This window comes from Stegodyphus dumicola, chromosome 10 (genome assembly GCF_044657685.1).
Source record: "Stegodyphus dumicola isolate Sdum_Otavi_A_Nest chromosome 10, ASM4465768v1".
Classification (NCBI taxonomy): Eukaryota; Metazoa; Arthropoda; class Arachnida; order Araneae; family Eresidae; genus Stegodyphus; species Stegodyphus dumicola.
The window spans coordinates 81,974,468-82,046,556 of record NC_140777.1 but is presented as its reverse complement, the minus strand read 5'-3'; positions in this window follow the sequence as shown (position 1 = coordinate 82,046,556).

The following is a 72,089-nucleotide window of genomic DNA, read 5'->3' as shown; positions in this document are numbered from 1 at the left end:
ATAAATTTCGTTTTGGCATTTTGTGTTCGTTCATTATAAATATCAGTTTCACTTTTCAAACTGTTGCCACCAAATGTTAGAGTCCTGGATTATATTTGAAGAAATTAACTAATGAAGAATCTGCCGAAATGTATGTATGTTTCTCGCATCGCGATAAAATAACGGTAGCCATCCATTTTTTAATAACGCAATCTTTCATCAAATATGGGCATCTGGTAGCTCTAGTTTATTTATTTATTTATTTAGTACGCAGTCTGGCCCGCCCGACGAGCTGCTGTAATTTGGTATTTCGAATTTGTTTTATTATGGTTTTCATATTTTGAAAAAAAAATAACGAATGTTTGATTAAGAAACTCAAGGATTTCAAAGCGAGCTATGGCAACGTTATACAGAAAAAAAAGAAAACATTTTTATCTCCAGCGAGCGAGGCTGTGTATCCGAAATTCTAAACATATGCTCATTTGAAAACTATTTTGCGTTATTGTTCTTGAACGGAATTTTATGGTTTAAGTGTTAAGAACATAATATTTTATAAATAAAGTTAACACACAAAATGCTAAATAAACGCCCCTTTGGACAAATCTGAAACCTTTCAAATTTTCTTTTATTATTTTTAAACTTATTTCAGATTTATTAAGGACATGGACATTTCCTGGATTGATTAGTTTCAGATGACCTCTGACAGGTACAGGTAAAAGTATGGCGTACACCAGCCATGTACCATGGGTCAACTGGTAGTGCCTTTCCATAATAATTATTTACAAAATACAGGCTGTGTAAGAATTTACAAAGAAAGGTTGAGGAAATGAGCAACTGTGCTTTGCAAATGTTCTACAGTTTACCTATTATGATACTTCGTCTAATTCCGCAGTATGCCCCGCATCCAGTACTTAATGAAAAAAAAGATGATTTAGATAAAGGGATTACATTATGGTCTCAATGAAATCTGAAATTCACAAATTAAATTGAACATCTGTTTTGGTGTAACGAAAGTAACAGATAAATATAATTAGTATACGTATAACATAATGAGACAACTATGACAAGCGAGGGGAACTCAATGTAATAATGAACTGTAATAATAATAATAATAATAATAATAATAATAATAATAATAATAATAATAATAATAATAATAATAATAATAATAATAAAGAGGTAGTTATCCATGGTGTTATTTCAGTTACAAAAGTTTATTGCAGTTTATAACGTTCACAAATAAAGAAATAGAGTCATTTTGTACATATTTCACAGGATGTAAAAGTTCACTAAATTTATGCAGTATGAGAACATACATTTGACATGCTGTAGGATGACAATATTTGCATAATTTTCTGAAACTACTTATACTGATGTTCATCTTCAATTAGAAATCTTTGGAATGCCAGGAGACCAGCTTGTGAGGATTTTATGCGAATATCCTCAGTTAAAGGACATGAAAAATCAGATGTTTCCTGTTACCCACATGTGCAGATATCGGAGTTCGCCATATTTCTTACACAGAAATATGTGGAGGGGGGGAGGTTCCGTGAAAATACCAGTTTTCAAGTACATTGAGAGAATTAAGTCGAGGTTCTTAAAAGGTATTAACTGGGAAACATTCTGTTGAAAGCTTTTGAAATATTTCCCATCTACATTGCTAGTAACTTCCTTCCTCGGATTGAGCAGAAACCAGAACAGAAGCATGGGCTCAATTTTGAGTAATATAGAAATGGGGATTATGGTCATGTCACCAGATCATCGTCTCATCTATACATATTTCTTTTAGAATGCAAGACATTAGTAAAATATTATTAATGGAATTGCTAATATAGCAAATAAAAAAATATAAAACCGACATTTTAATGAATGAAGGAAAATTAGTAAAACCACAAATTATTATAAACATTATTTAAAGAATTATTATCACCAGAGATACGATTCTTGATCCATAGTTATAGCGAATGTTCAGGATTTTCATCAGTTATGCTAGCATACTTCTGAGACTTACTATTCATCATCAATAGCAAGTGTTCTCACATGTATGTACTTCCAAAAAGCAATGATATTACAAATGTGTCTAAATTGATTATTTTGTAAAAACATACAATTTAAAAAATATTTTTTAAATAATAATCAGTTGATGTTTTCCGAACTAAGTTGGTAGCTGTAGTGTTTCTATATGTTTTCGAATTGAATTTAACAAGAGCTCAATGAGCTCCATTTGTAAATTTGATGAAATTTTGCTTACATTAACGTTATGTCAGCAAAACTGAAAATGTGACTCTGAAATAATTTTGGATTTATTATCGCAATATATCTCAGCGCAAATTCAAACACACAAACTTCATATAGTAGATCACAATTTTCTCACGACCCGATGCGTGCACATGTATTGCCAAGAACACAGACTTTTACAAATGAACTTTCATATAATGTAAATGTTAAGAAGTAATAGGCTATAGAAAAGCGATTACAAGAATGTCTTATATAAAATGCAGAAAACTTTTATTTCACAAGCACATTTTAAAATTATTTTAGATTTGGTAAGAAGATTAAGATTAGGTTTTGCTTAAGATTAAGATTAGAATAAGTTATTTTAGATTTGGTAAGAAGATTAAGATTAGGGTTTGCTTAATATGAAGATTAGAATAAGTTATTTTAGATTTGGTAAGAAGATTAAGATTACGTTTTGCTTAAGATTAAGATTAAGATCAGAACAACCTAATATAAGATTAAAATTAGGTTTGTAAACTAAGATGGATTAGGTATTGCTTTTCTGTTTCATTTGCTACAATATGGCTTTTGTAATAGACCCGTTTCAATAAATTTGTTAATAAATGATACAAATGGATCTTGAGTAATATGGGCGGAGTTGATTGTACGGAACAGTTTCCTCTAGTTTGCGCACGTAAATGAGCTGTTTTAAGTAACAAAATAAAATGTCTTTTGCACTCCCGCTTCTAATCAGACACCCACAAATGTGTAAGGTTTTTAAATAAGTAAAACTATTATTACATAAACACAAACGAAAGCTTGCTTTAATCTGTCCTTAAATAATGTAAATAAAATCTGCAGTTAACATGCAAACGAGAGTCTGCGTTTTTCAGCATGAAAAATCATACTACATTAACCAGAATTAATTTTTTTTTCACATTTCTTTCTTTTAATAGACTGATATAAGAAATATTAATGTACTTAAATTATTATATAATATTTTACATACTTTATAAGGTATTTCTCCCGCCTTCTTGGCATGCCTTCGTGGTGTAGTGGTCTGCAGCGGTTACAGCCGAAAACATCGCGGCAAAAACATCGTGGACGAAAACGTCGCAGAGAAAACAACGCAAGGCGAAAACGTCGAACTACAAAACATTGTGGGAGAAAAACATCGCAGTCCTAAAACATCGTGGTACAAAACATCGTCGTCGAAAATAAAGCGATTCAAAAACTTCGCAATTTAAAAACGTCGTCGTCGAAAATATCGTGGTAAAAAATAAAGTATCTACAAATCATCGCATGACGATAACATCGCAGACATACGTTAATAACTGCAAATGGATATCCCCGTAATTTTTACTTTCATATTTTTTATTAAATATTAAATTTTTGCTGAGAAAATAAGAAGAAAACTTAAGCATAGAAAAGTAATGCAACTTATAGCACTTAATAGAATTTTAAATCGACATATTTAACTAACAAAGACCATTAATAAATAATTTTTTATAAAGATTTTACAGGTAATTTTTCATAAAAAAGTATAATCTATTAAGTTGCATTTAATTTTCTATGCTTAAGTTTCCTTCTTATTTTTTCAGCAAAAAATTATTAGTTAATAAAAAAATGTGAAAGTAAAAATTATCCTTCTTTACATCTTGCGCTCACAAATCATTATGGGAATATCCATTTACAATTATTAAAACCTGAAAAAAGCATATCTGCGATGTTATCGTCATGCGATGATTTGTAAATACTTTATTTTTTACCACGATATTTTCGACGACGATGCTTTTAAACTGCGAAGTTTTTTAACTGCTTTATTTTCGACGACGATATTTTGTACCGCGATGTTTTAGAACTGCGATGTTTTCTCTTAGCGATGTTTTCTCCCACGATGTTTTGTAGCACGACGTTTTCGCATTGCGTTGTTTTCTCCGCGACGTTTTCGTCCGCGATGTTATCGGCGGACACCCCCATAATGATTTGAGAGTACAAGATATAAAGAAGGATAATTTTTGTTTTCACATTTTTTATTAACTAATACATTTTTCTGAAAATGTAAGAAGGAAACTTAAACATAGCAAATTAATGCAACTTATAGCAATTAATAGAATTTTAAACCGACATAGTTAACTAACAAAGGCCATTAATAAGTCATTTTTTATAAAGTTTTTACTGGTATTTTTCATGAAACGTATAAGCTATAAGTTGCATTTAATTTTTTATGCTTAAGTTTCCTTCTTACTTTTTCAGAAAAAATTTATTAGTTAATAAAAAAATGTGAAAGTAAAAATTATCCTTCTTTACATTTTGCGTTCTGAAATCATTATGGGAATATTCATTTACAGTTATTAAAGCATGTTTTGAAAAAGCGTGTCTGCGATGTTATCGTCATGCGATGACTTGTAGATACTTTATTTTTTACCACGATATTTTCGGCGACGATGTTTTTAAACTGCGAAGTTTTTGAAGCGCTTTATTTTCGACGACGATGTTTTTTACCACGATGTTTTAGGACAGCGATGTTTTTTCTTCGCGATGTTTTCTCCCACGATGTTTTGTAGCACGACGTTTTCGCCTTGCGTTGTTTTCTCCGCGATGTTTTCGTCCGCGATGTTTTTGGCGCCATGTTATCGGCGGACACCTCTGCACGCTGGGCGTGTATTCCAGAGGTCCGAGGTTCGATTCCCGGCTCATTTTTCATCTTCTTTCTGCTTCCAAATTACCTAATGTCTCTACAGCTTATTAAAAATTAACCAATGTTGAATATGGTTGTCAAATAGCTCTAGCAATAAAATCCATATCTTACCGAATTTATATTTATTTTTTTTTGTGTTTAAATTTGCAAAGATTATTTTTCTTTAATTATTCTGTAGGAAAAAAAAAAAAAAAAGAGTAAACCAATTCACTAATACCTTTGTATGATCATAATATTCTCTTGCAATCGGTTTTGACATCCAAACATTAATTTAAATTAAAAACACACTAAACAAACTGATATCATACATTACATTCGTTACGAAGAAATCTGCACAGTTTTACAACAGAGATCTCATGAAAAGGTATTATCAAACTTACACGTTTACAATAACACAACTTCCCATGCTTAAAGAAAGAAATGCACATTCAAAGACAGGAGCAACTAGTTCATAAACATTTACATATGAGTAAATGTCTGATTTATCTTTCTAATTCATAGATGTGTATTAATGGAATTAAATAAGATGGGTGAGTTGAGAGCCGATCTGCATTTTACAAAGGATAACTTACCAACAGCAATGGTAAAAATACATTGATTTTTGAATATATTTTTTTAATATTTTGTTTTTCTAATAATGCTTTTCTGTTACTACGAATGATTCCATAAATCTCTTAAAGTATTCGTGGAAATGCGCAAATTAAACAATTCGCTTATAAAACATCAGAAGTCCACCTTAATTTCTTACTACATACTGTATAAAACAGGCAATTAAATAATGAGACTATATTTTACACAGTTTTATATGTCTTTCTTTCTTTGCTTGGGGCCCACCAGCGGCCGAGCGGTAAAGTCGCTGAACACTGGTAGTTCGGTCCGAGGTTCGAATTCCGCGAACGGTATGGCTGCATGGGCGTTTTCGTGGTTTTCCCCATGTGTAACGTGTATGCGAGCCAGTTTCCTGTAGAAAGTCCTCGACGAAATCATCCCTCCCTTTAGGCAGATAGCCCTGGTGTGCTTTGCCATAATTAAATACACCTTTCTTTGCTTGGATCAAGTCTTAAATTTAATTTATAGCCTCTCTCTCTGCAAAGCCAATCTTCTTTATTTTTTCCACACGTACGGTTCTGCTAACGCCAATAAAATGTTCAATAGCATGCGTTTTCCTTAAGAATTTGAAATAGTTACTTTTAAATTTATTTTGAAATTTTCTCGCTATTTTTGTTGATCAACCTAAGCACCACAAAATTTTGAACTTTACAATACCAACGAATACAATCTTGTAAATACAGTTTCTTTAGAATTTCAAACATATATTACTGAATTGTAAAGAAACCGGTAAACCTTTACTAGAAATATCAAAAACCCTACACTATTTCTAATTACAGGACATTCTAAAAATTGTTGAAATATATTTTCTAACACTAATGGAGATTTGGAGCAAAGGATTTAATCAGTCGCTTCTAGATAAACAATTATTTTAATTGATGATGAAATTGGATATTTGCTTACGACAGATGCAGTGATTTCATTTCTTTTACTTAACTTCTAGAGATTATATAACATATACACATCTATATATCTCTGTAATACATATTTAGAAAGGTTTGTTTATGTATCATATCCAAGAAACATAAAGTAATTAATGCGATGAATTATTGGGATAAATTTGAATCAATATTTTAACACTTTCAGTCCCAATTTATTTGTTTGTTCCAGATTAGATATATTTTTTGCAATCCCCATCAGTTCTTTGTCGGACAACGATTTATTACTGAAACGAAAAATGAAATATTACTTCTAGTACGTAACGTTACTACGGTAAGGTAACGGTCCAGTGGGATTAGCGGTGGGATATATTTGTCCCACTAGACAAATATATCCCACCACTAATCCCACTGGGACATATATGACCCGTCAACAATTTTATAAAAAATATTCAATGTACGCCATCTTTACATGAACAAAATATATTCTATAAGTAGCAATCGAATTTCAGCAAATTTACCTAGATAATTTTTTTACCGTATTTTATGCAAAACCAGAAGCTAAACAAGTTTAAAGACGTAGCACATGCTGGCTCTATAATAAACATATTCACTAAGCCTCTATAAGAAGATGCGCGCGACAATTTTGTAGTGGGGATGTTAGAAAGGATGCCTACTATCAGTGGGACATCAACTACGTAGTAAACTGATGCGTGTAATTCCCTCTAAGCCTCTTCAAACATTTATTGGGATTTATATGTGTCCATTGGGACTGAAATGTCCATTGGGACATATTTGTCCCAATGGACATTTCTGTCCCAGTTATATTTGGTGGGATATATTTGTCCGTTGGGACTGAAAGGGTTAAGTATATGTTATTTAGATTTATATTGTGGTAACATTAGTTTAATAAGCTGAACAGAAATATTATTTTACACATAAATAATTCTAAATAACAAAATTAAAAAGTAAGATTTAAAGTGCTGCAAACGTAGCTATTCTTATTGACCGTAGACTAATTAAGATGTCAAGGAAAACAAACCAATCCACTATCAATTAACTATAACCAAATTAAGTGAGAGTGCTTCGTCTTTCTTTCAAGTAAGGATGGAATTAATTATTTGAGTTAAATCATAAGCTTATATATGTATAAATTTATATGGATATATAACAATGGATATACATACATATGGAACAAAACTTATATAATATGGATATAGGTAGATAGCTAGATAAATAGATATACTTATATACCATTACCGTTACAGAAATGTATTTAAACGCGGTAAAAATAATAAAATAGCTGTGACATGATTCATGATCATTTGGTGACTCAAAATAAAATTGTGGGCCGCCCATATACGAATTGGTTTCAATAATCTCTAAAACACCCATACTGATTTAAATACGAAAAATAACAGCTAATACTAAAGATTTTAAAATGGATTGAAACTAACGATTTCGAGAGGAACCTAAACTAAGACACGTCTTCAGTTTAACAATGTCAAAACGATGACTAACTTATTCACAAAAAAACTGCCCAACTCTTCTTAATGACTCATCCTGACATCCCCTGTGGAACTGTGGGAGGGGGACTGTAATACGAATTGGTTAATAAGCTTCGGACAAACAATAAAAATTGTAAATAGAGAACTAAAATGCAAAAAAATTATTAGATTAAAATCTTTTAAATTTCTGGCTGACAATTTTTATTTTTAAAGATCAACCATTTTTGTTTTTCCCAAAATTTTAATTTCTGTCCCATGTAATGGCTAAAATTTTAAATTTTACGTTTTAGTGCATACATAATTATAACGATGCTCTTTAACATGCAATACTTTTTATATTTCTTTTCTAAATAATAGAACTTACAGAAATGATCCTTATTTAAATTACAAACTTAATAGTGCTAACATTGGCCGGCTCAGCTAATAAAAGGTTTGTAGAGGTCTGTTAGTTTCGGGGTTCCGCGATTTCATTAAATCTCTTCAGTATAGGGGTGTCTGCATTTCAGTAGACATTGTTAGCTTGGAAGATAAAAGGGACAAGATGAGGTATATGGAGAATAGGATTTGTGTTAATTGTACGTGTTTGTTCAGAATCACCGAGTGATGTACGCAAATGGTCTGGTATAAAAGCACGTTTTCACGCCGTACAATCCGTTCGGTACAGTGGATTTTGGGTGAATGGTGCTAAATAAATTAATAACAGTAATCTGCAAGGAGTGTTGAGTAATTTTTTGAAAGGCTAAGTATTACTCAACCGTCGTTTTAATAGTGACCCTTTCTTTTCATTCATTTATTTTTTGAAATATGCTTTCGTAATTTGATAGCCGTATTGTGTACGTAGGCATGAAATAAGTCTAGAGGATAAGAACGCCGGTTAATAGTGGCAATTATTTTTTTAAAAAAAGACTCAAACTCCCAACTTCCATGGGAGGAGAGAGTGCCTTGTCGATTTCTTTGAAATTCGTATAATCAATTAGTGTAAGGCTACCTAGAAGATACCTATCTAAGGCTACCTAGACCTACTTGAAAGCTGCTTACATTTCCTTGAGATGTTATGCTTAAGGTCTTTAACAGTGAAAACACTGAAATATCTCAGTCATATATTTCAAGCTTCATTATTTTGAAAAATACTAGAATCTTAAGGAAAATATCTAGCATAAATTACACGTTTATAAAGCAAAAACTAAATCCGTAAATTTCGTAGGACAAAGTAATGACCGACAATACATGCTACATCATTTTCATAAGCGATAATTCGAAATTGCTGTGTGAGGAATAATAGAAAGATAAATAATAGAATTTTTTTTTGTTGTTTTTTTGTTTTAAATCTAGAAGCTTTCAGTTTTTTTTCCTAAAGGAACGCTCAATAGGACGCTTCTTTTAACTTTAATGTGTGTTAACTTTTTTTATCATATATCATGTTCTTCGCACTTAAGCCATAAAATTCAATTCAACAGCAATATCGCAAATTAATTTTAAAATAAGCATATGTTTAGAATTTCCGATACACAGTCTCGCTCGCTGGAGATAAACGTTATTTTTTTTCCCGCGCAGTGTTGCCATTGCTCGCTTTGAAGTCATTGAGTGTTTTAATCAAAATTATTTAATGTGTTACAAAATATGAAATCGATAATAACATAAATTTCAATTAGGGCTTCCAGATGCCCGTATTCGGTGGATGATTACGTTATTCAAAATTCGACAGCTTTAAGTACCGTTGTTTTATCATAATGCAAGGAAAAAACATCCATTTACGCAGATTCTTCATTATTTAATTTCTTTAAACATAACACAGGGCGATAATATTCGGTGGCAACAATTTGGAAAGTGAAACGGACATTTGAAGTTTTCGATGCAAAGTGCCAAATCGAAGTCAATAGCCCATGTGGGCTAACGCCCTTTGGGCTAATAAAAATAAACATTGCTAAGCATGCTTTTAAATCTCTCAATATAATTGTTTTTAATTTGTAAGCTAAATTAAGCCTCATATAAAAAGACAAATGACAATCTATGAGAAAACTGGCATTTTGCCAAGTAGCGTGGTCAGTAAAGAAAATGTCTTTTACTATTTGGATTGGCATCAAATGCTAATTCTCGTGAAAAACAAATATTTTGGTGGATTAACGTAATGTAGTGATGATACGTTTGCTTAATTATTTATGATAAAGCACGACAATACTGCTAATATAGGAGGGATCCAACCTACCCTCCAGAAATAATAATATAATTCACAGTCATTGTAAATCGGAACTATGTTTTAGAATCTACATTCTTACGCCTGAAAAGTTTGCCTTCCTGAAGCTTGTTTCTGTTTTGTTTTTCAAAATATATCAATGTATTATTTTCACCTATCTTGTTTATTTGACCCACAGCTGAGACAAATTAAGATCTACTTTGTGTTACAAAACCTCCGAGAGAAAAAAGAAATTCATCCTTCTCTCCTGTTTATTAAACAAGGGAATATCTAAACTATAAGGGAACCTCAACAAACTGACACCATTCCTCTTGCTATTCTCTGCAAATGTTAGTCTGATTAACCCGCGGGAAGGCGCGTGGGGTGTATCATACCCCAACCCTACATAAAAGTTGAATATTCCTAACTTGTGAAACTTAAATTCTGTGCTGCTTTCAGTAGCTGAGTTTCTAGTTGTGGTTGACTTTCAGAACCGCTTTTTCTTTGCCTGTGTGTTTCAGAAAAAAGATTTATCGGTATTTTGTTGGAACTGGGGTATGACACACCCCACGCGCCTGTCCGTGTAAGTGATTTTCTGACCGAATATTTAGTTCGGAAATTTATTTTTAGAGGGTAACAGTAAATATTTCTACTCGCAAGTGATTTTAATGTACTTGACATTAATTCTTAAAAATTTCTATATGCATTATGGTAAAAAGAATGAGTCCCTATGAACTGGAGATGCAACGCATGTGAAATTTATTAAAAATATTTGAAAGCGATGAAGACTGCATTTCGGAAACTGAAGATGAAACTAAGAACATTTTCTACAACGTTTTGGTTTCGAAAAACATAAAACATTAATTCCTGATGTACCTAAAAAAGGAAAAACTGTTCTTATGCTTTCAACATTATATAACGATCATACTATAGATAATACTATTGGAGAAAATAAAACGTCAGGGATTATATGTTTTAATAACATGACTAAAGGAGCAGTGGATATGGGGGATGAAATGTCAGCCAATTATTCAATTGCCAGAATAACAAGGAGGTGGCGAATGATAATTTTCTTTCCTGCACTGAATGTTGCTGTAATAAATACTTGAATTATATTACATTCAACTGCTAATCCACCAACCAGAAAATTGAAGTCTGTTTTTGAAGGACTTAGCATTACAATTAATGAAAAAAAGTACTGAACAAAGATCAGAGATTAATACTTTTCCAAGAAATTGACGTACTGCATGCAAACAAAAGCAGAAGTTTCGACGAAGATTTAAAACGAATAAATGAAATTCGAAACAACTAAGTATGAAAGATGTGATAAATTTTTTGCCCTTGCGCCAAGAACAGAAGAACGTGAATGCAATGTTTAAAATGTGAAAACATTCTGTGCCAAGAACACATGAATGTATTTCGTTCAAAGTGTGAAGAAATAAAATAAGCATGGTGTATTAGAGATGCAATGAAACTTAGAGGCATGATGTTTATTTTTTATTATTTTCATTTATCTTAATTTTAACTCTAAGATTATTTCGGAAATTAATTTTTTGAAACCCAATTATTATTCACTTATTTATAATACACGAGAACAAAAAAAAAAAGGTTTTAAAACTAAATAATATTATTTTTATAATATTTTAAATATTGGGGTATGTGATACCCCACGCGCCCATTCTGGTAATTTTTCTTGGTGCGACTTCCGCCGGGTTAATATTAAATGACGTCTTATCATGTCGAATTCAAATAAGTTTGCAGGAAAAGGCCTCTTTTTTAAATGTAGCGACGAAAAATGTAATATCAACAGAACTATATATTGTATTTTAGACAAAACTATTTGAGATTGTTGCTGTTCTTTCAAATTAAAAAATAAAGAAACTAACGAAAGAAGTGATAATTATAACATTTTAATGACTTAAAGTTCTGTATTGACCTTTTGTGGCAATACATCCAGAAGAGCATAATGAAAACCCTCCGTTTTCTGCACTGAATTTCAGAGCTAAATTTGTTTATGCGCAATCAAAATGATCTCATGATAGAAGGCATAAAGATGGTTTCATTAAAAATATCAAATCTAATACTAAACGATAAACATATGCATGCTATATTTATATTATTAGCTTCATATTTAAAGTAGAATTGAATAAGGTAGTTGCTGAAACTTATTAGTAAAGTAGTGCGTAAATATTTATCCTAAGATAAATCAAATTATTCAATAAAAATTCCTTTTCATTAAATAATTCACCTCAACAATAACACATTTTCAAAATAATAGTTTCGTAATTTCCGTCTTCGTAAATGTTAAAATCAAAATTCAGATAGACATTTTGGTCAAAATATAACTGCCCATAATTTTCTCATATAATCAGAAATTTACAGCGTTTATATATGAAGTGTATTTGTCTCATTGCTTTATGAAGTAACGCTTTATAAACTATCTTCTTAACAACTAAACGTTTTATCTAAAGGCAAGAGTTTACAGTGGCGCCGGTGTACTGACATGGATGCAGAATAACTTTAAAAGGATAAAAAAATATATCCTTTTGTAATGCGTGATTAAATTCTTTGCTTCCACATTTTATTCGGGAACGCCCTTCATAGGAAATTGTTTCCTACTGATAACGTTTCCCTGCAAAATGAGAATCTAGTAATAACAAAATCTAGTATAGATGCGTAACTGTGTTGCTTATATTTTTACTATATACTTCTTTATTGATTTGTATGTCGGTAGTGGTTTCATTCACGTGTAAATAATATCAAAAATCTACCTCTTCTTGATTCATATAGATATTTAAGCTTTTAGTTATTAAGTTAGACAGTAATTTCATTTGACCCAAAAAAAAATATTTAAGTACAATTAAACCATGAGTTAATAAGGTATCAGACGGATAATTCATGAAAATGGTTAACACAATTTTTTAAAATATTAATTCTTTATTAAACATATATTTCATGATAGACAACTGAAATTTCAAACAAATTACCACAAATCAATCAACATGGTTTCTGAAAGAGAATACATATATAAATCTGAGTAAGGTTACTTTTAATCATGAATTAATTCTTTATTCCAGGTTTTGATTTAGTTGTGAAATGGATAACGTCTTAAGTCACACAAAATTAAGTGCTGCGTTACTAAGTTCAGACATGTGTGTAAAAACCGTGAAATATTCCTTTTACGTATTCTTAATTCAATTTTTTTTTCCTTTTGGAACATTCAAATTACAAATCGAATTTTTACAAAATTTTTTATTAAATAAAACAAAGTAAATATGATATTACACTTTGCTCGTAAGTATTTGGCTTGTATTTTTACATGCTTTCATAATAAAAGAATAATGTACATAATAAAATAACAACTGAATTCGATATTGAAATAAATTATCTTTTAATAAATATATGAGAGTTCATCATTTTCTCTTGAAAACGTAATGAGTTTATAATGTATATATTTCTTTAGAAAATTATTTCTATTTAATATTTAAACATTAATATAATGTTTGTTATAATTCATCTTCCTGACTACTGCAAATTTAAATAAACTTTGCTCCTAGATTTATTTCAAAGGAACATGTTGAAAAGCGAGACAAAAATGTTTTTTTATTTATTTATTAAAAACCTAAATTTTCGAGATTTCTACTCACGGTACTTCTGTCTGAAACTTTCATTACCTTTGTGAAGTAAAACACTCGTTCATCACAAAATACTGCTATATATTTAAATGTGTAGCCAGAAAAAAAATCATTACATAGATCATTGTCTGGCATTTAAAGAAACTACTTAGCATTATTATATACGAAACGTTCACACTCATATCGAAATTCGCACTTCTTAAATAATGAATATTATGAGTACATAATTTATAAAACATAATGACATTTCACGAAGTAACTTAAAAATGGAAGTTGTACTTATGAAGGAAAACCAAATGCATTTTCAATTAAAGATACGAACTGTAAATTTGGTAGAAGTACTTTTGTAATTATAATACATAATAAAGAATATGAAATTTTAAGTGAGGAGAAGTAGAAAAAGTATATCCATAATTCAAAATCTTCTAAAAATCTAAAATCAATTATTAAAATATTAATAAATATTTAAAAATTTGGTCATAAAGCAACTGGTAAAATAAACTGAATCTTCTGAACTTAAAAAAATATAGTTTACGCATTTGCGAATAATATTTGCAATACTGGAAACATTAAGACATTAAAAGTTATGAAGCATCATTCCAACTTCAGACACATTGATCTAAAACAGTAAAGGTATCTTCTTTACTTTCTTACAAACTAAGCGAAGGGGGGAAAGGCAAGATGGGGCGAAAATACTGTGCACAAGGAAATTACCTACAAGAGGAGGAAAAAAATCAATCTTTACTCACCTTCGCTGTCTTTTTCTTCGTCAGCAGAGCTTGTTATCAGAAGACTCGCACACATCACGAAACTCACTGCAAAGTTGAAACGCATCAAATCTAAACCCATTGATGTCAAGATAAACGAAGGAAAATTTCACTTCCGATGTCTCTCAGGCGGGAAAATAACCATTAGTGGAAAACTTAAAAATTAAACAAAAAACCCAATTTCCACAAAAAAGAAATATTTAAAAAATCGTCACAAGCGACTTAAATTATAAAACTCCAAGAATTGTCCACAGAATAATCTCCCCAAGTCAAGTTAACAGTTGAACTTTTCACCAAGCCATCGCTACACCAATAGCAACTTTTTAATTCTTTTTTCCCCACAAATGCTAGCAAGATTTAAAGTTTAAGGATTCCGCAAGTATGCTGTTGGCTGTCCGAAACAGGGCACAACTGCAATCTCTCTGGCTGCCGAATAGCTTCCGAGGTGTGCAGCCACTAGCGCCTCCTGGTGGAAGATTTGACATCAATTCTTTCTGAGTGGCGTGACGATTTTGAGCATCGGAAGGCTACGGATCTTGGGCGTTCCCAAGGCGCCCGCTATTAAATCTAAGAAAAGGTGGGCTAATAATGCAAAGAGTATTTCTCGCTTTAAAATTGTTGACGCTTTCATATAACGCATCATTTTGGTTATATTTTTTAAATACCTTCGCTCCTACTTTAGCCATAATCATATAGCAACTGTAAAGGTCTCTGCACAATCTTTAGCTCGAGTTTACGTCTTTCTCATATTGTTCCAGCTTAAAAGAAATCTTTAGAAGAAAATGATACAAATTGAACCTAGTTGAACCCATCTGTTCTAATATGAGATATTTTCAGATTTGCATTAAATGAATAAATAAAATCAGAGAAATTTTACTCTCTAATTAAAGCTGCTTGGATTGTTAAAGATATATTAGAATTTTAACACATTAGAAGCCGAATATACAATGCATGAAAACATATATATTTGACATACAAATATAGCACAATATATAAAATTCAACAATGTGAAGGAGAAGAGCAATAATCACGGAAAGAATAAAGTGAAACATTCACTGTTAAGAAGAAAATTCCGTTATGTGACAAACTGCCATTAGTACAATGCACATAATTCTCTCACTAGCTATCAATATATGTATCTGAATTTGCTTTTATTAATACATATGATAGCAGCGTAATTATTTATTTCTTGAATCGGGTATACTTATGAGTAATTTAAGTATAATAAATGCATCATTTCTTAATGCTTCATTTCATACCATCTGCACATAATGTTATACAATTATTCTTAAGTTATTTGTAAAAGTATTACATTTATGAATTCTTAATCGGAGAAGGAAAAATGTGAAAAACGGTATCAAGCATCATTTTTATTATTTTTGAATATTAATGTTTATTTCAATATTATAAATTTTATTTTATATGAGACAAAATTTATGTTACAAAATAGAGCAAAAACTCTTTAATAATTTTATACGAATCTACACCTATACAGACGTTAATTATATTACAGTGCTTAAGAATAAAACCTCAAGAAGAAAATTACTGAAATCATTTTTGCAGTACAATGAAAAACCGACTTTATTGAGTATCTGCTGTATTTTCACTACATAGAAGCTGCATATATTTATGCTATATATTTATGTACATTGTACAGAAGCTGTGTTTAACATAGATCATACAAACTTATTTCTCATATCTGTGTCAGACAAATGTATTTCAGAATCCTTAAAAATTTTTTAATTCATTCTTATCATTGAGACTTGCGTTAACATAATTGTATTGAAAATACGTTTCTGTGCTGTGTTTCTGTATTACCTACACGAATCGGTAATCATACGATGGTATTCAATAATAGCAAATAAAAATTATGCAAGCAGTAATAAAAAAAGTATAACAACAAAATCTGTAAAACGGGTTTCTTTATAGATATAACAATGTTGCAGGAAAGCAAACATTTGTGGCAAACTAGCAGATTCGCCGCCGACAGCACCTTTTTAGCTGGAGTCCACAATAGGTGAGTCTGCGTCGTTTCTAATTCTGCAAAAATTTTTAAATGTATATATAATCAGCAATGACTTGGTCTTTCATATATATATATATATATATTTATATTTATATAATAACTAAATTTTTATTTAAATTAGCATGTCTTTGTTTAGCATATAAAATTAAATATTGAATGAAAAGTAAAAAAAAAAAAAATAATAATAATAATCTGAAAGAGCTCATAATTTTACTGTCGCCCAAAAGGGTTTGATAAGGTTTTCTACTAAAGAAAAAATTAATAATTAATGTTAAAAACTTATTTTTGCAATGTGAAGCCAAGACGATAATTCATATGCATTCATTTACTTTTAAACGAAAGTTTCGGATTTTAAGTACATTCAATGGACTTCGTGATTTAGATAATTAAAGTATGTTGTCCCAGTAAAAGACCTCGTAACGACACCCAGTTAACCATTAACCACATGATCAAAATATCGGCATATTTGAAGATTTAAATTCGAAATTTAACTTATGCCATAAAGTATGCAATGAATGCATAATGTGAAGACATAAACGAGGATAGCATTTTTATTATTTCTTTGCCATATACCGTAACAAACCTCATCCAATTAACGAATCAAGGAGCTCTTCAGAATATAAAGCTAAACTGTGTATCATTTTTATGTGTGAATGGGTGAACGCTGAAGGTAATATCCATGATTCTCAGACACAATTCATATTGAAACACCTCATATTCACTTCCCTTTCACTGAAAAATTCAAAGAATATTAAATTTTCCTGCTGATATGTATTGTGACATGTGATTATACTCGCAGACGACGATTCGAGTGACAGAGGTTGTCTTAGATTTAAACATGTCCAGCGTCAGTATCTGACATTTTAGATTTCGTAACTTGTTAGGAGAAGTTTATTATAAGTGAAGAGGAGGTGCAGACTTAGTTGTAGAAAATTCCGTTTCAAAGCCATCTAAGAATGAAGCTCTTAGAATTTCAGTGACGAAATAATTGTATATGGTTTGCGAAATGAGCATGATTAAGAAGAGGATGCTATAGATGAAAGCGACATTCAGAGCAAGAATGGACAGATGCAGTATAAAGATTGTAGATTTGCTGAGCTATGCTTAATCTCTGCTAGCGCATGATGTCACGAAGCTGCACTATACGCACAGCGAATTTTTTAAACTCCGGTGACAATAATGGCAGACATTCGAAGTTATATGTCATCACATTAAACCTTTGCCGGCTCACGTGATACTATACATGGAAATTTTAAAACGTATTTAAATACTTAATATGTGCAAATGTCTATGGTATTTATTTAACGATACCCGATAGCTTGGAAAAATATCAACAGAATTTGCATACTGCTATCGCTAGGGATCGCATCACAGCATGAAACTTTTAAGTCTTGAAAATAATATAAACTTAGCCGAAAATTTTATTATTTGGAATCCGTGAGGTCTTATTGCTGCTAGTTATGACACACTTTGCTGTATATTCCATAACTGTCACTTGTCGCGCCGGATAGTAGAATAATCTTCAAAATTTGTGTTTCCAGATAGATAGGTGCAGAGAATATACAGAGTGTAAAACGTTTTGCCAACTGAATTTACTTGTTCATAGGATTTTCTAAATGAACAAAAACATTTCGGTATGAGAATGTTCATGCGTATAGTAACTAATATAGATTAGAAACATGTACAAAATGCTTCCAGATAACACCTTAGCAAAATATTTATTGGTATGGTTCAATATCTAAAATAAAATATTAATATATACACGGTATAATGAAAACTTTTCAAACGTCGCATAAAATGTGCACCTACAAACTCTTTCACAATGTCATATTCGAAAGAATACATTAACAAAAATGTATAACATTCCGAACGATTAAGCTTCAGACGGATATTGCAAAGTTTTTGTATGAATTAAATGCATTAGAATAATAAAAAAGTTAAATGATGACCGTTTCTAATTAGCAAATTCACTGAGAAGATTTCGCACCACTTGATCCAGATTCGTCAGTTACCTTTCTGTGAAACTTTAAAAAAAACTACATTTGCATTAACATAAAAGAGCAAATTTTATATACAGTATTACCTAAAGCATCGGCAGTCAGACAATGAGATTCAATAAAAGCAATAAAACATAATACAAGCAGTATTTAAAAACTTTAAATAAAAACTGAATCTGTAAAACGGGTTTCCTTGTAAATATAGCAATGTTGAAGGAAAGCAAACCTATGTCACGTTACTAGCAGATTTTCCGCCGGCGGCATTTTTTCAGCTGAAGTAGAGTCCACAATAAGTGAGTCTGCCTTGTATCTGATTCTGTAAAAATTTTAAAATTTATACGTAATTAATAAAGCCAGGGCCTCTTCTATATGCTCACAGAATAAAAAAGTTTGATTTAAATTTGCATTAGTTGTTATTAAGCGCAAATTGTTAAATATTAGGTAGAAAATAAAAAATGAGAAAAAAATCTAAAAGGTCTCCGAATTTTACGATCATCCAAAGGAGTTTGTTAGGGTTTTCTACGCTTTCCTTGAGTTCGCAATCTACCAGTCTGCTATAGCACACCCTCCTGCTAACCCATTTCTGTTTGTCTTTTTATCTTTATTATTAAACATAATTTTTTTCTCACTAACAACATATAATATTCAACAGCATAATTTCAAAACGTTTAAAAGCAGCATGTGTTTAGAATTACCGATGGCATGTTAAGTATTGGCACATATTTTTCTATTTTTTTCAGTCTTTTCTTAGTTTATCGTATCAATCTACACTTAAGATCGACACATAATCTACACTTAGTCTACACAATCTACACTTAATCTACACTGATAAGATGGCTTGCAAAACCTTTCCGGTTCTTTTATTATTATTATTATTAAAACTTTGTGTGTTAAATTTCTTAATTTTCGCACTTATGCAACATAAAAGTGGGTTGAATGGAAAACTCACAAAACATTTAGAAACGGCATATTTTTAGAATTTCCGATATACAGTCCCGCGAGCTACAGACGGCAATGCTTTAATCCTTACAGTGTTGCACTGCCGGCTTTCAAATCGAAACGTTTGCTGAAAATTCCAGTTTCACAAAATATGAAATACAAAATTCGAAATTCAAATTGGGTCGTCCAAGTTCACATGTTCGGGTGGAGGACTATGCTATTCAAAATTTTATGGTCCTTGGTACAGTAATTTTTTTTTGGTGTTAGAAACATACATACATTCATGCAGATTCTATTTAATAATTTTAAGTAATATAAAGAGGGAACATTTTGTGGCAACAATGTGAAAAGTGATTCAGATATTTAAAGTGATGCACAGCGAAAACCCGTTTCGAGATTAATAGCCTATTCGGGCTGACTCTCTTTTGAGCTAATAAGAGAAAAGAAATTGCAAACTATTTTTTTTAGATTGTAGTTTATCAACTTAACACTGACATAGATTTACAAACAAAAACAATTACGGTGTAAAGTAAATAGGTTAATTGGGAGCAGAAAAGATGAAAAATATGCAACCGCCTACGCCGGGAATCGAACCACGGACCTCTGAAATACCGGCTTAGTGTGCAGAACCACTACACCAAGAAGGACGCTAGGAAAGCGGGAGAAATACCTTATATACTCCCCATTTTAAAGGGTGACTAGGGTTTTAGGGGACCTAGTCGCCAGATCCTGGGTGTGCAGAATCATCATCTACAACCCTTTTAGTTCGGGCGCCACTTGTAGAGTCATTAGGTAAATTGGAAGCAGAAAAGATGAAAAATATGCAACCACCTTCGCCGGGAATCGAACCACGGACCTCTGAAATACCGGCTCAGTGTGCAGAACCACTACACCACGAAGGACGCTAGGAAAGCGGGAGAAATACTACCTTATAACGGTGAGACACGTGAAATCAAATAAGAGCCATTTAATTAAAATTTTCAATTAATTAATATTTTTTAAATTAAAAGGTACTTACGGTTTGCTGTATAAGGCATGTAAACTAATAACAATGGATGGAAATAAAATAGTATATTTATAATATATGTGTTAGCAAGATTTCCTGATCATGGAAGATTCTGGGCGAATCTGTTGACAAATTCGTCACATTAATTTATGATAAATCTTTGATACTTACAGCTGTTTCCATATTATTCCATATTAGCAATTCCCGTCTTTTGATGCGCTTTTACAGCAGCTTTAAATAGGTCCAGAAAGGGGCCTGAAAAGTAAACAGTCAACCATATGAGTTCCTGTAATTAGATAACGATGATAATCCAAGAATTAAAACGGAATATTTTATCTCGCTTTATTCTCAGCATAGTGATCAGATGAGTTGGCGTCTTGATAAGAGAACCCACTGGAAGCTGAGCTAATTCCGGTGCCGTCTCTCTCGCCGAATCAGACAGACATAGACATAGCTCGCAATATACGGCACGGATACAATTTAAATTAATGGCAGTGAATAAAATAAAAGAGATACCAAATACATAATAGCCCGAAATGAGGGAAAAGGGCACATAAAATGAATATATCAAATGTTAGGTGCTACGAGTTAAATAAATATCTTTATCATGCGTTATGATACAGTTCTGAAATTCCTGCAATTTATTTTTTGGATTTCTGCATCCAGAGAAGAAGTATGATAGGAGAACACTCCATTCTAAGTTGAACGTTTTACGGTGTGGTTATTGATTTACGACCTACCTGCTTTCGTCTGAAGAGGTTTGATTAGTATTGCCGACTTCCATGTTTCTGGAGTCTTTTATCATGGATAAAACACAATGAGTTACGCTATGACAAACATGGCTTCCTTTAGCCTCCGGAAGAGCTATAGTGTGAAATCTCTTCTTTGCGTAGGAATGGCTGTGGGTATTCATAGGGTCCGCACAGATGTTAGTTTGTATTTGGCATGAATTATAACTTACAGCAAGTATATCCCTACGGTTGGCATATTCATTCAGTTCTGATTAGGGCTTTTTCACTTGTTTTTTATCCGTGGCTTGTTCAAAGCTTGACGCAGATTTCTGAATGCCCAGTGTGCGTAATAAAGGTCTGGCAGCCGAAGCTCTGCGTGTGTCTGGACCAAAGACTGTACGACTTCACTTGTATCTTCAGGATTTATGAGTTGTTACAGACTGAAGATGGTATTAGCCTTGTCATTTCTGCTAAGGGCGACTAGGAATAAGGGCGTCTTAATCCTAACCTTATAGTCGGCTGTTTAAGTCTTAAAACAAAAACAAATAAGCAAGCAATACATTGTTAATGACGAAAGATTGGTACGTGAAAGAAAACTCTGTAAAACCATCTTGCGTTTTCTTTAATATCAAACAAAATATAAGTATGTAAGTTGATATCTTTGCTGTCTAACAGTGCAGTGATTTGCTTATGAACATTTGTCTCAAAGATTCTAATAGAAAATTCTATGCCACTGTAAAGACATTAGGTTATCTTGGAAGCAGAAGACATGAAAAATGAGTCGAATCGTGCACCTCTGGAATACGCACCCAGAGAGCAGGCCACAACACCATGAAGGCATGCCAAGAAGGCGAGAGAAATACCTTATATACCAATAATATTTTTAGGAGACCCAATCGACAAATCTTGGTGGCGAAGTGCCATCATTAGCCACATTTTAGTTCAAGCGCCACTGTAAAGACATTAGGTTATCTTGGAAGCAGAAGACATGAACAATGAGCAACGCCTTCGCCGGGAATCGAATCGTGTACCTCTGGAATACGCACCCAGAGAGCAGGCCACAACACCATGAAGGCATGCCAAGAAGGCGAGAGAAATACCTTATATACCAATAATATTTTTAGGGGTTTTCAGGAGACCCAATCGACAAATCTTGGTGGCGAAGTGCCATCATTAGCCACATTTTAGTTCAAGCGCCACTGTAAAGACATTAGGTTATTTTGAAAGCAGAAGGCATGAAAAATCAGCAACTCCTTCGCCGGGAATCGAACGGCGAACTTCTGGAATACTCGCGCAGCGTGCAGACCACCACACCACGAAGGCATGCCAAGAAGGCGGGAGAAATACGTTATACCCAATAAATTTTTATTTTAGTATCTAACTTAGTATCCTTTGATACTTTTGGGTACTTATGCATTTTGCCGTCGATTTTGAAATTTGCAGGAGACCCACGTGCGCTAATTATTCAGACATTAGAGTCGAAAGGAACACATTGTTTAGTTACATATTCACAGATTATTCTTTGCTTAATTGAGTAATCAGCATATACAAACTACTGTTATTGTATGTAAAATAGCATAGCAAATTATGTGATCAAATATTACAATTATGTGACAAACAAATTAATTGAATTTAGCATAAATCATTTCGGCTACCAAAGATGCTTAACACTATTTAGAATAGCAAAAACATTTTCACTTTCTTGCGAACTCGATATCACATAAATTCGCTTAATACCAATATATATAATATCGCGCGCTTTCGTGTTTTCTTTTATTCAGATATTTTACCAGAAGACACAGTCTTACAGTTTTCCTTGTATCGAGCTACAATATAATGAATGCCTTAAGGGGACTCATACACCTTAAAACCCATAAGATGTTCGAATAGGTGACTGTCGCAAGAATTGGGATAACTTATTTATTTTAAAAGCAATTACTACCAAATTTTTACAGCTGACTACATAATGTAGCTGCTTTCTGAAATAGTAATCAGAAAGTTTGTGTTGCCACAAATATTTTTATAATTTAATCCGCTTTGTGACAATATTTTTCGTCATGTTTCCAAATTGCGCGCACAGTTTAAAACATTCTGTTTCATAATTTAATTCCATACTTAATATACAGCTTTTATAACATTTGAAAACTACTGTGAACCTAAAATTCTAAAAAATTTTATGTTAAATTTTTATTTTATTTGGAGTTGAGTTTATAAAATGTATTTTAATTTCAAGTATATACTATTAGCCACTTTTAAAATATCATGCGCGCAAGATAGTAACATGGCGAAATATTTTGTCACGAAGATGATTAAATTACAAAATTATTTGTGGCAACACAAACTTTCTGGTTACTAGTTTCCAAAGCAGCTATATTATATAGTCAGCTGTAAAAAGTTGGAAGTAATTGCTTTTAAAATAAATAATATATCTCAATTCCTGCAACAGTCACATATTCGAAGATCATGAGGGGGTTTAAGGTGTATCAGTTCCCTTAATTTTGAAAACACTCCATGACTTTCCGTTCTATAACAAGAAGCCAAAATTTAATAATTTTTTCAAATGCAAGGATAGAAATATAGTACTGTTCATCCTTCTTAACATAACGTAAACTGGCTTAATGAAGTTAAAGGTTACATAAAATCAAAGCGACAACTTTAGTAGTGTTCTTTATTGAAGATAAATTGCAACTTTACTGTAGAGAAATTAGTTATTTTGAAGTAGCAGACATGATAAATGAACAATGCTCTCACAGGGACTTGAACCTGGACCTCTCGATTACGCGCCGAATGTGCTACCGTTACACCGCGAAGGCATACAGAAAGGAAGAAGAAAATACCTTAGATTATTTGCGGAAAATAGTCGACAGTAAAAATACGTAAATATGTAATTTTGCTGGTTAATTCCACGTATTGCTGAAATCCTGAAAACGAAGTATGAAAGTATGAAAATTTTAATCTCCTTTTCAGAAATAAAAGCTTTCCATTACGAAAATAACCATTCTGTTCATCATTGGGATATGGTAAATTTGTGTGTTAGATTTGCACTGAGGGACCTTCAGGTGGGCAAATTCTGAGATTTTCTTCCTAGTGTTTAGGCTATGTTTCATCCACCTTGCTTTATGGGGTACTTTCATAAGCTTTATAATTCATGTTTAACTGCTTGGTCATTCTTATTTCGGTATTCGGAACATTTCCAATGATGTTAGGATACTTGGGGTGTTGTTTTCAGTATTAAAACCCTCGTTCGAGAAATCCACCCGATCATCCTCAGAAACTTCCAAATGTTTGCATCATCAGGTCCGTTGAATATATCGTCCTTGCGTCACCTCGCTAATGCGTTCAGTTTTCATTATAGTGAAAACTAATAGTAATTCTCTTACAGACATGATGAAACTAAAATATATTCAGTAAGACAAATATTGGTTACAGAAATCCTAGAAACGTTTCTAAAGTATGTTCTTGAAATGCCGTTTTACAGCTTTTTTGAAGTAAATGTCTCCGTTTTGACCTAATTAAAAGGAGATAAGTATACCAAGATGTATCAAGATATGTCTGTGAAAATAAGATCGTTGGCCTTCCGTGCTTTTATAACACGTGTATTACTTTGACTGCTAAGGTAGTTGCCCGGATGTAAATGTTGTATTTTTTGTCGTAGTAAAACAATTGCAGCTTCACACAAAACTGAATAAAATGGAATAAAACTTTTTAAATAAATATATTTTTAATACATTTAATAAAACATGTCTAATTATAAACAAATACCTTTTAATAAAACATGTCTTGAAACATGTATATATTTTTATAAACCATTCATTTGGAAACTAGAATTAATTTCATAAATAAATTTATCAATTTTCACTTTCAAATAAATTATAAGTGACTGCAAATGAAACTGATTTTATCAATAAAACTTAGTGAAAACGTGTAACAAACTGCAAGACAAAAGAGTTCCTTTGCATACGTTACTCGCTAAAGAAAATGGTGTAACACATGGTATTAGACGACTAGCTAAACAAAGACATTACCATCATAGTTCAAGTAATATATTAATTGAAATTGGATCCCATATTTAAGAACGCTTTTGTCTTGCAGTTTGCGATACATAAAAATGAATAAAAGAATTTCGGAAGAAAGTGGTACCTGGTAACTAATTTTAAAAAAATATTTTTGATTCAAAGATATAAATATAGCAAAGATATAAATATAGCTAACTATTTACAGGAATTTCTAAGACAAACTGTGAAGTATTTCCTTCACCCGAGAAAACCCTGTGCTTCTAGCTCATTAATCCGCCCCGTCGAGAGTAAACTCATAATCAAATATTTGTATTTAGAGAATTTAACCTCTCACTTTAGCAATGGCTATAATACTGGAGCAATTTTAATTCTAACTATGGGTTTTCTAAATATGGAGAAGAGTAATGTTATGAAAGCAATGCTTGAGTCAAAGAAATGATCGTATTTTGTAATTTACTTAACTCAAAACATAAGAAAATTATGAAATTGAAATCTATCAAACAAATACGTAATCACCTCGGACAAAGTAATGCATTTCCCTAAATAAACATATACACGATAACATTATGCTGTTCCTGTTTGTATTATTCTAGACAATAAATTATTTACATGAATAATTGCCAAAGAAATAAGTGGTCACTCAAGGAAATCGTGAATGTCAAGTAATCGTTTTTTTTTTTTTTTTTTTTTTTTTTTTTTTTTGTCTTCAAAGCTCAGCTAATGGCCTCCAAATCCAATGTTTCTTCCCTGACATAGAGTGATGCTTCATGATGGGCCGGCAGATTTGTTGAGGATCTTGGTGCAAATTCTAATATTTAGTTCCTGAATATTTACTGGAGACTGCCTCACACTTGTATGCACCAAAGCAAGAATACTTAAATTAATGAAAGTAATGAAAATATCAAATTAAAGAAGTATAAATCAATTTACAAACGAGATACTGAATGATTATTTTGTTTAATATACTATACAAACTTAGCCATATTAAAAGTTTATTTAGCATGACTTTTTATATTATTTAATGAAGTTTATATTATTCATAATAAGTTTCCTTAAAAATAATAAACTTTGGCGTTTGAAGAAATGCGAAAGCATTTGTACTTTTGTTTCTGAAAATCAAGTAATTATGAGGAAAATATTCATTTAGCATGATTTTCATTTTTATATAAAGACGTTTCTTAAAAATAATTCATTTAGGTATTTGAAAAATGCGTAAGCATTTGTATTTTAGTTTCCGAAATTCAAATAAGAATAATTAGTTTTGTAATATAGCTGAAGCGAATTTTGAATAATCTAGTTTAATAGTCTAATGTCTTAAAATGAAAGCTGTCTACATACTTTGCATGCTGTGTATTAATTAAAATGGAAATTTATATATAATGCAAAAAAATTCATTTGAAATTTTTTAATTTGTAGATCCTTTTAAGGGGTATCAGCAACCACTATACCGACAATGTTAAATTGGCCATTTTCGATGTACCTTTTCTCAAAATATGCTGTAGATACACGCTTGAATTTTTTTGTGTAATTAAAGTATACCTGTTTGACTATACTAAAATGAGCAATAGAAACATTTTGAATTTTAGAGTAACTTACAGAATATTTTGTTAGGCATAGTAAAATTTAGCACTTTTCTCACACAAAGTTTATCAAAAAAACCTCATTTCAGTAAATATTAGGAAACCTAATAAATAAGCCATAAAAATTTTAGGTACCTGTGAGTAGAAGTTTCTGAGAAAAGGTACATCGAGTATAAAAAAAAAAATCACGTTTGGAGAAAAACTCGTATTTATGTAAAAATCCTCATTGATCAAAGCATTCGATGACAAATTAAAACTAGATATTTTACAGTTCTAAATTTCATAGAGATTAAAGAATGGTATTTTTAGAAAGATAAAAGTGAATTCGAAAATGCAAATATCCGAAATTACAATTCTTTGAAGATTTTTGTGTTCCAATACCCCTTAAAAGCCTGAATATGAGTTTTAGCTGAGCAAAATATAATAATTTTAAATGTTTCCAGCAGCCGCTTCTTTTCGATTCGGATTTATTTTCAAATATACGGAATAAAAGAAACTAAGATTTTAATCTAGTATCTCGAATATCTGACCACTGAAGTTTCAAGATAAGAAATCATAAGATTGAAAGCAAATTGTATTCACATGATGTTACTCAGCTCTTATGCCTTGTGAGGCTTATCTATTTATTTTTAACTAATAAAAAATTTAAATTTTAGTACGTTCCTATTACTCTATTTTCACCCACGCGTTTCATGCTCGAATGTAAATAAGATAGCGAGCGTTTATGCAAATTATGATTTGATTCAGTGGCGTTCAGTTCTTCTAGCCATTTGGCTATTTGGCCCGTTTTCTATAAATCGTAGCCTTTCCTGTGCGTTAAATTATTATCTGAGCCGTTAGTCTAATCTACCACATTTGAAATTGTTGGGCGTTGCGTATTACTTTTAAGGCAGAAGTGCTTGGTTTGTGTAAACTTGTTTGTGTAAATTCTTGGTTTCTGTAAGTTGGGTAATTGGTAATTTTTTGTTTGAATTCAATGGTCTTATACACGCTTCTTTTTGACTTTGTTTTATTTCAAAAGGCTAGAAGATAATTCTTCAAATACCCTTTGTAAAGTCTATAGTATATGCTCCCTAAGTGAACTAGACTTTATAACCTGAAACTATTTTAAGCTAGGCAATTACTACATGAAAATTAATTTCAGAATTAGTCCCTTCTAGAAATTAAAGAACAAAAATGTTATATTTAAAATGATTTCTGCAAAATTGCAAAGCGAAATTGTACTTTAAAACGTTTTTATGATATTAAATTGTTATAATCGGAGAGTTTTACATTAGAGTGATAAAGAACAGACTTAATTACTTAAGTATGGCTGTGCATTAATTTCACTGGACAGCTAGAGCCAGAACCTTGCAACAAATAATTTTCTCAACAAACAGTCCTGTGCTTTTCCATAACGCGAATCCTGAAGAATTTTAAATAGAAAGGTTTTCTCCTAGGTGTTTTCAGATTAAGAAAAAGTTACAAATTTATACAATGTTTATAATAATCACCTATATCAAGGTTAGTTTATTATCTCATCTGCATTAAGAAATAACATACATAACACCCATAATAATTGCTCAAAAATGAAAATCATAGTATCTAATTTTGTTTAATTAAGCAAAATATTTTATTTTAGTATTGATAAGAGATTTTTTTTTAGTTAAGGAAAAGTTTCCTCTTTTATTTTAAAGCTTATTTAAAGCTTATTTTAAACCTTATTTTTAAGCTTTTCACTAAGCCAAAACGTTGAGCTTGCTCATAACACAAGCAAGCTGAAAGTTATTGATTAGTCCATGTTCAAGTATGAATTGCTGTTCTAACGCATCACTTCGAAACCTTACTAGATCTGTAACTCGGATGCTTCTGAAATTCTATCGTCTTGACATCACTGTCACTTATGGAGCACTCTATTGAGAACTTTGAATGTGCTTTAGTAGCAGCACATAGTAATCACAACAGCACTGGTACTTTGTTTGTAGGACGCATGAATTTAGTTTTGCTTAAATATTACAACCTAGAAAATTCAGTTGGGTTTAGGGCCTGTTGTAGGTTCTTCACGGTCTAAGCAATGCTTCCTCTGATTTCTTATACCTTTCCTACATGTAGTAGACCATTAAAAATTTGCCCAATGTTTCTGAACAAGTCTTAAACAATTCGCATGAATAACACAAATTTTAAAATTGTGTTATTTATGCGAATTTGTGTTAAACAAATTCGATACTTTTAAACGTTTTTGTGTGATTTTTTTTCTTATCATTTACAGATCCAGGCGATTGGAACTCGAACCTAGCTGTGAAGTGTACCAGTTAATTACAGCGACTGCTTTGGATTTCTAAATATACTCTCTTTAGTCATAGTCTCTTTAGACTTACTCTCTTTTTAGTCCAGTCTACTCTTTCTAGTCTTACGAAGCAGACGAGGAGATATAACCTCAATGAAGCTTTTGCCAAACATTTTGGAATTGGTTTTGTGACAGATACGTTTGCGAAAACGTAATGCATTCAGTACTGATTTTAAAAATGCACATATATATATAACTTTACTCACAAAGACTTTTCTTAAATACGCGAAATCTATTGCACATCATTAACTACAAGAGCCAGTAAAAAGCATTTTAAAATAATGATTAAAATCCCTACTTGAAGAATCTAAAGAGTTATTGAAATGAATAATATAATAACGTCAATGACATTTTTAGAATGTTTCAGAGCGAACTATAATTCGCTGATCCATCTAATAGGACTTTCAGATAGTATGACACTATGAGAACACTATAACCGAAGCTTAATTGTCTTGCACCAAGCTCTGTGATGGTTCCACTGTTTGTGTGCCCCAGTTCTAAGATGTCAAGTTTCTAGAACTCAGGCTAACCCTATGAAAACTTTCGGATACAATTTAGATACCCTGAGAACGTTAATGAAACCATCCAGTAATTTTGACGGTAGTAGTTCGGTTTTAACGGTAGTAATTAGGTTCGCAGAAAGCTTAAACGCACTTCTTTATACCCGTAGAAGAAGTAAAGACATCGGAAAATATCCTGCTAGGTGAACTGGGTAGGGGGACTTATATATTTAACGTATTCGAAGCTGTAGTTTTAAGAATATTTTCTGTGTTCGAAGAAGTGTCAAATTAGATCACAGCTACCAGATAATTATCAGATGAATGGGGATGAATTAATCTGATTTCATTTCGAGAAAAGTTCAGTATGGGAAAATGCTATATGTCAGGAAACCAATGCAGAAATTATAAGTAATATTGCTCGTAAGAACAACTGTTTGATTTGGTTGCGCAATTTGAAAGTAGCTGTGTTATGGGTTGGGGAGATTGAGAAGAAATATTTAGCCAGGGCTTCAGAAAGTCTGTAATCGGAAGAGGTGATAAATTTCACGAAAACTTTTCGTGTTCGTTAATGGTAATGGCCGAGAGAAAACATAATTAGTTTCGATAAAAGGAAAAGCGTTGTTGATAACGAGAAACCTTTAAACTCGTTATGAGTAATATTGGTCACAGTGGTCAGTCATCTCCGAATTATTAAAAAAAATCTCTTAGTTTTAGTTAAATAGGATTTTAGTTAAAATTGTTCAGCTTCTAAACTTCCAAAGTGTCTTGAATATGTAGAATGGTTTGGTTCAAATGTGCAAGCTGAAAATGAGCAGTATAAGTTAGTACTGTTCGCGGTTAGAAATTTGCAGCCATGTGTGATTTTGGCTATGGCAAAAGCTGATACGAGAACTGTTTTCAGGAAGAGGTGGTGCAGTTGGATATTAGCAGGTTAAATAAGAAAGAGGTACGGCCGGACCTCTTTAGGCTTGGGTGAAATAAATCCGGAAAAGAAGAAAAAGTTGTAACATTCGGTAAGAAATCGTTTTGATTTATTTGACAAGACCCCAGGGTTAAACTCATGTGAAGAGTTATGAAAATCGAAAGGAGAAACAATCTCGCGTGTAAAGTAGAAACCTACAGATGCAATGAACTTAAAGAAAAAATACTAGAAAAGTATATTTCAAAAATGTTACAAAGCAAAATAATAATTGTTTCTGCGCAAGCGCTATAGGTCTATGCAGGCAGAAAATATTTTATTTCCAACCTTAAGGCTTTGCTTTAAGGCCTTCCTTTTAAGGCCTTGCTTTTCCCTGTGGACTAGAGAAAATTTAATAGTATGTCAAAGTATCCCGTTTACACTTTATCAATAGTTGAAAAAATAATTCGAAACAAAAATCCACATAATATAGAACCACACTAGATTTCAAGACTGGAGATTTCCAGATGAGAGAGGAAGCTTGAGTATACCTAAAACGGCATTTATCAGCAAGTCCTGAACATTTAGTTTCTTTATGATGCCATTTGGCTATGCGGGGCTCCCACTAAGAGAAATTCAAGTAATCGTAGGACCCGTACTAGGCAAATCAACATTTATATAATAAAATGACATATTATTCACGAGTAACAAAATTGATGAACACAATGAGGATTTACATAAGAGTTTTTACTTTTGTAAAAGCTCATTATTCAAGATGATTTAGCTAATGAAGGACTACTTAATCGTTTAAGGAAAGGCAGAAGAAGGAGGCTTTAAAGGAAAAAGATTTTAAAGGAAAAGGTATAAAATTACAAATAAAGGTTTCAAAGGAAAGGCAGAAGAAGGTGGCTTCAAAGGAAAAAGATTTAAAGGGAAAAGGTATAAAATTTTAAATAAAGGTTTTAAAAATAAAAATTAAATTTTTTTTGTAGAAGGTGGAAAGAATATGTTAACAAGTAATTCATAAAGATGGATTTCTTATTCACAATATTAAGTAAAAATATAAAGGATATATAGGAAGAAAATACATGTAAAATGGAGGAAAGAAATTAAGATAGAAGAAAGGAAGATTTAACGAAGATTAAATGAAAGGAAAATTAAAGGAAAGAGAAGAACGAAGAAAAGAAGAAGAACGAAAGAGAACTTCTTGAAGAAGAACGAAGGAATAAGTTTCAAACGTTTTTTACTAAGGACAAATTTCGACATTTTATAAAGAAAAACTTACAAATATACACTTCATGAAGGACTCTAAAGTACTACTTTAAGATTTTCATTTTTTATTTATTTATTTTATATGGCATTATATGGCACACTATATGGCAATGTAAAAACCTTTGATTTATTAATAAATACTAGATAAGGGCGAACGTGGGCAGAACCGATTAACCGTAATGGTAGGGGGATGGTGCCCACGTCCTCCGTTACTACTACTACTACTACTACTACTTTTGTAAAAGCAGCATGTTTAAATGTGAATACAACAGAATGTAAATTTTCAGACGAAGAACGCCAGTAAGAGGATATAAAATACTATCAGGGCGTGGAATAGAAACCGAAGGTTCAAACATTTCAGTGATAAAAAATTACCTACCGCCCAGCACAGCAAAAATATTATCATCTTTTTTGAGCTCGTGCTTTTATTATTGAACTTTCATTATGTATTTTGCTTACAAAAGTCCTTAATCAACTTAGTAAAGATTCACTTAGTGAGCGAAAGCAAACAATTAATATACATGATTGTCATTTCTTTTAGTTCAAAATTTAATATCATTAATATATTATGCACGAATAATATAATGTTAGGAATTATGCTTACTGATAATTCTGAAGAGATGAAGTCTGCTGGAAAAATAAGATTCCAGGGATTTGGTTAAATTAGTGAGACATCGCCAAGCTGAGGATGGTTTCGGAGACATTTTGTTTCATTCCTGTATAACTGTAATTGGTACTCCAACTGAATAACTGTAACTGGTTCCTGTATTTATCTGTAACCTTATACGGCCCTTACATGTAATTGTAACCGTATATGTCTTCCAGTAATTTCAAGAAACCGAGAGCACTGCAAATTTCCTAGCTGCTGTTGAAAAACTATGTAAGACAGAAGAGATTATCAGTTCTCAGTTTTTAGTTCAGAGTTAGACCTCCGTGCAAGCTTTCCTCTTTGCATTCGCTTTGCATAGCGTTCTGTTTAACGTTCGTAGTAGTTAAAAATGGAAACTCTCTTTTTGTGCTGTGTCTTACTGAGAAAATATGCACACATACGTTTGTGTGTTTGATAACTGTAAAATGTTTCATTTGTGAAAATAAAGTTTGTCAAGCTATCATCATGTCTGTCTGCATCGAATCCAATAGGAACCTACGTACGGAACATAATTAATGTTAAAAATTAATGTATCATAAAAGCAAATGTTGTTGTGGATTGCGTGTATTGTAAATGTAAATATTTAAGGCTGGTATATTGTAAACGCGATTATCTAGAACGCTAGTTCTCTAAGGTTGCGTCTAGACATACTATCATTTGCAAGAATTTGAACTGTGCCGTGAGGAAAGATATTAGGATTTATTTTTTGCGAGTCAGAAAAACAAAGCAATAAAATATTATTAGCGACAGAGAAAGAAATCATGGCGCTGTTAGTGTCAATATATCATTCATCAACAAATAATGCAATTCCTTTCAGTGCATTTCAGAAATGTACATGTTTTAACTGTTAAAACCTCATTGCTAAATATCGTATATATACAGTGGTGGCCAAAATTGTGGACACTTTTGGAAATTTTTATATTTTTTAACTTATATTTTGGAAAAAGGCAAATAATTTCGCCATAGATTTTCAACCCGAGGAAATTATATCTGGTCTTGCTTTATGAACCAAGCGTTTTTGCTAACTTTCGGGCGAAGGAGATATATATATATATATTTTTTACCGAATAACAACGCAATCATTTCTTGACCCTAAATCTACTTTTCTCACATCCATTTGTGCTCGCGCGTATTTATATACCGTGGTGGCCAAAATTGTGGACACTTTTGGAAATTTTTATATTTTTGAACTTATATTTTGGAAAAAGGCAAATAATTTCGCCATAGATTTTCATTCCGAGGAAATTATAACTGTTCTTGCTTTATGAACCAAGCGTTTTTGCTAACTTTCGGGTGAAGGAGATATATATATATATATTTTTTACCGAATAACAACGCAATCATTTCTTGACCCTAAATCTACTTTTCTCACATCCATTTGTGCTCGCGCGTATTTATATACCGTGGTGGCCAAAATTGTGGACACTTTTGGAAATTTTTATATTTTTGAACTTATATTTTGGAAAAAGGCAAATAATTTCGCCATAGATTTTCATCCCGAGGAAATTATAACTGTTCTTGCTTTATGAACCAAGCGTTTTTGCTAACTTTGGGGTGGAGGAGATATTTTTTTTTAACCGACTAACAACGCAATCATTTCCGCGTATTTATATACAGTGGTGACCAAAATTGTGGACTTTTTTGAAAATTTTTATGTTTTGAAATTTGTATGCTTATAGAAAACGTTACGTTTCACAAAATGCAAACTTGTATATATCATTTAAAAGAGAATTTATTACTGAATTCAATACAAAACTAAAAATTCAATTATTTGCAATACAAAAAAGTGAAACGATAATAGTTATCGATATACATTAGATAGTGATGATTGCAGTGAGTTATCAGTACTTAGTAGGGTACCCTTTATTTTTGATTACAGCTTCACATCGACTTTCATTGAGCTGACAAGAGTTTTAAGCTCTTCTTTCGTTATTACATGATGCCAGGAAACAATTATAGTCTCAATTAGTTCCATTTTATTTGATAGGCGCCTCATTCGGACAAGAGTTTTCAAACGGTGACACAAATTTTCGATAGGATTGAGGTAAGGACTGTTTCCTGGCCATGCCCACAATTTAATGCTCTTTGTACGAAACCACTCTTTCGATAATTTGGCCGCGTGGCAAGGAGTAGAATCCTGCTGAAAAATAAACGAAGCATTGTTGGAAAAGAGATCTCTGATGGAAGGTAGAAGTTTTGGTTCTAGAATAGTGTCAATGTATTTTCTGGCATTCAGTGCCCTATCGGTCACATGAAGGCGATCAATACCATCTGCTGACGTGCATGACCAAATCATAACACTAACTGGGTTCTTCACAGTTGCTTGAATGCAGTCAGGATATAGCTATTCTCCTATTCTACGTCTTACATACTCGTATTTTCGCCCACCACTACTGAATAACGATATCTTAGTTTCATCACTCCATGTAACTTGTGACCACTGATCATCTGTGCAATTAATGTGTTCTTTTGCTCACTGTAGTCTTTTTTTTTTCGTTGCTGAAAATTAAGATAAGGCTTTTTTCGTGGAATTCTACCTCTCAGTCCAACATCTGTTAATCTTCTCCTGGTTGTTCTTGAACTGACAGAAACACCAGCATCATTCAGATCACTTCTGATGGCCGCTGATGACATTTTTCTATCTTGGAGACATAGTCGTTTTATTCTTCTGTCGTCAATAGATGTGATGCACCTTTTTCGGCATTTTCCTTCTTTGTTTTTTATTGAATTTGTCTCCTGATATCGTAAACAAAACTTTCGGACTCCAGATGTAGTCACTGAACCACCCACCTGTCTTGCAATTTCAGCATAGGAAAGACCCCTTTCTCGTAACACAATAATATTACATCTCTTTCTAGGTGTCTAATTTACTCTTTTATTTGATGGCATTGCTTCTTGACTAAATATTAAATATTTTTACAAAAATTCCATCTTGTAATTGCAGTGTATAAGAAACAGGTCCTCCTTCTACAGAACAAAGCAAAATAATGAATTGTTTCAAGTGTAAACATGATGTCAGCTTCTACTGGCAGTTACTAACATTTGATTGGTTCTCAGATGATTGGCCAGGAAAGCTAGACATTACAAACCACTTCGCAGCGTGTTTTTTATTTATTTTTATTTATTATTTTATTAAAGTACATATAACTTTTTTGTATTGCAAATAATTGAATTTTGTGAAACAGTTCTAAAGAAATGCCCCTGTGCTATAGTTAAATTTTACTACCGATATGGCTTGCGGTGTAGGTAAAGTAGTGCGTCTGGATAAGGAAGGGCAAAACCTGATTAGATATGTTAAATAACAGGTAACGTGCTTTTCCGTAACCTGTAAACATTTTGATTGAAAACAAATTACTTAAACTATGGAATAAAATTTGTACATTTTTTCGAATTACTAGGTTGGGAAGGTATAGAAAATTATTCGGTTACGGAATTCATATTTCACTGGCAAAGCTGCGCTCGATGTGAGCTGCTGTCCTACAGCGTACAAAACAATCGTATTTACATGACTAGTCATACATCTCATCCTGTGTGTCTGACCATTGATTTTATATATAGGGTCCCTTGAGGCTATGGAGCGATTAACGTTCCATTAGTTTATGTGTCATCTGCTAGAAGATTAGGTGTACGCCATTATATTTTGCACAGTGAAATAGTGCGCCGCGAAACGAAACGTTTTAAAAACTCTTGATCTAGAAGTTAGATTCTCCAACCAATGTTTTTAACGTTAAGTGAAATTTAAATATAGATAATTAGGTGTAGATTCTGAAAAAAGGTGACTTTCAAGTCCTGATGTGTCTATATATTCTAATCACGTAGGAATTCGATCAGGAGGTTTACGTTATGGCATTACTACAATGTTGCACACTTGTTCACCCAACACAGAACTGGACAGTTGAGTAAATAACATAATAAGAGAATAAAAAGCGAATCGGAAATGCTTTTCTTGTACGTACATACTGTGTAACTCAAGTTATATTTCTAGTGAACAACTTTTTCATCAAAAAATCTGGAAAAAGTTGATGCCAAAAGAAATCTTTATCGAAAATGTTCTACGAAGGATGCGAAAATGTACATTTAGTCTTAGAAATAATGTTGAATTTAAATGAGATTTTGAAAAATTGCTGGCTCAAATATTCAGATTTAGAATTGAAATTAATACCCAAGGTCATAAAAATCTTTGATTTTCGAACATTTTAAATTATGTTGGGGACAAATGGTAGCCAAACTACCGTATATAACTGCGTATAAGTCGATACCGCGTATAAGTCGATACCGCGTATAAGTCGACCCCCCCACTTCGACATAAAGAATTCGTAGAAAATAAGAAACCCGCGTATACGTCGACCCCCCCGCCACTTCCGAAATCGATCGAGAAACTTCGAAATTTTTTTTTAAGTACTACATTTATTCAAAATCATCTGAGAAAAAAAAAGTAAATATACGATAAAAAATACCTTCGTAAATAAATAAAATCAAAATCCTTCAACGTCCGATTCATGGTCAGATTCCCCAAACATTTCATAGAACTCTTCTGTCGTCATTGGCTCGTCATCATACATATTTTCAGTCTCGAACTCTGTATTGTTACAATCACTACTAGAGCCTTCGTCGTTATTTTCCCTTTCAAAAAACAGCATCATCTTATGTGCCGTCTAATTCGTTGCTAATACAGAATTTTTTGAATGATTTTATAATCATTTCAGAGGGTATTTCGTTCCAAGCATCTTTAACCCACTGAGCAATTAATGTAATATCGGGCTTTTTAATGTTGCCTCCCTTTGTAAATGTTGGTCGACCGGAACTAATCCACTCTGCCCAATATTTTCTAACACTTACTTTGAAGGGCTTATTGAGGCAGATATCTAGGGGTTGAATGTCGGATGTCAATCCTCCCGGAATTACGGCCACAGTCGTTTTTAGGTGTTTTGTCACTTGTGTCACTTCTTCAGAAAAGTGTCCACGAAAAGAATCGTATACTAAAATTCTTTGGTTTAATCGAAACGTACTCTAGTTAAAGTATGAAAAATATCTCGACTTATACGCGGGTATGTACGGTATTATGATTTTAACCTTCGTTGTAACATTTATTCCCACACAGGGATGTAAATTAAGTAGATTTAAGTGGAGGGATTTGAGTGATTACATAAAGATTCTGGCAAAGACATTCGCCGTTTAATTTTTGCCGCCCAGCTGTGTCGTTTGTATTCTGCTTTTAGCCATTTTGCTAGCCGATGCTAATACTCGCCATTAAAGTTTCGAGCCAGCTTAAGTAGGTCAGTTAGTATGGTTTGCGACTACGATACTGTTAAAAGTTAAAATTGCAAATTTGTTATTTTTAAATACCCAAAAATGACGAAATTTACTTTTACTGGATAGTCGTATTCGTCGATGTACGAGTATCGAGAAAATTTACCTTTACTCGATACTCATATATCGACGAACCGAAAGAAAGACGAGAAAGTGCATGTAATGAGTCAGTGCAGAGGGGAGAGATAAAGCGGTATATCTTTATGTGGTAACTTTGTAGCGGGGTGTAGAGTGTCGCTGAGAATTGTACTGCGTGCCATCGGTTCCCGACGCTTGACCCATACTATACACTATCTAACTTATAATAAAATTATGATGATCGAATTCAACTTAATTAAAGCTGTCATCTTTAAAAAGTATTATATTCTTACAAATATGTACAAGTTATGTCTTCTGTTCATTTTACATACATGTTTTGTCATCCGTTCATTTTAATTAACGAAGGGGTTATTTTAAACCTTCATAACTTTGTTATAATACATCAGACTGTGTATGAACCGTGAAGGACGTTGATTTAATATTACACAATGAGGTCCGTATGACGTGGTAGAATATCTCACGTTGGTTCAATCATGTTAATTGCAAACGGAGAGTTTGTGCTGCTTCAGCTGTCTGGTGTTTGCGGTTCTGTAAGGCTGATACCTCTCTTGTATCCGTTTCTCTAGTCAGTCACTAATTGTTTTCCGATTGCTCAGCTGCACATTTCATCTTGCTGTATAGATAGAGACAATCTAAAGTATAAATCCTGTTTATTTATGCTTTTTTAAAATCTACCTTACATAAAAAATTATGTGTGCAATTGCGCATAACTTTTAAATGCAGCTTTTAAGCGAATTAAACATATAGCCAACAGAAATTTCTTGCAGTTATCAGCTTTTCGATTTCAAGCAGAAAATAGATGTAAATTTGAAATTTTCCCTTGGGTTAGTGTATAATTTGGCTAATACGTATTTGTTGATAAATATTTAGTACTCGTAAGGTGTATTTCATCCGCCTTCTTAACATGCCTTCGTAGTGTAGTGGTCTGCACGCTGGGCACGTATTCCAGAGGTCAGTGGTTCGATTCCCGACGAAGGCGTTGCTCATTTTTCATCAGTCCTGCTTTAAAAATAACCTAGTGACTCTACTGAAGTGAAATCTGAAATTCAATTAAAATGTTTTTTGAAAAACAATTAAATTTTTTAAAGGAAAAATGGTTTATTTTGATTATAAAATCTAAGACCGTCAGCTGTTTTCCGTGCTCTCGGCCGGCATATAGTTTGCGTTTGAAGCCACTGTGTTAACAGATTATTATCTATACCAGAAGTCTGCAACTTTATAGCTGTGTTGTACCAAACCAACCTACCAATATGAATCAAGGTGCTGCACAGTACAAAATATTTAAAACAATTCGACTCCCGCGGCAGTGCTTGCATAATTAGGGAATAGAGGTTACGAATACACATTTAGAGTTTTACTATATATTAATTACATACTTACATGCAAGAATACATATTTAAAGTTTTGTTATATATTGATTATGCACCATTTAAAGGTAATTATTAATGTTAATTAAACAAAATAAAGTCCAACTATATCATCAATATAAATAATAAATTTTAATGATACATATATCATGTATTATTTATCTTTTAAACACATTTATTAAAATAAAAAATATGCAATATATAATTCCAGTATAATAACAAAACAAAGAGCATCGTTCACTTCAGCATTTTAACAAGAGCAAAGCTAAATGAAGCACTTTCTCGTAATCCAGAATTTTGTTTTGTTGTTACATTTTCTGCTCTTTCAGCTATTTTTCTTTCAATAGTTCGCGGAGAAGCGGATAATTTTTGAGTTCGGGGTGATGTTATTTGTAGATTTGGTAAATCGCTGAACAATATATCAATACTTTTTTTTTAAAATGTGTCCTTTTGTATATTCGCCATCTGTGAAAGTTTTGCCTTTAGCAACCACACAATAAGCAGTTACGAAACTAAATTCGTCGCTTTAGTTTTAGTTCCTGCTGTTTGACAAAAAATGTATCCTATTTTTTATATCTATAAACAGCTCTTTTTATAACTTCAAATATTTATCTTCGGAATTCTGAAATGTGGACTGATTTTTTAGTGGGAAAATATCTTTAAATACTTAATGAGCAATATACGATGTTTTGCGATAATAGCATTCTTTTTATGTATGAATATATATTCATTCACGCAAGAGTCTTAAAAAGCAGGAACATCAGGCCTCCCTTTATAGTAGACATTTAATAAAACATATAGGTATTACCGTGGAAGACCGAAATTGAAGAATGTCGACTTTCACCGGAGAATGTCAACATTCACCAAATACGTCGGTGAAAGATCGAATATTTCTTTACATTCTTGTACCGGACCCTCACCGGTGTATGTTGAGAATCACAGATATGCTCTGGTGTAGGTCGAAAAGAGAGGAGTCTATGTACACGCTGCCATTCCCAAAGGAAGTGTTCCACAAATAAATGCAGTTGTAAACGCAAGGGCCTCTTGTGCAATTCAAAGTGTCCTAATAGTTTAAGTTGTTGCAATAAATAAGATTTGAATCACATAATTTGGTAAGTTTATAACTTCTACTATTTTCCTTTTTCATTTTGAATGTATTGTGTGTTTTATATTATTAAGGGTTTATCTTATATTATTAAGGGGACTCGTACACCTTAAAGCCCATAAGATCTTCGAATATGTGACTGTTGCAAGAATTGGGATAACTTATTTATTTTAAAAGCAATTACTTCCAACTTGTCACAGGTGGCTACATAATATAGTTGATTTCTGAAATAGTAATCACAACGTTTGTGTTGCCCCAAATATTTTTATAATTTAATACGCTTTGTGACAACATTTTTCGTCATGTTTCCAACTTGCGCGCACAGCTTAAAACATTCTGTTGCATAATTTAATTCCATATTTAATATATAGCTTTTATAACATTTGGAAACTACTGTGAACCAAAAATTGTAAGAATTTCCTGTTAAATTTTTATTTTATTTTGAGTTGAGTTTATAAATTGTATTTTATTAAAAAAATCTGTAATATTTTCGTGCATAAAAATTTTTAATATTAAAATATTCATCAGATTTTGGGTTCAGTTAGAAAACCGTGCCCATATAAAGAATTCCATCCAATTCCAACTATGTACCATTAGCCATTTTTAAAATATCATGCGCGCAATGTGGAAACATGACGAAAACTTTTGTCACAAAGCGGATTAAATTACAAAAATATTGGTGGCAGCACTAACTTTCTGGTTACTAGTTTCCAAAGCAGCTATATTATGTAGTCAGATGTAAAACATTGGAAGCAATGGCTTTTAAATTAAATAAACGATCCCAATTCTTGCAACAGTCCATTATTCGAAGATCGTAAGGGGTTTAAGGTGTATGAGCCGCCTTAAGTTCTTATTCTGAGTCTTAAATGCGTTTTTTTGCGAATGAATTACGGAGAAGGAAATATAATATTCTTATGTGTTCAACATTCGCCATTGGTACATGGTGAATGTCGACATTCACCGGTGCAAGTCAGAAATGATTTTTAGTATTTGGAAAATATTTCAGAAACAATATCTAAATATTTGGAAAATGTTTAGAGTATTTGAAAAATATTTCGGAAATACACCAAGCGACTATGTGAATGTTGACATTCACCGGTGAATGTCGACATTCTCCAGATTTCGGTGTTTCACCGTAACGTAGGTATAAATTGTGGCGATAATTAACCAAACAAAATGCACGTTTTCGCAATAAAACAAAGAACGCATAGTAAAGTTAAATGTAGCCGACAACGCACGATGTGCAACGATTTAACTCACGCTCGATACTCGTACATAGAAACGCGACGAACAGAAAGAAAGGCGAGAAAATGCATGAGGTGGGTCACTGCAGAGGTCTTTATGTGATAACTTTGTAGCGTGATGTAGAGTGTCACTGAGAACTATACTGCGTGTTGTACTAGATTCCCGATGCCTGATCTATACTATACACCAGGGGTTTCCAAACGTTTTCAGTTGGCGGCGCACTTCCAGATTTATTATTTTATCACGGAGCCCTAGACATGTTCAATGATGTGTTGTACAAGGCATTACAACCTGCTTACTACATAGTGTCATAGCAAACCACAACATGTCATTAAATACGACTGTATATTGATACTAGTGACCAGGCACAGAAATGAAAGCAACCACAATCAACATATATATAACTGATACACAAAAATATTATATTACCATTACTAATAAAAAATAAGAAAAACTCAATTGGACGGGTGAGCTTGCTGATCTCCAAAAAGTGTTACAAAGCGAGGAATACGATTTGACACTACCACACTCATTTCTTTCTCCTTTTTTATAAGGTATTTCTCCCACTTCCCTAGTGTACCTTCGTGGTGTAAGGGTAGCACGCTGGGCCGGTATTTCAGATGCCGTGGTTCGATTCCCGGCGAAGGTGGTGGCATATTTTTCATCTTTCCTGCTTCCAATTAACCTAATGAGTCTACAAGTGGAGCCCGAACTAAAAGGGTTGTGGATGATGATTCTCCGCACCCAGGATTTGGTGACAAGGTACCCTAAAACCCTAGTCACCCTTTAAGAAGGGGAGTATATAAGGTATTTATCGCACTTCTCTAGCGTACCTTAATGGTGTAACGGTAGCACGCTGGGCCGGTATTCCAGAGGTCCGTGGTTCGTTCCCGGCGAAGGCGTTTGCATGTTTTCATCTTTCTGCTTCCAATTAACCTAATGACTCTACATGTTCATCTTTGAACGATATTTGCTCTTTATTAGAGCTACAGCTGAAAATCCGGTTTCGCATAAATATCATGCTTCAAAATGAATGAGAATCCTTAAAGCTTTGGTATTTAGAGTTGTTTGATGATAATCCAAAACTCCATCAAATCGGAACAAGCGAATTTAGCTTTAGTCTGTCGTTCCAAGGGAGTTCAATGAGACTCTCTTCTTCTTGTGAAATGAACTCTGGTGCTTTATATAGAAAATTTAAACGCATTTAGTTTGTCAAATATATCGCACAAGTATGACAGGTTTAGTAAAATATCTGGTTTGGAAAGTATCTGGAGTTTGCATGCCTTTCCTCTTTCAGAAATGTGTGAATTTATTAATAGAGCTTGAATGCACGGGATAAGGCATTTTCACGTGAAAGTTTATTATGAACTGCAGTAATATAGCAGTGTTCAGCTCCCATGTAAATGCAAAGATTTTTGAATAGTTTGGCTTTCAGCGGCCTAGTTTTTAATGTAGTTTGTGATACGTCCCAATACCTAATTCAGTTCACAGCTCATCAACTTCGATGCAAGTTCTTTCCTATGGATGATGCAGCGGGTCCACATAGCATGCACTGGTCGCGAAGAGCGCTCGAGACAACTCCTGTTGATGCGAAGCGACGGTCGAATGCGGGCTTCTGGAAATCTTTAATGTTGGTTAGCAAAGAATTCGGCTTTGCCAAACCCAACCCAAAAGCCGTAGGTGGGAGGAGAGCGGTGTTATCGGTTTTCTACGCAACCAGCGATTTAGGCAGCGCACGCAATTTGAATTTAGATTCCGTGTAAAAGAGTTATTCCCTGCTATACACCATCTAACTCATAATACAATTATAATGATAGTATGCAACTTAAATAAAAAATTCTATCCTTGAAAATGATTACATTTTGTTTCACTTTTTCAGTTTCATATATTTGTACACAAAATTTGTGAATTTGTTGTTATCTTTTTTCATAATTTATGAAAACCGCGTATTTTTTATACAAATGCTTTTACATTAAATGCTTCATAATTCTCGATTTTATTTTAACTTGTTTCGAACTGCATCATGCAACTGTCAAACTGCAGTGCAGTTATCAAGTATTTGGAGTAGGATCCCTTCGCACAAGATACTCTAGGGAAACATTTAATCTCTTTCATGTTGCATATCTAAAAATCTAAGAAATTGTTATACTTTCATAAGCCATTGTGCCATTGGAAATAGAAGTTGGAACAAAATATCGCGACATTCCGCCATCTTTCCCATTTCACAGTCTGCTACTTAAAGTTAACGATAAACCTTCAGATGATAAAATAAATAAGTTTATAGTATTTCAGTGTTATTTACACTACTTTTTTAAAAATCATTTAACCTTTTGAAGACGGAATGGCCATTATAGTGGCCATAGAGTCCTCTCTTTGAAAAGACGGGGTTGTCCACTTTAGTGGCCATGCCTTTTTCCCCCATTTTCCAGGCTGAAAAGTGGGGTGAAATGTCAAATTTGACGTCCATGGAGTTTTAACCACTTATCTCTTTCAAAGATCTTCCTTTTGCGACATAGATGCATCCCTCTGAGAATCCATTAAACTACACACAAGAAACTTTGTTGCAAATAGGAGGTGATTTCTTAAAGGGGGGAAAGCATTCGGTTCAAGATTCCCCGTCCCTTGGTAGCTTTTATTGCTACCAATGCCTCGGTCTCAAAAGGTTAAACTATTGAAAAATGTAGTGAAGCACATTAAGACGATTACCCAGGTGTTCGTAAATTAAGTAATTTCCTAAGAAAATATGATAATATCCGATGTTCAATTCATGTGTTAAATTACTCTTCCAAAAAGACGATAGCTGTTGTATGTAGTTATCAGAGAAGGTTTCACTGTACATATGTGTGGGATTTTATAAGGCAAAATACTTCGAAGGATACCACAGTGCCTATTTTACAATCAAACACAATTCAGCAAATGAAAAAATATGTCAGTATTATATTTAATATACTTTGTTTTCAAAATATTAACTACGATAATTAAATATAGGGAAATGTAAGGAAAAATATAAGGAAAATATCCAAAAAGAAATGATCATCTGTCGTGCTTTTTTCACATGCGATGCACATTCGGCATTCGTTGTTTATGCAGCACATCACCAAAATAGTTCTACAATGGATTCTTCAGAAAATATAAATTTAAAAGTAAAAAATTCTGAGTACGTGACTTCGGAAAGTCGAAATGTCATTGCATGAATATTTATTTATATGTTCCTGTGACAGTGAGAAAATCAAAATAGAAACTCTTTATGAAAAACGAGCAAAGGTTACGGAATAAAGAAAATCGCTTATTTGAAATATTTATGATATTAAAGGTATTCTCAATTTATTAAACATGTATAAAATTTTTAATTCTTCGAAATAAACTTTTTTTCAAACTAAGAAAGTATTACGAGTTATGAAAATGTCAAATTGCTTCTATGATATGTAAAAAACAATAAGTAGTGTTGTTAACCCCATACCCATATTTGCACGTATAAATCATAATATTATGGTTTCCCACATCGAAGCCCAGTTTCAAAATAAGATTTGTAATTTACTTTTCTAGCCAGCTCCGTTATCACAAATTTCCGAAAATCACTATGGAAAAGAAGTAAAAAGAAATATTTTTATAATAATTCCTAATGCTTCTTGAAATGTACATTTTGACGCTTTTTGGATTCATATGTTGGTTTAATTATTTGGACATATTTCAATGTGCACATGTATGTACTTACTTAAAGAGGTTAGGAAACATATTCTTGGGCTTATATATACTGTTTGACGACTAGTGTAAAGACTCCACATTAATCTAAAATTTCCAACACAATATATAATCCTCAGACTTCCCATACGTACACGCTGACATACAAAAAATTTCGAAACAAATCAACAAAGGATTTGATAGTATATATGTTACGGTGAAACACCGAAATCTGGAGAATATCGACTTTCACCGGTGAATGTCAACATTCACATAGTCTCTTGGTGTATGTCCGAAATATTTTCCAAATACCCTTATTTCTGACTTACACCGGTCAACGTCGACATTCACCATGTACTAATGGTGAATGTTGAACATATAACAATATTATATTTTCCTCTCCGTAATTGAGTCGCGAATAAACGCACTTGAAACTTGAAATAAGAACTTAAGAACATGAGAAACTAAAGCACACAATACATTTAAAATGAGAAAGGAAAATAATAGAAGTTGAAAACTTACTTAATTATACTGTACGTTCTAAATGAGAAAATAAAATAAAAGTAATGAAGGTTCGACATACACCGGTGAGGGTCCGAATATACAAGAATGTAGTGAAATATTCGGTCTTTCACCGACGTATTTGGTGAATGTTGATATTCTCCGGTGAAAGTCGACATTCTCCAATTTCGGTCTTTCACGGTAACATATGTATGCATTACTGTACAATTATTATTGACTATACTTTTATTAACATAGCGTCTCTCTATTCCGGGTCGTCATAAGATTTTATTCTTTCTTAACATTTGTTTCTTTTTTTCCGAGTTCTTACTTTACTTCCATTCTTTCCAATAAAAAAAATTGAAAATTTATTAAGAGCTTTTATTTCACGTTTTGATAGACTATAACTTGCCATCTTCAATTTGCGTAACCAATGAGGCCAAGCGGACAACCTTAAGCATCTACTTTTGAATTTCTGTCTTTTATGTATATTTTATGTGTACTTCGTATTTCTACACTTTAATTCGTGTCTTAATTTCATTAAAATGTGTATGATTAATTTCTTATACTCTTTAGGATTTTTTTACGTATTGATTTGTTTTGGATTTGAATATTTATATTTCATTTTCGGATTTCTATTGTGTCGATCAGGAGCCATATGTTACCGTGAAAGACCGAAATTGGAGAATGTCGACTTTCACCGGAGAATATCAACATTCACCAAATACGTCGGTGAAAGACCGAATATTTCACTACATTCTTGTATATTCGGATCCTCACCGGTGTATGTCGACAATCACAGATATGCTTTGTTAAAAGTCGAAAAGAGAGGTCATAAAATGCCATAATAGTTTAAATAATTTAGAGTGTTTAGGAGCTACTTTTGGATGAAAAGAAACGTAGTAGTTTACCTAGGGGGGGTGAGATCAATTTATTTTAATCTACCTCCTCTTGATAACGTTAAATCAGATTTTGATTGCATTTCTCTTCTTACATATTTCTTGTAATCTTTGTATTTCCCATATCTCTATTCCTTCTGGTTTGATAATATTGGTGGATGTTTACACATATTTATAAGGAATTTTGAATTTTACTGTTTTTGAATTTAATTTCTTTTGGCGCTTTGTGGATTTCGTTTTAAATTTCTCAGTTTTTGACTATAATTGATTAATTTTCGTCGGCAGCATTTTGAGCGGAAATAATATTGGGACAATTTTGTTTTAAAATAAAAATTTGAGTTACTCTAATATATATATTTATATATATATAACAAAGAAATTAATAATTACTACATATCAAAGTCGCACAGTATGCCACGAAATTAGTTAAATATGAAGAGATAATTACTAAAAGTTAAGCTTTTCAAAATAGATAAACTTAATATTAGAAAAAGTTATTTAAAACAAATCATTTTACAATTTTTGAAGTATATTTTGATACATTGTTTGACCTTCTAATAAGAATTTTTGTTTTGTGGCGTTATGCATATTACATATAAGTGTAGATCCCCAAAACATTACAACGGTAATATTTTTTTTTATTAACAATAGACAGAAAATACGAAACGGAATTAAGAAGCACACTTGCCTATAATTTATCCACATTTTATTTCATTTTCGCCACTCTATTTCGGCATTCATTTGAACGCCAATTAACGTGTTTCACCGCGCATTGTAAAACTCACGTTCTTAACCAATGACACAGTTTTCATTGGCTGTTTCCACATCACTATGTGAATAGAACCTCATTCCCGGTAAATATTCCTTCAATTTCGAGAACCCAAAATAGTCACTGGTTGCTAATCCTAAACTATATGGGGTGGAATTCACATTTTCCACTTAGCACTTAACATTTTGCAACAATTGAGTTGGGCGATTAGCATGGGACCGGGCTTTGCAATGCAGGAGGATGGCACCATCACCTTGTTTAAGTGGCACAATAACGATCGGCAATAATGCTTCGGCCACCCTTCAGATTCTCAATCAGGTCAACGAATCATTACCCACATAGAGTGAGGCCACTTTTTTAAGCGTCTTACCATTTCAATCGCTCTGTCGCGTCTGCACACTTACTCTACGTACCCGCACATCCGCTGCTAGACAACCAGTGCCATCTGCCTACACGCTGGAAACAAAGTATTCCCTCCACAATATTTACTTTTCAAATGCTGATGCTTTTTTTTGGATCCGTCTAAGTATATAATTTTATACATCGCCTGAAGTTGTAAGTTACTGTCTAGATTATTAGCTTGTTATAATTTTATGAATTTAACAAATCTTATATGGCGGCGAAAGAATTAGTGTTATTACTCCATTGAGTAAGGACACGTTAATCTCTATAGCATCGATTAACTATAGTTTACGACTGCTTTAAAGAAATTCTAACGAATTCATTGTGTGATAGAACGAAATCTTACCGGTTTTTCCCAGAATGTTCCCAAAGGCAGGTGAAAAGCTATAAATACCCTGTCAGTGTATCTCGTGAGAGTATCAAGAGTACGTTGAGTTCAGTAATAGTGTCTTGAGATCTGATCGATGAGTCGTCAGCTGTACATTTATGCTTTGCCCTGAAGCCGTCTTCATCGTTACAGCACAATGTGTTGCTTATAGTTTCAGCGTGTTTGTCAGAGTTTTTCAAAGACTGTAACGCGTCTTTTGAATTGTCCTGTTTAATACTGAAGAATAAATTGTGTTTTGATTCTTCATCAAGTGTTGTCATCAGTCACTCCAAATCCACGAGCTCGTAGAATTCAGCAATACTTACCCACGAAGATTCTTTGTCGGATCAAATACAGGACAGGTAAATTTATGCAGAGGAATAATTTCAGATTTTTCTTAGTGCATATTTAAAGCCTTCGAACTAGACTGTATTTACATTTTTGTTTTCAAAAATCAATGAGTTCCTTAACTCAAGCTTATAAAAGCATCATTAAAAACATTACAAAGAGATCATGAAAGAACATTAAAATGATGAAACATTTACAAACTAAACATTATTTAAAACATGATACTAAATTATTACAGTTTCTTTCTTTAAACCTTGTAAACATTGCTAAATTTAAACAGACTAATTTCGAAAACAACACTAAATTTGATGACTGATTCTGAAGGCCAAATGCAATGAGTATCACTAATGTCGAACACTAAAATTTTAACTCCCGACGCCGAAATCAAACCTGATTTATTTCATTCGACGATATTTTTGATAAACGTAAAGACAATGTTGAAAATCCATAACAAATATTTTCGCACCACAGTTCGCTATTTTGTCAGTTACCTATAGCAGCGAACCGCTCTTTCCTGTCAAATATGCGCCGTTTCGAGCTTTCAGTCGTTAGCCTGATTGTACTTAACTCATAAGATTTTAGAAGATGTGAAATGTTATTCGTTGGCATTCGTTATTACACTACGTAGAAAGGCACATACACAGGATCATGGTGTCCTGGATCGTAGTGTTATATATGTATATCTATCTATCTATTTATCTATCTCTCTATCTATTTATCTATATCTATATCTATATATACATGTCATAATAAAAGCACAGGAAAAGACGGAGCACTGTAGATGCGTAGTTATCCTATATTGAAGAGGAAGTAATCTGATTGCGTCGTAAGCTGACTTCGTAAATAAAACTTGGCAGTAGAAGCGATTTTAATTCCATTTTTATTTCCAATTGACATATGTGGCCACAGATTACTTGGCACTCTAGCCGTGCCTTTCCACAGGAGATTTACATTTTAGATATTGTTGAGATAGAAAGCAATTTAGCGAAATTACATCTTAGCAAAGTAGAGAGCAAAAGCTGAAGTGCGTAGTTATGAAAGATGGAAGCACGCGAAGAGAAAAGTTTTAGTTTACAATTCGTGATTGGTCGTCAAGAGGCATCTGGTATTAACGGTTACGTAAGATCGCATGATTAATTTGAATGACGCAATGCAGATAAGTTATTACGATTTTAGAATAGAGAGGAAGAATTAATGTTTATAGTTATAATTCTGATTCATACATTTTTATCTTACATATTCCCCCCTTCAAAAAGAAAAAGGCGTAACGACAGAGAAGCCTTTTATGCTAAAATTAGAGCCCCATTAACTAATTTACTTAAGAAAGATACTCCTTATAATTGGACTGATGAATGTCAAAAGCTTTCCAAAAATTAAAAGATGCATTGATTTCTAGACCTATTTTAACTTTGTTTAATCCTAAATATCCCTGTCATGTATTTCTTGATGCGTCCAAAGAAGCTGTTGATGCTGTTTTAAAACAAGAACATCCTGATGGTAGTTTACATCCAATTGCTTTTCATTCTAGAAAATTAAGATCTTATGAACAAAATTATGCCATTACTGAGCTGGAATGTTTATCTATTATTGATGCAATTGATAAATTTTATTATTATTTACATGGTAACCATTTTACTGTACATACTGATCATGCTGCTTTAGTTTGGCTTAAAAATATAAAACACCCTACAGGTCGTCTATTTAGGTGGTTTTTAAAATTATCTATGTATGATTTTGATATAAAATATAAAAAAAGATCTACTAATGTTGAAGCTGACATGCTCTCTAGAAATCCTATGTGTCAACATTTAAGATTGCAAGTTAATTTATTATCATTAGAAGAAATAAAAGAATATCAAAATTTAGATAATGTTTGCAATACTAAGTATAGGAAAATGAATGATGTCTTAACTATCAAAAAACAGGGATTGTACAAAATTGTGGTACCCATGTCTCTACGTACGAAATTACATCTTAGCAAAGTAGAGAGCAAAAGCTGAAGTGCGTAGTTATGAAAGATGGAAGCACGCGAAGAGAAAAGTTTTGGTTTACAATTCGGTGATTGGTCGTCAAGAGGCATCTGGTATTAACGGTTATGTAACATCGCATGATTCATTTGAATGACGCAATGCAGATTAAGTTATTACGATTTTAGAATAGAGAGGAAGAATTAATGTTTATAGTTATATTATAATTCTGATTCATACATTTTTATCTTATATATATATATATATATATATATTTGGATATATATATATATATAACTTGGAGAGGCTTTATGGCGTAGTTAGAAAGATGACACTCGAAGGCAGATGTAGCCGTAAATTCAACACAAAATTTTATTCCTGGTTAATGAATTCTGAGAACACACATTCGTTTCCATTTCCCATCGTCATTGTGGGTCAACCTCCAGTTTTATACAGATTATATGTTTAGATCAATTGACAATAGCTAGCAGAGGTTAAGCGAACGAAGTAGCGTCCTAGCGGCAACAGAGATAGAGAATAAGTACGCAATTATCTAATATAGAGACTCAGCATGATAAGGTTTTAGTTTAAATTACTTATTAAGAGAAAGGTTTCAATTCTTGAAATTTTAAGTTCATGTTTCGAATTACCTACGTCATCACCGTTACGCAAGCCATGTGACTTAGACTAATCTAGAAATGACACAGTCCAGGAAAGTTATTACCATGTTTAGAATAGAGAGGGAGAAATAATGACTGTTTCTAGTTTCAATTATAATTTTAATGCCGTAAGTTACTGAAAGGTGAACCAAATAGAAATGCCGCATCAGAAATGCAGTCGTAACATACAGTGGATGCACAAAAATATGGAAACACGTTGTGAAATGCATGTTTGAAAAGAAAGATTGATTTCAATGAAATATGTAGGTGGCGCTGGCGTTTTTGACTACTGACGCCACATATACAACTTCGTAAATGTGCTAAACAGTTCAGTTGTTGTCGGAGTACTGTTATGTGAGGTTGTCATTGCATTATGTCAGAGTTAACAGACTTCGAACGTGGGCAAATTGTTGGAGCACGTATGGTAGGTGCTTCCATAAGCAAGGTAGCCGAGGTGTTTAGTGTTTCAAGAGGTACTGTATCGAAGATTCTTTCCGCATATTTGAAAAGCGGAAAAACATCATCTGCTAAATCACAGCGCGGACGAAAGTGTGTCCTGAGTGATCGTGACAGACGATCATTAAGGGCAATTGTGACGAAAAATAAGAAGACCACAGCTGCAAAAGTTACTGCTGAAATGAATGTTGTGTTACCGAACCCTGTGAGTACCAAAACAATGAGAAGGGAGCTTCATAAACAGGGAATTGCTGGCCGTGCTGCAATTGAGAGCCACTCATCATTGATGCTAATGCCCGTAACAGGAAAAGGTGGTGTTTAAGTCATAAAGCCTGGACTATAGAGCAGTGGAAGCGAGTAATATGGTCTGACGAGTCTTCTTTCACATTGTTTCCCACTTCTGGCCGAGTTTACGTCTGGAGAACGCCATCTCAAGCCTATAATACAGACTGCTTGTTGCCAAGAGTGAAACATGGCGGGGGTTCTGTTATGGTTTGGGCAGCCATATCGTGGTTCTCTGCTAGACCCATGATAACTGTGTCAGGGCACACGACTGCCAAGACTTATGTGAACATTTTGGCCGATCAAGTTCATCCCATGGTACAAACTTTGTTCCCCGATGGTGATGGTGTCTTCCAAGACGACAAAGCCGCTTTTCACACAGCTCACATTGTCCAGGACTGGTTTTCTGAGCACGAGGATGAGTTGTCCCATCTCCCCTGGCCACCACAGTCACCAGACCGGAATATTATCGAACCTTTGTGGTCTTCATTGGAACGGAAAGTGCGTTCTCGTTATCCACCGCCATCATCGTTATCTGAACTTGCCACCGTTTTGCAGGAAGAATGGTATAATATTCCCTTAGCAAACATACAGGAACTGTATTTGTTCATTCCGAGAAGACTGCAAGCTGTTTTGGATGCCAACGGGTTTCCTACACCATATTAAGCAAAGAAACATGTTTTTTTAAAGGTGTTTCCATATTTTTGTCCAACCCCTGTAATTGATAGAGTCCCTGGGATCTGGAATATGTAGAACGCTTCCGAGGGAAAATCTTTTATTCGACAACTGCCTGCAGCGCAAGTGGGACGGAAGGTTTCGCAAATGTGGGACTGACAGATGTGCATTTAGCATATGGATTTACTGATTTCAACGGGCGATCGACTGTGAACCTGGTCAAAAAAGCTACCTGTTGGTATTCGGAAAAACCAGACATTTACACGACTGCAAAAGTCCATAAAAGGTTATGTGAAAGTCCTTTCTACAGACGTGTCATGCATTGCGGATGGAACACGCAAGCCTTGAAATCACACAGATCAAGCTTCGTCATGCGGAAGATATACTATGTGTTAGTATAGATGCAATCGCTGTTTCCTTGGCCTTTGTTTCCCAGAATACCGTCTGGAAGATCTTGAATTCGAACCATTGACACTCATACCGTTAGCAGCACATACAACTACTGCAATCTGATGATTCCCCTAATAGTACCAGAAGAATAGTACTTTGCTCAATAGTTCCCGCAGAAGTGTGTGGCCGGATCCCCATTTTCTTTATTCATTTATTCTCATATAACGTAACATCATATAAACGATTATCTAATTAACAATTACATGTATATATATGCGTAAGTATCGTGTTAGTAGTTTACCTTGAGTGGAGCATCTTGTTAACAATCTACCATAGCATATAAGGAATACTTTCCTTAAAATCTAAATAAGTTTTACAGAATTACATACAATATTCATTTTTTAAATACAAAACTCAAAATATCCAAAACTCACAATCCAAAATTCGTTTTGCATTGTCAGTTATAAATTTACTGGAGTTTTGAATAGACAATTAAAGCTACAATGCAATGCAAATGCTACAATTCAAAGACAAATGCAATGTTATGCATTTTTGCATAATCAGAATACTTTATTTAATGGTAAATTCTTATTTCAAAACTGAAGCAATAATTCAATCTCTCTCCAAAAGAGGATTGTTTCTGTGTTGAAAGCAAAGAAAGAAACGTTGGAATTTAAAGGTTAATGCGCCTTAAAAATTATAAGTAAACATTTCATTACCATCGTCTCATAGCTTTAAAGCTAAGGCGAAATATTATCTGTAATTTATAAAATAAAAGAAAATAAAAATATTTGTTGGAATTGAAGGGAAATGCATTCCAAAATTTAAATCTAATTGCCGTCTATTTTCGGTAATAATGTCAGTGAACCAAACTTATCAAGATTTTAATCGGTTTAATAAATCATTTTACATACAACAACGAGACTTTAAAGTTTGTTGTTGTAATGGTAATTGAAGATATTAGATTTATGTTCATGACGCCTGGAATTCTGCTTACCCTTTTAAGGAAAAAGCAAGTAGAAATGATTCATTTTCAATTAATACAATCTTTCCAGATGGTAATGTTTAAATGTAAATCAGTATATAATTAAGGACTGAAGAAAGTGCATCAGGTAAATTTTAAAATATGCATAATTTAAGTATTACGGATAATATTTAGCCAACTCGGACTCATACTAGTTTCTCGTGTAACTATAATTTTCTTTCTCAGGGATTAAAAATTGCTTTGAAACTGATATGAAATTTGCAATAAATAAAGCTATTATGCAACAGTTGTAGTATTTTAATGATTTATGCATCTGTCGTTTCCCTGAAAAATCGTGTATTATTGAACATCTGAAACAAAAATAATACACAAGCCTGTTACTGCAGCTTTAAACCAAAGTTAATTATTCTGAGTAACTGGAATAGTTAGTAATTAAAAGGAGCAATAATTTATCTGCTTGAGGAAAAAAAAGAACAGTCGTTCGTTAAAAACTTCCTAAAAAATTTGAAAGTGTCGTTTAAGAAGATTAAAAAAAAAAATCATAGAATTTGCCTCGCGTAAGCTGTATGGATAAAATTCGAACTGATCTATAACAGAAAGAACCTCTTTCTCGGAAGTCACTATTAATCAATTAGGTGCCAAGTAACTTTCAATTTTATAATTTAAAAAATAAGTACAATATATTACATATATCTTAGTTTCTCTAATGTACAACAGTGTCCTTTAGAAAAGATCCTTAAGGACTGTATCCGTCGCATGACGCAGATACTGTTTGACTGCTTTGTCATATTAACACCAAAAAATAAAATATTCCACCTTAACTATGAAGCATGAACTTTGTAATCAGCTCACGAATTCCCAAACGAATTGAACCCCTAATGCTTTTCGAAATAATAATTCCTACGTAATTTTATTAAGGCCAAGTTTCAGATTATTGTCATGTACGCTATTGACAACATAGTCATATTGAATAAAATGCCTGCAAAGAGTTGAATTAAAAGCACCATTATTTCTTTCAATATATTATTAAATAATTTAGGTGAAGTATGTTGACTTCACGACACTCTACAACAGACATCGGCTAATCGTTTTGATAGCGAGTCAAAATCAACCAAAATGTGTTCATTAAGAAAATGTTTTGGTGCGGTGATATTTTTATTTCAGAACAGTCTTCCTTGGTCAATAATAAGATACATTTTATTATGGATTTAAGTAAAACATCTTTTAAATTCAAAATAAAAATAAAAATTATAATTATTATACAAAGAAGCATAACTGAATGAACTTCATTTTTCGTTTCCATATAAATGGTTCCCTTATGACTTGGTGAGTCTCTATATTAGATAATTTGTTGTTTGTGACATCAGTTCAGACAATTTGTTGTTTGTGACATCAGTTCAGACAAGTCTGGCTCATACTTAATTTCCTTAAAATGAACAGAGAGCAAGCATCCGAATTTTCGGTAGTTCAGGCTTCTCCTATTCATACTTAAAATAAATGGTAGGCATGAAAATATTATTCGTATTTATAAGGTTAACCGAATGCGGACAAAATGGCGAAAGCGTGTTTTTGGAATTATGGATTATGGAAGTTTGGGAATTGAATTCGATTTATCGATCGCCGTTACAAACCTATCAGTTTCTCCTTAAAGTTACTCGTATGTTGCAATTTTATTTTTAGTTCATTGTGCGAAGTATAGGAAGTATTCTAATCAAGATATAAATTACGGTTTTTAGATTTCAATGGAAGTATCCATTTTGACTATATCCGTCTTGATTTCTATACGTACGTATATAGCATAACTCAAAAACGGTACGTCACAAGGTGTTGAAATTTTATATTTGTGACTTTTGACTACCTGAGCGTGACGACTGCACGTACATATTAATGTACGTTCGTATGTATCTCGTACAGCTCAAAAACAGTTAACCGTAGAATATTGAAATTTTGTATGAGACTGCTATATCATACTATTGTACACTTCTCTTTTTTTATTGCAATCGGGAGTGCCAAAACGGCACTTTGAATTAGAAGAACGTACCTCACTATTAAATAAAATAAATTCAAATAAAATGCAACAAAAAATGTGCATTGTTTAATAAGGTTGAAAGAAATTAATTTTACTCCGGAGATTTAACATTTGGTACTTGGTGCGGAGCAGGAATTGGTCGACTTGTTTTCTGGTCTTTGCTGACCAAATAGTTGACAAAATGGCTTCAATAGACTAAAGTATTCTCCATAGCCTACGTAAAAATGTTACTGAAAACTGCTGTTCGGCAAAAGTTATTTTCTACATTGCTAAACTATAATTCGTTCAAGCGTTTAATATCGTAAACTGCAGCAACTACTACGAGTTTGTTAAATTATTGTGATGTAAATGCTTCCCCGAGTTTCAAAAGTACAAAAACTCTGATGTGTACACCACATGACTTCCTTGTACGGAATATAAAATTATACGCATTTTTTCTTGCATTTCATTTAAACTTAATGGATTGAATTAAAATTACTTCGCCGACAGCGCATAAACCACAATAGAATAAATGCATTCTTTAAAATTCACTCTAGTGTTTGTTTCCCATAGCGACACTCCGGCACTAGATTCACTTAACAGTATTAATAATTATATAACAGTTAACTTATATAATAATTATGTAACGGGAACTAACTGTTATATAATCCAATAATTATATAAGAGTTAACTTATATATTTCGTTCATATTATAACTCATAATGCACAAAATTTATATCATTTAAAGAATAGAATTATCTAATCGTTGCCACATGTTCTATTCAAATACTATAATAAAGCTAGAATGATGTATAAAAGAAATTAAGCAAGCAAAACAGAAAGAAAACAGTTTTTCACAGACGATTGAGTATTTCTCATTCAATTAATTCAGTTCTCACTCCGCGAGAAGGCAAAAGTACATAAAACTCAAAATATCTATATTAAAAATTACGAAAGTAAATCTCAACATTTATTTCGTCGAAAAAATTCCAGAAAGAATTAAGCATGATTTAATTGGCAATAATAAATGAATGCGTTATCTTTGTTGTTGCGAAGCTAGGTTTCTCTAGATTGGTAACAAATCCACTAATCTCCTGTTTCAAATGTAAACATCAATGGCCGCCAAAAAAAATGCTTAGCGGCACTTAGACAACTTTAAAATTGTTGATAATTCTAAAAATATTGCACACAGATTTACTAAAGGCATGAAAACCTTAACCGGAAGATAAAATCAACATAATACAATCATTTTTAAAACAAAAAATGTACAATTTACAAACATATAAAGGTAAAGAAACTGAGATCACTGAGCCGGGTAACAGAGTGGATATATATATATAAATATATTTATATACGTTTGGTGCGGCCGATCGCAATCAAAATACGAGGTGCACATCTACATGTTAGAGCAGTCCTATATACAAAATTTCAACGTTCTGAGGCTACTCGGTTTTGAGTTAAGCGAGATACGTACGAACGTACATACGTTCGTACAGACGCCTGGAAAAATTCTCTTCAGAATTCATTTTAATGCAGTTTTATAATTTTTTGGAGGAAAAGTGTCTTTTATGTTGTCCTTACGTACAGATATCACGCAGAAACATCGTTAAATTGCATTCGAAAGCGGTCAAAATGGATATTTTCGTTGAAATATGCTGCCTGAAACTTTTCGCGATTACAATACTTCCTTTTTACTTCGTACAAGGAAGTAAAAAGGGTAAACTATCAAAGTCTTTATTAAAAGCTCACGCATTCTGTTTCAAGTAATTTCACTTTCACAAGTAATTCACAAGTAATTTCAAAAACGTAATTCCTTTAGCAATTTGGAAGATCGAAATAAATTATTTGAGTACTAAAGTGCGTCTAATTAGATGATCAGTCATAAGATTTAAACTCTACGAAAAAAGTGCCCTATTTGCAAGCAAATAAAAATGGCGAATCGGAAACAAAAAATGACTTTTAAAGGTTGTACTTATTTGGCCTTAAAATTGTTTCTAAAATGCTATGAGCCTAGCATTTTCCGAGAATGTCTGAAAATAGCTAGGAAAATAACGAATGAAATGAGGCGTAACTGAGAGCATAATAATATGCTGTTTTAGACTGATTTATTACGATCTCCGCCGTGTGGCGAAAAATTCACTATTTAAAAAAACAGGAAAAAAAATTAGGAGAAAGAGATACTGTTACAAGGAAAATAAGGATTATTAAACAAGGAAAAAGTTCATACATTCCTCACCACTGAAGTGCAAGAAAAATGTATTCTTTTGAAATTTCGAAGTCCTCTCCAGACCACTTATTTTGGTAGTGTTCATATATTTCTTTTCAGAAAACATCCTCTGTCGAGACGGAAAAAAGAATTCTTTTACAATTTATTAAACGCAGACAGAACGGTAAAATGATTTCTTTTGTTACGTCTTGCATCAATAAAACTTTCATTCTTTCTGAGTTGCAATATGCATGTTTAACAGTCCTTTCGCATATATGATTTTAAAAGAAAATTAAATGCCAATACATATAAGCAAATAAATAAAAAGAGAGTTGATGGATATGTAGATACAACAGAGTGCGCGTAATGAAAAGAGTAAGGAAACTAAAAGTTCTTTATTCCCATAAATATACAGATATAGAACAAAATAATGAATGTATTAAAGTGCACTTGCTTCCGTTTACGATATACACATGATATTCAAAGCTTTTTTTAATGGGAATTAAGCATTATGCAAAGTTAGATGTGAAATTTTAATTCTTAAAAGCACATTCAGCTTTCATGGTAATCGAGAAAAGAATGCAAAACTACTTTGTGATTAAACAGTTTTATTCGAGATCATATATAACACGTAAAATATACTTTATATAAAAACATCAATTCATAGCTACAGCGTTAGAATAAATATTGTCATTTAAATGTAGATGATTCAAATGAAAATTTTAATTATTTGTTCCAGTGCAATTGATGAAATCCAGACCAATTATGTATACACCACTTTTGATGTAGTTTCCATGACGTAAAATGCAGGTATTCAACAGCAGGAATGCATGGATATCTCATGGAAAGAATGTTTTTGTTCCAACTATATGTCTGTGTTAAGTTGCAACTATATGCCAAACTCTTATGTGTTCCAAAATGCGTGCTTGAAGGTCACATTCAACATGGAACAACATGAAAAGTTCAATGGGATTCAACATGGAAAGCACAAATTCTGTAATCGGTTTATTAAGCCGAAGCAAATTACTTCTGAAATTTGAATAGTTACGCAAGTCTTATCTGGCAACAACAAAATATCTTCCAATTGCGAAATCCCTACTATTTATATTTACAATCTCATTATGTGCCAATTGATCATTGTATTATAATTGTCAGAGAATTTCAATATTGTTATCATATGTACTAATATTTGAAGCAGTAGTCCTTTAACTTACTATTATTTTGCACTTATGGTTCACGAAATATTTGCATTTGTAATTATATCTTACTTTGTACATTGATATTGTACTATTGGACTTGTATTATGCAGTATATTTATAATTGCAATTTCATTATGTACCAATTGCACATTGTATTATAATCGTCAGAGAATCTCAGTTTTTGCTATCATATGTACTAATGCCTGGACGGTTGGGTGAGCGTTGTGTGGACGGTTGGGTACTCTGTTGTATCTACATATCCATCAACTCTCTTTTTATTTATTTGCTTATATGTATTGGCATTTAATTTTCTTTTAAAATCATATATGCGAAAGGACTGTTAAACATGCATATTGCAACTCAGAAAGAATGAAAGTTTTATTGATGCAAGACGTAACAAAAGAAATCATTTTACCGTTCTGTCTGCGTTTAATAAATTGTAAAAGAATTCTTTTTTCCGTCTCGACAGAGGATGTTTTCTGAAAAGAAATATATGAACACTACCAAAATAAGTGGTCTGGAGAGGACTTCGAAATTTCAAAAGAATACATTTTTCTTGCACTTCAGTGGTGAGGAATGTATGAACTTTTTCCTTGTTTAATAATCCTTATTTTCCTTGTAACAGTATCTCTTTCTCCTAATTTTTTTTCCTGTTTTTTTAAATAGTGAATTTTTCGCCACACGGCGGAGATCGTAATAAATCAGTCTAAAACAGCATATTATTATGCTCTCAGTTACGCCTCATTTCATTCGTTATTTTCCTAGCTATTTTCAGACATTCTCGGAAAATGCTAGGCTCATAGCATTTTAGAAACAATTTTAAGGCCAAATAAGTACAACCTTTAAAAGTCATTTTTTGTTTCCGATTCGCCATTTTTATTTGCTTGCAAATAGGGCACTTTTTTCGTAGAGTTTAAATCTTATGACTGATCATCTAATCTTTTGGTCAGTTTGACTGCCCTCTGGATGGTCCGGGCGTTGGGCCTCGGCTTTTGGTGCTGGGCGCAAATGTGGCTCCTACACATTGGCTCTAGACAGTGGTGGGCACGGTGCAATACCGATTAACCATTATGGTAAAGGGACAGTGCCCGTGCTCCCCGTTACCTACCTACCTACCTAGAGGCACTGTTTAATATCAATAAACGGCTGGGATCACGTAGTGGGAAGACGGCGCTAAACCAATTAACCAAATGGTAAAGGCGTGGTGCCCGTCTTCCCTGTTCCTAAATCCTAAATCCTAAATCCTAGAGGCACTGTTAATCAAAATGCTGAAATCCATGCAGGAGAAAGCGTATTGTGTTTTGGGAAACATCAAAACATCATCGTTTATCGTTGTTTAAAGACATTTTTACTCGAGATTTGGTAAAGAACCACCGTATTGTCACACCATTGAATGGTGAATGATGTAGTTTCAGGACATGAGCTACTAGTGTAAGAAACCAGCTGAGGACGAACAGCAGCCAAAACAGAAGTGGTTGAAAAAATTAGTAACATGCTTTTATGAAGGCCCAAAAAATCGACTCTTCGTGTGAGTTGTGAACTCAGTGTGTCTTATGTAGTGATGTTGCGTGTATTACGGAAACGTCTACAATTCCATCCACACACAATTCAAATGGAGCAGACGTTAAATCCTGCTGACAAACCGTTGCGTGAAGCTTTCTGTGAGAATTTGCAAGATAAGCTTGAAGTAGATGGTTTTGAAAACATAATGAGTTTACGGATGAGCCACTTTTCACGTTTCTGGCAAAGTTAATCGCCCTAATTGACGATTTCGGAGCACGGAAAATCCAGATGGTGTAATGGAACATGAGCGTGATTTTACAAATGTGAATGTTTTTTGCGCCATTGCCAACAGTTGTGTTTTGATCCATTTTTCTTTGTGGGAAAATCAATTAACGGTGTAGTCACCAAGATATTCTACCACAATGGCTTTTCCCTCAGAAAGCAGTTTCATGCTTCATTTCACAGGATTACGGTGCTCCAGCACATTGGCATAAAGGCGTATGCCGTAAGCTGGAAAATAATCTACCCCATCGCTGATGCATCGAACATCTATAGAAACTTGAATTGGCCGTACTGGGTCAAACGATATACAGTTGCTTTGTCGGTCACCGAAATCCCCCGATATAAGTCCTTGTGATTTTTTCCTATGGAGCTTCATTAAATACGAAGTGTTCATATCTCCATTTCCCCAGGATGCACAGCACTGAAGCAGCGGATAATTGAAGTGTTCGAATCATTAACAAAGGATATTTATTCTATCACGAGTTTGGTAGGAACAGGAATACCGCATAGATATTTGCGGTTTCACTAGAGTGGCATGCACAGAACATCTATAGAAACTTGAATAACTGTAGTTTTCCTGTCAATTTGATCTATCAAAATAACAGCGCTAATACGTATGCTTTCTTCTTGACACATTATGAAATACACTTTACTTGAAATATTTGTCTACCATTGGCCTCTTAACATCAAAACACGTGAAACTCAGCTAGAGGGATATCTAGAGATTAAGGAAATCACTGAGACATTCCGATTTCATATACTGGATTGGCGGAATCGTTGAACGAGTACTATGCAGTAGACCAGGGATTCTCAACCGGTGGTACTCAAGAGAAAAATAGGTGGTCAAAAAAATATTTTTTTATGAATTGGGTTTTTCATAAAATGAATGATTACATTTTTAACTTCAAATAAAATTAAAACCGAAAAGCAAAACAAGCATTTAAATGCTTGTTTAATTTAATATCTTCAAACATCAGAATAAAACACAGAAAAATCAATAATTCCCTTTTAAAAAAGCACAGTTTTTTTTTACCATAAAATTAATATTTTCCTCTTTTAAAACAGTCTACCTTTTTAAGAATTGATTTGTGGAACGGCTAGTAAAATCATTCTAAAGAAATCCTATCTATTTTAAACTACATTTCCAACCAAGATCATTCGTTATGTTGTCCTCTTATCCGCGCCCTTATCCTACAGAGAGGAAAGGTTTCATCATTTATTGTAAATCAAGAACAAAAATACCAATTTAACCTCTCCATTGTACGAACAGTTATACATCAGGCATAGTTACAGCCAAACTTCACTTTCCAACACAATACGTTTCACAAAGGAAAGATAGAAAGAAGAATAGAGAAAAGCAATGCTTTGAGACTGACCTGTCCGGTCATGGACAAAGGCTGCAACAGAGATAACTCTTTATTTTAGAAAATGTTCTGAGTAGGGGCAGCGGTTTCCTTTTTAGGATGGAGGAAACAACACAGATGGTTTTACTTCTTCCGCCTGATTCTCTAATAGCGATGTTTTATTTGCAGAAGCTTTGTTTTTACTTCATAGTTATCTGGGAGAAAGAAAAGCATGACAGAGCTAAAAAGTTGGTGCTTCACGAATCTCGAATTTGACGTGACTTGAGAAATATGGTCACGGCATTTATATTTTCTGAACGAAAAGATCTGACGCGCAAAAAGAATAGGAATTTTTGAGATCAAATATCACTTTTATAGCTAAAACGGAAGATGTGTAACGGTACATTTTCTGCGTTTTTTTATTTAACCCTTTTTGTTTTGTTTTGTTTGTTTTTTTAAATGGAATATTGAAACTAGATGTCTGTCATTTCCATAAACCAGATTCTCTAAATTTTCCTATTCTCTGTATGTTATATATAATACGCGTATATATGCTAATATATGGTATGCACATATAAGTTAAATATGTGGTACGCATGTCACGTGTTTTAAGCAGCTTATTGTGAAAAATACAGCGCCATCTATTGGTAACACTTTCAACTATTATTTTTTTTAATCCGCCAGAGAAACTTCCATTGTATTACGTATACTCAGGTCAGATTTCAAATAATTATCACCGATGTTTTTTTTTTTTTTTGAATCTTTTAAAAATATAAAATTTTAATTATGGTTTCAACATGTCCTGTTTAAAACTGCCCCTCAAGATATTGGAAGCAAGAGAATTTTATAGGCGTTTTACTACTACGTTTTAAAATTTTGTGAAGATTAGTAGAAATGGAGTATATTTCTTACAGTTATGAAGCAGGATTAAAGAAAGCCTTAAATATGTGGTGCTTTTCTTTTAAATCCAGTTGGTATCGAGTTCAAGGTGTTTGAAGCAAGAAATTTGTATAGACGTTTTACTACTATGTTTTAAATTTTCGTGACGGGTAACAGAAATGGCATGTCTTTCTTACAATTATGAAGCAAGATAGAGAAAACCTCAAAGGGAAGTCGGACCACCCTATACCGACAATGTTAAATTGGCCATTTTCGACGTACTTTTTCTCAAAATCTGCCGTTGTTACGCGTTCAAAATGTTTTGTGTAATTCATGTACACCTACCTAATTCTACTGAAATGAGCGTTTCAAAACTTTTGAATTTTAGAGTAATTTATAGAATATTGTATTAGGCATAGTAAAATTTAGCACTTTTGCAGCAGAAAAATAGTGTCTTTTTCTTAGTTTATCCGAAAAGCGGTCATTTCAGTAATCATAATAAATAAGTCATAAAATATTTACATACCTGTGAACCGTAGTTCCTGAGGAAAGGAACATCTTGTATAAAAAAAAAAAAAATCACATTTGGAGAAAATCTCATTTTTATGTAAAAATTCTTATGTATCAAAACGTTCGATGATAAATTAAAAATTAGATTTTTTACAGTTCTAATTTTCGTAGAGATTAAAGTATGGTATTTTTAGAAAGCTAAACGTGTACACAATTTGAAAATGCAAAAATCCCAAATCGCCATTTTTTGAAGATTTTTGACTTAAGGGGGCTCATACACCTTAAACCCCTTATGATCTTCGAATATGTGACAGTTGCAAGAATTGAGATAACTTGCTTAATTTAAAAGCAATTACTTCCAAGTTTTTATAGCTCATTACATAATATAGCTGATTTCTGAAATCGTAATCAGAAAGTTTGTGTTGCCACAAATATTTTTGTAATTTAATCCGCTTTGTGACAAAAATTTTCGTCATTTTTCCACCTTGCGTGCACAGTTTAAAATTATCTGTTGCATTATTTAATTCCATAGTTTATATATAGCTTTTATAACATTTGGAAAATACTGTAAACCAAAAAAAAAAAAAAAAACTGAGAATTTCATGTTAAATTTTTATTTTATTTGGAGTTGATTTTATAAAATATATCTTTTTAAAAAATCCGTAATGTTTTCCTGCATAAAATGTTTTAATATTAAAATATTCATCAGATTTTTGGTTCAATTAGAAAATAATGCCCATATAAAGAATTCCACCCAATTTCAAGTATTCCATTAGCCATTTTTAAAATATCATGCGCGCAAGATGGAAAAATTGACAAAACATTTTGTCACAAAGCGTATTAAATTAAAAAATATTTGTGGCAACACAAACGTTCTGGTTACTAGTTTCCAAAATAGCTATATTATGTAGTCAGCTGTAAAAGGTTGGAGGTAATTACTTTTAAAGTAAATAAAATATCTGAAGTTTTGCAACAGTCACATAATTTGAAGCTCATAAGAGGTTTAAGGTGTATGAGCCCCCTTAAATATGTGGTCCTTTTTTTTTTTCAATCCTAGTCGGTAACCAGTGCTTGCCTGTCATACAGCACCACCTCTCATATCCATCAAAAATATTTTCACAACTTATTTCATGTCTACATTGCCTTCGCATTTAGGATTTAGTGTATTTTTATAGGCTCATCAATACAGCATTTCTCCTCTTCCGCTAAATATACTTCATATACTGAGCAAATAAAAGGAAAAGGCTTTCATACTCTTGAAAGTTTGATGTCATAATAAATAGGTATAACGGAAATTTATTGCAGGATATCAGTATGATTAGCCAAAGGAAGAACATTAAAATCATCAGATTTACATGATTTGTTTCTTAGAAAAATTATCAGCACGCAAAGAACTGACTAAAAGCAGATAAAAAAGATTGCTGACTGAATGTGAAGTCTAACAACTCTTCACACATCATTAAGGTTAACACGTAAAATTTATTGGTTAGAACACCCTAAATGTTTCATTGCACATAAAAGCAAAAAAAGTACCACATTTGGAGGATTATAGTTTTCTTTGCCGAGATTAAACTTTATGTATCTGAATCGAAAGGTTTATTTTCTTTTTAACCTTTTATACAAAACGAGATAGAAATTATTTATTAATATCAAAAATTATTGTTTTTAAATTTGTAAATGCTGCGTTGTTAATTACACTGACACAGGCATTCTCTTCAGATTTCAGCAACTCTTATCGTCATTTTGAGCAGTAAATTAAAAACTATCGTTACGATTGTAGGTGAAATACCCCTTTTCGTTCTTATAATATCTCAAGCAGTATCTGAAAAACTAGAAAACGCCTCCACAGGGGCATTAAAGAAATGCATAAAATACGCCATAACCATTGGTATATGTATTTGTAGCTTACTGTTGGACAAGGATGAGTAAGAACTCAGAAAACATAAAGTTTAACAGTGTAAAGCTTATATATCTATAAGCTTATTTATATACATCTTTATATATATAAGCGGCTAAAGTGTGTGTCGCCGATAGTTTATTGTTGCCACTCGGAAAAATGAGCGCGCAAATTTACGTTTCCGCAGTTTTTAATTAATATCTCGGCCGATTAAAGTCGTACGAAGATGAGAACGGTATCGATGGATTCCGATAATTTTTTGGAATCCGAGGATACGCGTCTCGAATTTCAACTCGGCGGCGTTCCGTAGATATTCGAGAAAAAAATAATTTGGCACGTAGCCAAATCCCTCTAATAGGGAAAACCCAAGAACGAAAGTGGAAAATGTAGGAAAACGTAGGGAAAAATTAGTTTCTAATTAATATCTCGGCTAATTAAAGTCCCAAGAAGACGCGAATGGTCAAAATGGCGTGCCACGGACCTGCGGAATCCAACAGTGTGCTTCGGTAAGCCCGGGAGCCAGCCGTTTCGGAGAAGATGATGTTACTTCACCTCATATACATGTGCGGCTTAAGTGTCCGTTTGTCACCGATAGTTTATTGGTTGCTTGCGTAACTGTATTAGCCAATGGGGTGAAGTTGCCACGGCACAGGGTTGCCGTTTCAATTGAGACGTAGACAATTTCCTGTAAAACTTGCCTTTGCTATGACCATCGATAAGTCTCAGGGCCAAACGCTTAAGCGTGTTGGTATTTTTTTACCTGAGCCTTCATTTGGTCACACGGTCAACTTTACACGGCCATTCACACGGTCAACTTTACGTTGCCTGTTGAAGAGTTCGTGAAAGAACGGACGTAAAATTAAAAATAATTAATGGTCCTCTGCAAGGCGAGCTTAAAAATGATGGAAAGATCTACACAAGAAATGCTGTGTACAAAGATATCGTTGATATGTGAATTAACATTTCATTATTTAAATCACCTTTATTGATTGAGCTAGCGGTGGCTCTTAATAAATGAACCGCCAGTGGTTTCCTTCATTGCACTCTACTTTAAGCAATTAAGCAAGAGGGATACCCCGTGGAGTAGTAAGCAAAGGGGCGTCCACGCCGCCTACCCTGGGTAATTCAGTTTAAATTAGGAGACACCTTTGCACAAATAATTTTGTTTACAATTTATAATATCCAGAACAGCGGTCATTTCGTATGACGGCCGTGCTATCTAGTTGTCTACATATGCTTATAAGGATATAAGATTAAACAAAAGACAAAGATTTTAACAATAAAAATTATAGCAAGGTAGAGTGCGATCTTTGACCGCAAACCATTTTTCATATTAAAAAAAAAAAAAAAAAAAAAAAAAACACTTTTTTACGAATTGGAACTTTTTTTCTTCATACATAAAATATTTTCTGTTTACGTATTCTTTCTTCTATCTTCGAAACGAAGAAATGACGGATTACATTTTCTACATAAAAAACTTACATTAATGTTCCTTGCGACTTTAGATATTCTTTTCCTCTTATGTAAAATGCTTTTGTTTACGTGCAGATAGCATTTTTTTCGATGTCATTCTATTTGATGCTTTTTTGCTTTCTTTAAGATCACTCCCTGATAATCGTTTTTACGTAAACAACTTACATGGATGTTTTCACCAAATTTAAATATAATTTTTTCCTATGTAAAATATTATTTACATAAAGGTAGCATTTTCTGCGATGTAATTATGTTTGATTATTTTTATCTTCCTTCTTCTTTTCCGCTTTCTCTTGTTGATTAGGAATGTGACCTACAGTAAGAAAGAGTTGAAACAAACTACAAAAATTAATGCAAAAAATAATGAAATCGAAACATCATCTTTTGAATCAACTTAAGTAGAAATTAGGCATCTATAATGCGTTTCCTAGAAATGTGTCACAGATTTAAATTTCAGAAATCTGTGTCAATCCTAACTATTTCATCAATCAAGTTGCAATCCTATCTGACACTTTTCCAGAAAATGTTTATTACGTTTCATATTTTAGAATATATTTAAATTCCTTCCATTTTTCATGATTAAATTGATGCAATGCGCCATAACAACGCGTTCAACATTTAAGTAGTAAACGTTCAGAGCTGACAGAAGTCTAATGTACTATTTTAAAAGCAATCAATTATTTTGGAAACAATATGGCATTACTTCTTCCCTGGAAAATTATCATTCCCCTTCGGAAGAAGAATAATCAGATTGTTTTAAAAATTTATATTAATGAAGGTTTTTTTGCTGTAAATAATGGGCTTACTGATTAACGTGACAAATATGATTGCTTCATTGTTAACGGCTGGTTGTTAAATGAGTGGGAAACGTTTGTTAATTAGTCAAATATCTTGATTATTTACCACGTATATAAACAAATGAATTTTACTAGACAAAATAACGTTATTCAAGAAAAAGGTATTAATCTCAAAACGGAGTTTTGTTTTGAATTAATATAAAAGACTGAATCACTTTTCAAATTGTTGCCACCAAATATTATCTCTCTTAATTATATCTAAAGAAATTAAATGATAAATAATCTACACGAACGTATGTATGTTTCTCACATTGTAAAAAATTAATGGTACCTATAGTCATCAAATTTTGAATAACGCTGCCCTCCACCCACATATGAGCACCTGCAAACCCGAATTTGAGCTTTGGAACTTGTTTTATTGTCTATTTCATATTTTGTAAACCTTTAACGTATTTTTCATTTAAAAACTGAACGATTTCAGAGCGAGCAGTGGAAAATTTGTTTTTGGAAAAAAATAAAAAATAAATAAAAAAAAAGAAGAAAATTCAAAAACTGAAAATTAATTGAAAAATCATGCTAGGTAAAGTAATTAATGGAAACTTAAACTAACATTATATAATTAACTAACGGTCATTAATTAATTAATGTCTTTTATAGCGTTTTGCTGGTTATGTTTCTTGCAAAATATAATGTAAAAAAATTTTTAAGGGAAGATGAGGAACTGCATGTGGTAACCTCTATTAAAATTGCTTAGTTAATTATCAAATTATAAAATTCTGCCAACAAGAGCATTAGTTCTTTTATTCATTTTTAGTTTCTGAATTTTTAACATTTTTCTGTTGATTACCAATAAAAACATCTATACATAATAATTTTTTTCAAGACATGTAGAACTTGCGTAGTAACGTGAAAGAAAATTCATGTTTACGGTTCATAAAGAGCTGATGGAGTAGAAAGCAACAAAATGTTCATTGAATGCTCACAGACAGTTTACGTTAAATTTATCCATTGACGAAAGAGGGTTCATTTAAATTCTATTTCCTCTTTCCATTAGTCAAGAGCTTAAAGAAAATTATTATACAGTGCCTGAAATATAGTTTTAGTGATATAAATTATACCAAACTTCTAAATTATACCAAAATACCAAACTCCATTAACTGCGACATATTTGTCCACGATGCATTTCTCAGTTTCATAAATTTCCATACCCAAAATACATATTGCAAGCGGCCCTCGCCTTTCTCACATAATCGGTAGCTCAAAATGTATGCGAATTTGATTGAATTTTCCAAAAAAGTAGGATGTAAAAATATAAATATGAGTGAATAAATAAATTGCAATTTAACATATTTATTTATCAACATTGTTATTTGTTTACCAATCTATATAATTAAATTAAAAAGGCCTGTTTAAATGCTTTCATGTGTTTTCATCCTAGAAGTTAACAGATACCTTATTTTTTATCAAGTCAAGTTATTGCTTTCGTCTGAACACAGGCTTTTCTTCCCCAATCTCATGTTTGAATTTGAACTATCAATATTAGTTAAGATACAATAACAAAGCCTTAAAATAAGAGCTTTAGAGACTAAGAAAGCCTTAAAATGTCGCCTTAAAGAACATAGGGCATATGTTGGAAAAAAGGAAACACAGAAGTCTTCTGTTGCCCAACATTGTTAGTCCGAAAGTAACACTTTCAATTTTTCTGCTGCCAACAGTATTCAAAAAACATCTTCCATTGGTGAACTGGATTTTCTAGAGGCATTTCACATTAAAAAAATATTTATGTTCTAGTTAACGACACTAATTCCAATCCATCTCTGCCTTCAGCCTTTAAGAAATTATGTTTTAGTTCTGGTTTCATCAACAGATGGCATCTTATCTCGTTCATTTGCGCTTTTGCAGCTGAGGATGATGGTTCGGTAAAACCATCGAAACTAGTCCTGTGGAAATTTTAAAATATAACGCTGATTTTTGTTGTTTGACTTCTAAATTATCAATATTAGTCTTGCAAATTTATAGACAAGATGTTAATTCTTCTTTTCTTCTCATCACCAATAATCATTATCTGGCATGTTATTTTAGCACAGATCCTATTTAGTATACTCTGCCAAAACCTTACATTTGCTATTATCTTACATTTGTTATTATTTTACTTACCTGACAAGAAACTTTAGAACAAGGCTCAATCCAACGACAAGAGCCATTTTGCACTGCTTGCAAGGATGAATTTCAAGAAATGAAATTCATCCTTTCAAGCAGTGCAAGATGGCTCTTGAAGAACAAGCCCACGAAATTCATCCTTGCAAGCAGTGCAAGATGGCTCTTGTCGTTGGATTGAGCCTTTATATGCCGCACAGACACTGTACATTTACAAACAATATACATTTACTTCTCCATGTTTCGAACCCAGGCCATGCCGTACGGCAGTCAGAGTCACTATCCACTATCCCAGTTGGGCGGTAAACCTTATATCTCAAATAATGTGTTGAAATTTCAAAAGCCAGACTTGAATACAAAATTAAATCCTTGAGGTTTAATTACGTTCTTGATTAGATTTAAGCGCGAAATCCAGATATGCAGCTTGATGAACCAAATCTTGTATTACAACAGAGAAAAGGACGACTTATTTTAATTCTTAAAAATATGCTTCAACATATAAAGAAAATACAGTCAGGGGGATTTGGTTTCAAAACAATTTAACTTTCAGGTGACTGAGAGAAGGTTTTATTTGTAAAATCAGGAGCACATTTCACTTCAAATTGAAATTCAGTATGAAATATTTACATCCCTTTCTGAAATCTATCTCAAAGTCCAGAATATATTTTCTCTTAAATATAAGTACGAAACTTTCCACTTCATAAGATCTCAAAGACAGAACAAGACTAATATTATTAGATTGTCTTAATGACAAGAAGGAGAATTTTAAATTAACTACCACTATTTGGACAAGCTTCTTAAATTTTCCTTTCGTTTTGGTGCATTATGGGAATTGATCTTTGAAGTTTAATTAGTAAAAAGTCCAATGTTCTCACGTGTATCTATAAGGAACACGTGAAGAAACGAATTTGTAAAGTTAAAAAGAATTAAACCAATAATACTATCGCTTGAGATATGTGAAGGAAAAAAAAATCTTCTTTGAATATTCTAACGCCAGGTTTGTTGGCTCATTCCTTTGATTTTCTTGATTTTAGTTGTTGACTCATTCTTCGTCAAGAAATCACTTGTTGAATTAAAAGAAAGTTAAAAGGAATTTGTCTTTGCAAGAAATAATCCTTATTTCTGCTTGTATAAACTAAGAGTGGAAAAGATATGTCACACGAATGTTTCGAGTAGAACTAAATCCAACTCTTTAAATAAAAAAGATAAAACGTCTTAGTCTCAGCTTTATGAAAACGCTATAGTAAATGTTTGTTAAATCTCGCAAGTAAAGCGAAAACTGAGAAAGGTAAATTACGTAATTCCCCTAATGTACTATATGTTCTTAAATATTTTGTAAATATGGAAACTTTTTACTGATATTATATGTAAATTGTAGTATCTGTGCTATAATAAAATATGAAATGCCTTAGGATCCGAAGCATCTTCAGAAAAATAAGGTCCAGTAAGTCTATTTAGCATTTAGGTAAATGTTTATGTCACCAATATGACACGATAGCGCAAAGCAGGTGATGATTTTGGCAACTAATTTTTGCCTCCAAATTTGGCAATAAATTGCTAAAGTCATCAAAATTAACGTTCTTTTGGCCAATCCCTTTGTAACTGTAACTGGTCCGATCGCTGTGTAACTATAGCTGCATTCGGCCCTATGTAGCTGTAACTACAAATTCTTTCTAATAATTTTTAAAAAATCGAAGGTGCTGAAAATTTATGGGCGGATGTCCAAAAAACTATAAAAAAAAACGAAGCCGAGGAAAGCTGAAACGTTGCATTAGGAGCGCCTTTTGAACGCATCGCTTTCCATATCTTGGGACATTTGACGCGATCTGTTATTGGCATTATATACACTATCTTTGTCATTAATTATTTTTCAAAGTGGCTTGCAGCGTATCCTATCTCTGATCAAGAAGCCGTCAAGATT